We start from the raw sequence: 72,089 nt of genomic DNA, 5'->3' as shown, positions 1-72,089 counted from the left end.
CGTATTAAAAGGAAAAATTTTTATGGGCCGGTTTTAATACGGGTTGGGTTGTTTCAAGTGGTATCAGAGCATGGTCTAAGGGATTTAGGTGACTTGAGATAGGTGCCTAGACTTAGACTTTTGTGTGTGCTTAATTTGTTGCGGGACTTGTAGGAGTACGGGTCGGAATGGGTTCTAGCTAGTGCCTTGTTTATAGGTTGACTAACGTTATCGCGTAGAATTTTGTTTGTGTTTGCATATATCATCGAGTGAGACGGTTGTTGTACTAACGAGCCGATACAGCGTGTATGCGTAATAAGGACTTGCAAACCTTATTACGGGTGCAAATCGTGTCTAGCAAGTGATGTACGACAAATGTTTAGCAAGATGGGGCGGTGTTGTGCGTGTGATTTACACGTTCGTGGTCTAACCGCTTTGCATTCCTTAGAATGGCGACGGGAAATGAGATCGAGACGAACGACGCTGAGTTTAACGCTAGAGTTGCGGCCGCCGTTGCGGAGCAAATGAGTGCGTTTCGAGAAGAAATGGATAGGAAGTATTCCGAATTTCAAAATGGTGGAGAAATGGAGCATTGTCTTAAGAGCTTCATGAGGACTAAACCTCCGATGTATGACGGGAAACCGGATCCTTTAGTAAGCACAACTTGGATCTCGGATGTTGAAGGGTGTTTTCGTACTATTGAATGCCCTCCCGAGAAAAAGACAAGACTCGCTACTAGTTTATTGCGGGGTAGGGCGAAGGATTGGTTGGATGGTAAGATTGATCTTGTCGGTGGTGAGCCGTTTATGGCATTATCGTGGGACGATTTTAAGAAGGAATTCTTCGAGGAGTTCCGGACTTCGGCCGACTTGTCGGAATTGCGTGATGAGTTGCGAAACTTGCAACAGGGATCTATGGATTTGAATACTCTCAAGACGACCTTTATGGCGAAGACTCGTTTTTGCCCGGAGTATTTAGGGAATGATCGGTTGTTGATGGAGGATTTCTATCGAACCTTGAATGATGACTTGAAGAATAAGATTAGCCGGGGTCACGCGAAATCGTTTACGGAATTATTCGCCGTGGCTAGAGGTTTCGAGTCGTATTCACGATCAAAGAAGGGTGAACCTTCGAGCGAGAGAAGGGTTGTTTCGCATGGTGCTCCGAGTAAGAGGACTAAGGGTCCGAGTGTGAGCACGGGTGGTACACGGACGGGTATATTGGATTCTAGTGCGTCTAGATGTTACAATTGTGGCATAAGGGGTCACAAGTCGTGGGAATGTTCGGTACCAAAAGGCGATGGCATGGTGTGCTTCAATTGCCAAGAAGAAGGACATCGTAAGTCGGAATGTCCCAAGTTAGCGGGGACGGGGCCGGAAAGGAGACGTTAAGGTACGTTTCGTTTTAATAAATATGTCTTTTGATTATTTATTAAGTGCCGTTTGAATTTGAGTTTATTAAATGCATTGTGTTGTGCATGTTATTGATATGGGTGACGTTCCTAATGGAAGTACCCTATGACGACGTTTTGATTGACGGGCGAATGGCGTAAGACTTGGTGTAACCAAGCATTCCTTGATATTTGTAAAATGTTTCTACCAAGCCATGGAAATGGGTTGGTGTTCAGTTGTTAAGCGCGTGTTCGCTTTTGTGTTGAGGTCGATGAACCGTGAGGTTCGACGGGTGGGCTGAAACCCTTGAGATCGAGTGTTTTGAATCTCGATGTATGTTGGTAATGGAGTCTTTATGACGCGACATTAGGTGCCTCTTTTATACCTACTAGCGTGGTGTTCGACTCCGATTATGTTGCGGTTACATTGTACTTAGGGTACCGAAGTGAAATCCTTAGGTACATGAGTGACTAGGTGGAATTTGACAAACTAAAGCAATTGGATGATTGCGAAGGTATGGTTTGTGTAATCGTGGTACACTTTTTGCTCGAAGTGTTTAAGGATTGATTGAAATCCTTTGTGTGCTCAAGGCTGGAGCAAGATATGGTGACGGGTCGTGTGAGCCCAATCTTTGTAAAGTCTACCTTAGGTAGCATTGTACGGTTGTATGAGTTGTGGATATGGGACGTAGTTCCAAATGGGGGAGTTACACTCCCGCACGAGGAAGTTTTAGTGTGAGATTTCGGATGATGCTTTTGGTAGATCCGGAAAATGTTGTCGAGACCTGATTTTGGTCGATTTGTGGTAGATTACAATTTCGGATAAATTATACTTATGGTTTGGATTTGAATTATCACCGAGGTGGTAATGTGGTAAATCTCGATTGAGAGATAATGGACGTGTTTGGCGAGCAAGGTGAAATCCTTCGGTTAAGGGAGGTGTGTGTCGGATTCTCTTCTAGAGAATAATTGTTTTGTGCCTATGTTTGATATAGGTGGTTCTTGCTCGTGTATGTGAATGGTTAGTGGTATCCGTTAGGATTCACTATGGCGTAGCAGAGCGCGATGTTACGCTACTCGTCGTTCGAGGCCAAAAGGGCGTTGATTGATGAAGCATGACTTTCGGGTCCGCTGACTTCATCATGGTATTGGTGATTGGTGAATCATGACCTTTAGGGTCCGCTGACTTCATCATGGGAGTATGCGATTGGTGGAGCATGACCTTCGGGGTCCGCTGATTTCATCATGAGCGAGGTGTTATATCGGTGAAGCATGACTTTCGGAGTCCGCTGACTTCATCCGGTGTTGAGATTGGTGAAGCATGACCTTCGGGGTCCGCTGACTTCATCATGGGATTATTGATTGGTGAAGCATGATATTCGGGTTCGCTGACTTCATCATGGTAGTGAATCGCGTGTAGTTCGGATTCACTAAGGCGCGTGTGTTTTTGGCCAGCCTTCGTGTTGTGTGATCTGTCAGTTGTTTTATACACCGATGGTGGGGTCGTAAGGACCGTGATGTTGATCTGTTGGTTGTTTTATACACCAATGGTGGGGTAGTAAGGACCGTGTTGTGTGATCGATCGGGTGTTTTTATACGCCGATGGTGGGGTCGCGAGGACCATGTGGTATGATTAGTGATGCGATAGCCGTGTTTTGCTCACGTGTTATTACGGGTGTGACGATAGTCGATTTTATACACCTTTGGATTTGGCGTTTTCATAGTCGTTTTGGGCGCTATCGGTTTTAGCCTTTTGATTATGATGTTACGGTAGTTGCGTATTGATCGTATTGCGCACTACAAGGGATGTTTAGTGATTGGTGTTATCCGTCAGGATTCGTTGGTTCGGTCTTCATCGTTTCGGATTGTTGACCTTAGGTTGAGACTTGGTTGCTTTTAGCGTTGTACTCGGTAAGGGTACGCTAAGGGGTTGATATCTCTGTACGAGATTGGTTGAGTTTTCCCGATGTTAGGGAATGAGCATGGTTTTAGTGCTCGGATTGTAGATTTGATAAATCGCGGGTGACGATTTAGTTGTTAAAGGCAATTCAGTGGGAAGAATTGCTTAGGAAAGTCGGTTTGGACTTGTGTTTGAGGACCGTGAAGTGTGGTCCGTTTGGTTAAATGACAAGGATTACGAGGACGTGATCGAGTCTAAGTGGGGGAGATTTGTAACACCCCGTTTTTCCCCGTACATGATTTATAGGTGTATTGTGTATGTACGACAGGCGTATGAAGGGTTCGATACATGTTTGGGTGTTAAAGTCTTGTATGCGAGAAAATGTGTCAGGCCACGTTGGGTGTCGCGGCGCGACAAAGGGAGTCGCGGCGCGGCGTTTCAAATAAATCCAGATCAGAAAGCTTGTTAACAAAGTCACCAGTTCGAGGCAATCGTCGCGGCGCGACGAATTAGGCCGCGGCGCGGCGAATGGTGTGAACTGGCACCAGATTCTTGTAAATTTAAATGAAGTTCAAGGGCAATTTGGTCTTTTCGGGTTTGAGCCAGATTTGAGGATTTAACCTCATCCATTCATTTCATTCCTCATTTTAATTTCCCTTTTCTTTTCATTTTTCCTCTCAAACTCAAACACCCATATGATTTCAAAAGGATTTTTGGAAAGGAAGGATCGGGAGTTGATCCTTGGCGTAGTTGACAAGTGTGTTCTCCTCGTTCTTAGCTACACGGTGATACTAGTGGTAAGCTCTAACTCTGAAATTCATTTTCGTGTTCATCATTCAAGTTTAGGGCTTTTGATTGTATGATTCATAGGTGAAACCCATTTAGTTGTTAATTGAAGGTTAACACCAAGATTCGGGTTTTTTGTTGTTAATGTCGGGTTTTGGGTTTGGTGTGCAAGTTCATGCTTGTAAGACTTGTAAATGGTGTATAATCACTAGTATTAGTGATTATTGAGGTTTTGGGGACATTTAGGGTTCTTGGAGTTGACTAATTTTGACTAGAGCCAAGATTAGGGTTTGGTGATGATTTTGACCCGATTGTTGATTTATTAAGGTTTATAAACTTAAAATGGATTAAGTTGAAGTATTAAACCGAGTTAAATGTGTTTTGGTGTCAAGACTTGTAAACGGAGAGATTTTGACTTAATGGGTCAAAATTAGGGTTTTGGTGTCAAAATGGGTGAGACATGTGTTTAACACTTGTGTTTGGGTTTACTTGGCATATTAGGACCATTTTCACCCGTGTTAGTAATTATTGGTTAGTTTGGGCGCGGTTTGTACTTGGAATTACATTTGGGTCAAATTTGCACTAAGTGTCAAATTGGGTTGGTTTGTAAATCCAATCTAAGTGTGTTGTTGAATTTGTGATAATGGAATAGGTACTTTCCATTGACGAGTTGCGGATTACTTGGTTGCATTCATCAAGGCTTAAGGTGAGTGTTAATATCCTATATGCATATGTATGTGTAGGATGGGTGCGGGTCGGGTGAAGTGGTTCTCGGTTATAGAGCTCACTTCACATATAGGTGGATTGATGGACTTGTGTGTAGGTCCAATTGGCACGGTTGTGCGTTTTGGTTGACCATCTTTGACGAGGTGCACACCTTGCGTGTACTCTATCACATGGGCGTGTGATGTGGATTATATAACCCCAATGGCGAAGGGTTAATATTGTGAGTGGAATAATTATGCGTGTACGTATATAATGTATTTATTTGTGTAGTATGAATGTGGTATTGTCGCGGTGTTCAAGACACCACATTCTAAGTAACGAGTAGTAGTGTCGCGGTGTTTAAGACACTACTCATTGTTTGATTGGCATGTGGTATTGTCGCGGTGGTTAAGACACCACATTGTCATGGGAGTGGAATTGTCGCAGTGTTCAAGACACCACTCATTATTTTGATTGACGTGTGGATTCGTCGCGGTGTTTAAGACGCCACATTGTCATGGGGGTGAATTAGTCGCGGTGTTTAAGAAATCACCCGGGGGATTAGTGATTACGCGGTGTTTAAGTAACGCTAATGGATGCTACGAACTCCGACGGTCTCTTACGAGTATCGTTCCCTTGTACGATTGGTTAACCATGGTTATTGTGTTGTAAGCGTAAGCAAATTATGTTATTCGAGAGATATATACATATATATTGTATACATATAATGTTGTATTGTCGTGTTGTAGCTAACTCTCCGGGTGTAGCTTATTGGCATTGTTCACATCGTTGTTGGCAAACTTATATTTTGTTGATGTATCTTTAGCCCATTGCTTAGTGATCTTACGGTATGCTTAGACTAGCTTGCCTTTATGTTTGGATGCTCCGGTATGCGGTATTTGCTATTTTGCGGCGTGTCCATTTTATGCATATATATGTACGTAGTATATTCTCACTCACTAAGCGTTAGCTTACCCTCTCGTTGTTGATATTTTTATAGGTTCGCATGCTTGGCGGCTCGGGTAAGCTTGGGATTAGAGATCTCGGCTAGGTTGCTTTAGAAGATCTTGCTTTTGGACTCGATTAGGATTTGGGTAGCGTAGTCCCAAATCACCATGCTCGGTTTTGTGTAAACGTAACTAGTCGGGTCATAATGATTATAACCGGTTTACGATTTAATTAATGAACCATTGTATTAAGGAGTTTAAATCATTAATGTATGTTTTAAGTTCGATGAACTTACCTTGATAACAAATACGTTTTGGAATATGTGTAACGGGACCTAAAGTATTATTTAACGCGTATTAAAAGGAAAAATTTTTATGGGCCGGTTTTAATACTGGTTGGGTTGTTTCAGGTTCTGATTCTTCTTCCGGTTATTCTTCGGGAACTTGTGAATCAGTCCAATATATACTCGACTCTTCGTTATTATTAGGTGAGTCAATGGGATTTGTGCTAGAGGTAGACATCTATCACACAATATCAAACATGTTAAGAGATTAATATATCACATAATATATACATGTTAATAATATATAGTTTCCAACAAAAATGTTAAGCAATCATTTTTAAAGAAAACACGGTCGAAGTCCAGACTCACTAATGCATCCTAACAAACTCGATAAGACACAGTAATGCAAATTTTCTGGTTATCTAAGACCAATGCTCTGATACCAACTGAAATGTCCCGTTCTTATTGATTAAAAACGTTCCATATTAATTGATTTCGTTGCGAGGTTTTGACCTCTATATGAGACGTTTTTCAAAGACTGAATTCATTTTAAAACAAACCATAACCTTTATTTCATCAATAAAGGTTTAAAAAGCTTTACGTAGATTATCAAATAATGATAATCTAAAATATCCTGTTTACACACGACCATTACATAATGGTTTACAATACAAATATGTTACAACAAAATAAGTTTCTTGAATGCAGTTTTTACACAATATCATACAAGCATGGACTCCAAATCTCGTCCTTATTTAAGTATGCGACAGCGGAAGCTCTTAATAATCACCTGAGAATAAACATGCTTAAAATGTCAACAAAAATGTTGGTGAGTTATAGGTTTAACCTATATATATCAAATCATAATAATAGACCACAAGATTTCATATTTCAATACACATCCCATACATAGAGATAAAAATCATTCATATGGTGAACACCTGGTAACCGACATTAACAAGATGCATATATAAGAATATCCCCATCATTCCGGGACACCCTTTGGATATGATATAAATTTCGAAGTACTAAAGCATCCGGTACTTTGGATGGGGTTTGTTAGGCCCAATAGATCTATCTTTAGGATTCGCGTCAATTAGGGTGTCTGTTCCCTAATTCTTAGATTAGCAGACTTAATAAAAAGGGGCATATTCGATTTCGATAATTCAACCATAGAATGTAGTTTCACGTACTTGTGTCTATTTTGTAAATCATTTATAAAACCTGCATGTATTCTCATCCCAAAAATATTAGATTTTAAAAGTGGGACTATAACTCACTTTCACAGATTTTTACTTCGTCGGGAAGTAAGACTTGGCCACTGGTTGATTCACGAACCTATAACAATATATACATATATATCAAAGTATGTTCAAAATATATTTACAACACTTTTAATATATTTTGATGTTTTAAGTTTATTAAGTCAGCTGTCCTCGTTAGTAACCTACAACTAGTTGTCCACAGTTAGATGTACAGAAATAAATCGATAAATATTATCTTGAATCAATCCACGACCCAGTGTATACATATCTCAGTATTGATCACAACTCAAACTATATATATTTTGGAATCAACCTCAACCCTGTATAGCTAACTCCAACATTCACATATAGAGTGTCTATGGTTGTTCCGAAATATATATAGATGTGTCGACATGATAGGTCGAAACATTGTATACGTGTCTATGGTATCTCAAGATTACATAATATACAATACAAGTTGATTAAGTTATGGTTGGAATAGATTTGTTACCAATTTTCACGTAGCTAAAATGAGAAAAATTATCCAATCTTGTTTTACCCATAACTTCTTCATTTTAAATCCGTTTTGAGTGAATCAAATTGCTATGGTTTCATATTGAACTCTATTTTATGAATCTAAACAGAAAAAATATAGGTTTATAGTCAGAAAAATAAGTTACAAGTCGTTTTTGTAAAGGTAGTCATTTCAGTCGAAAGAGCGACGTCTAGATGACCATTTTAGAAAACATACTTCCACTTTGAGTTTAACCATAATTTTTGGATATAGTTTCATGTTCATAATAAAAATCATTTTCTCAGAATAGTAACTTTTAAATCAAAGTTTATCATAGTTTTTAATTAACTAACCCAAAACAGCCTGCGGTGTTACTACGACGGCGTAAATCCGGTTTTACGGTGTTTTTCGTGTTTCCAGGTTTTAAATCATTAAGTTAGCATATCATATAGATATAGAATATATGTTTAGTTGATTTTAAAAGTCAAGTTAGAAGGATTAACTTTTATTTGTGAACAAGTTTAGAATTAACTAAACTATGTTCTAGTAATTACAAGTTTAAACCTTCGAATAAGATAGCTTTATATGTATGAATCGAATGATGTTATGAACATCATTACTACCTCAAGTTCCTTGGATAACCCTACTGGAAAATAGAAAAATGGATCTAGCTTCAACGGATCCTTGGATGGCTCGAAGTTCTTGAAGCAGAATCATAACACGAAAACAAGTTCAAGTAAGATCATCACTTGAAATAAGATTGTTATAGTTATAGAAATTGAACCAAAGTTTGAATATGATTATTACCTTGTATTAGAATGATAACCTACTGTAAGAAACAAATATTTCTTGAGGTTGGATGATCACCTTACAAGATTGGAAGTGAGCTAGCAAACTTGAAAGTATTCTTGATTTTATGTAACTAGAACTTGTAGAATATATGAAGAACACTTAGAACTTGAAGATAGAACTTGAGAGAGATCAATTAGATGAAGAAGATTGAAGAATGAAAGTGTTTGTAGGTGTTTTTGGTCATTGGTGTATGGATTAGATATAAAGGATATGTAATTTTGTTTTCATGTAAATAAGTCATGAATGATTACTCATATTTTTGTAATTTTATGATATATTTCATGCTAGTTGCCAAATGATGGTTCCCAAATGTGTTAGGTGACTCACATGGGCTGCTAAGAGCTGATCATTGGAGTGTATATATCAATAGTACATACATCTAAAAGCTGTTTATTGTACGAGTACGAATACGGGTGCATACGAGTAGAATTGTTGATGAAACTGAACGAGGATGTAATTGTAAGCATTTTTGTTAAGTAGAAGTATTTTGATAAGTGTATTGAAGTCTTTCAAAAGTGTATAAATACATATTAAAACACTACATGTATATACATTTTAACTGAGTCGTTAAGTCATCGTTAGTCGTTACATGTAAGTGTTGTTTTGAAACCTTTAGGTTAACGATCTTGTTAAATGTTGTTAACCAAATGTTTATAATATCAAATGAGATTTTAAATTATTATATTATCATGATATTATCATGTATGAATATCTCTTAATATGATATATATACATTAAATGTCTTTACAACGATAATCGTTACATATATGTCTCGTTTAAAAATCATTAAGTTAGTAGTCTTGTTTTTACATATGTAGTTCATTGTTAATATACTTAATGATATATTTACTTATCATAGTATCATGTTAACTATATATATATCCATATATATGTCACCATATAGTTTTTACAAGTTTTAACGTTCGTGAATCACCGGTCAACTTGGGTGGTCAATTGTCTATATGAAACATATTTCAATTAATCAAGTCTTAACAAGTTTGATTGCTTAACATGTTGGAAATATTTAATCATGTAAATATCAATCTCAATTAATATATATAAACATGGAAAAGTTCGGGTCACTACATTATTTATCCCAGTTCTAATCATAAATCAGATGAGTAGAGAGGAGAATAGAAACTCTGACAGGAATGGTGCGTAAGGTACAAGCTAGACTTGTTTTACCAACAGCATCAACAGTACCCTTAGCCTCACCAGCACAGTCAGTGCTGTCAACATCGCCTCTAACATCACAAGCTCCGCCAGTTCAAGAAAGCACCGTGGACATCAATACGAGTCAACAACGAGTATATTGTATCAATGAGTTATGAAGTATTAACTCAATTCCTCTGAAGAATTTATATATATATCTTATATATATAAATTTTTAAACCATAATAAATCTTTTCGTACTAAGCTATTATGTATGAATTGAAAAAAAAGGGTAAATATTACTCGGTTAATTCATACTACTAAAATGCTATGATGTACATCCTTCGTTAACAACTTAACCTTCGTTAACTACAATCTCCGTTTTAACTCAATGAATTCCATTTCATAATAAACCAAGTGTATTATTCAATTACATAATTGACTTTACATTTTCATTCTCGATGTACTCGAAAATTTCCAGAAAACGTCATCTGTGCCTTGTAAGGTTCACAAAAATTCCTTGAACATCAACATCCTTCACCAAGGAATAAGAATAAATAATGAAGTATCGATTACATTAGCGAAATACTCCGCAAAGATTATGTAATCTTTAATATTTTAGAGATTAATCATTTCTAAGTCAAGCCAAAAATTAAATGAGCTTAATATGATATTAACTAATTAAATATGTATTACATCTGAAGAAAATATACATACATATATTTTTATAAAGACGGTAATAAAAATTCTTTTGTACAAAATATTAATTGTGAAATTTTTAACGGGTAGGTAATACCCGAGAAATATTTAAGTTCGCAATTAATATGTTACATTGTACATTCTTCAACTTTGATTCAAAATTATTAACAATACTCACAACGATATACAATCGTTTTCATACAAATTCAATTACATATTCTGATATTGACGGATTAGAATTCAAGTCATAACTCTGAACCGGTGACATAATTCTTAGATCTCTACATCTTTCAAAGCTATACTTTGACTTCAAAACTGTGCAAAATTCTTTAGCGTTGTTTTTACCGAAAATAATCTTGCAATCCCTTTTCAAAGTATCCAGTTTTACCCCACTTCCAACCAGTCAATTTCGACTTTTCAGATTAACCTTATTGTAACCTTGACATATACGTTCTTGTTACCGGGGAACCTTTTATGTTCCACCACATTAGCAGTAAATTTACCAACAACTTCATTGATCCTTACCTTCTGAAAAATCCTTATACTCATTAAAACCCTATCATGTACTCATCCACATCTTGTAACGGTAATTGCCATACCAACTACCGGGAATTAGCAATCAGTATTTTGAATCTCGCAGCATTTTTTACGACAGCAGCTATATATAGATAACATCTATCTTCTTGACTTACATACTTCGAATGTGAAATTTCTGAAAAACATCCCAAACTATGAACTAGTTCTCTGAAATTTGGAACAATGCTGATGAAGCAGCAAAAACTGTAAACGACCTTAACAGTCAAAAGTTTGATGATAAAGAATAGTATGGTGGTAAAGCTGAGAAAAAAAGAAGGTTTGGAACTGAAAAACGGATTGATCAGACCATGAAGGAGACAAAGGACAAATACAAAGACCAAACTCTATATTCAAAGAATCCAAATGATTCAGTGTCTGCTGAAGTCATTAACGAATACCTTGCTCCTTACTCCAAAACCTTTACGGACAATATTCTTCATCATCATCTTATCTTAAATATTCTAAGATATCATTGTATCTTTCATTATAAATATCCTCGATATTTCTGAAGATATTTCATAACTATACTTATCTGAAATCATTCATCTCTTCGCAATATCTGCGTTACAATATAAAAGAAACTGTGTTAGTTTCTAAATTATGAAAAATTCAAATTTAAAATATGAATGTTTTTGAAGTAATGTTGGGAACTGAAGCATGAATTAATATAATATAATGACACTTGATCAACGTGATTATATTACAGTAAGTCATGCTGAGTTTCTAATGGAACGTGATAAAGGTTCACAGATCACACCCTTATCATGAACCATGTTACATAACTCTTTCATTCTATATAAGCTCTAAATATATCAAGAAAATTTATTTCTTGATGATTCGGTCTTTTCTGGATATTCTGGTAATTTGACAAATCAAGATCGTGCCATTACAATTCCCTTCTTAGAACATTAACTATGTTCATTTCAAATCCATACCTACGAATTTTGGACCATTATTCGCTTGACTTGAAGGCTGGAAGAGAGAACGAAAGCATGAAGCTTCGAAATATAACGGAGAATATAAAGCCCGATAAAAAAACATAAATTACAAACCATGTATATCAATAAGTATTGCAACTTAAAGACACGGGAGAACTAAAAACACTATAAAGCCAAGAGTATAGTAAAAGTGAATAGATTCCTCCGGCGGCAGATGAAAAAGAAGAATGAGAGATATGAAAGTTAGGAGTATATCAAGAATCGTAACTGGATGAAGCATTTTCACAATCTATTAAGAAGTATTAAATAAGGAAGAAGATTATAGGAGTGGTGAAAATAAATGAAACGGAATAGGTCAATTTATGGCGAAATATCAGACATAGCAATCGAGGCAGATTACGCATTTAATCAAAGAAAATCCTAATTTCCGCAAATTCCGAAGAAACAGATCTTATTTAGATAATGAAGATTTTCTATTCCTTAAATTCCGGAAATCAATCGTTACTAAGTCAAGAGTTAAAAACGAATCTCTATTTCCTCATTTCACTCTATTACGATAACTTTCCTCATACGCTTCGAGTAATTGGATTGTTTTATCCATATTATTCAACGGTGATAAAAATTCTATTTATCAACACATATTCGTCATGAAAACATTTTTATTGTTAGCCATGACGACCTCACTCAAATTTCGGGACGAAATTTCTTTAACGGGGAGGTACTGTGATGACCCAGAAATTTCTGACCAAATTTAAACTTAATCTTTAACGTTTCCGACATGATAAGCAAAGTCTATGAAGTTGAATCTCAAAATTTTGAACTATTCAATTGCCCTTTGATTGTTCTCAATGATTCGCGAACAATTATATGTAAATAGATACATATACTATAATTTGAAAACGTAACAAAGTGTGGAGTATATGATACTGTGCATTAAACTTATTGGTTTGATTATCTGATTTATATATTTAACTACGGAGTTAAAAGATTATGCCAAACGATTGAATGAAACGATATTTATTGAGTCCCTTAAGGATTATGATATTATTACGGGTCTCTGTTGTGAGGTCCACGTTGATTTGGGAAATCATTCATTTTTAATAGTATTCGGAATAAATGGTGAAGTGTTTGTTTAAATAACGTAATTTGGACACATACAATAATAAGGAATATTAACTGTTAGAATTAGATATATTTGATTTCAAGTTATTTAGTAAACGATAGTAACATTCGATTGATATTTAGATAAGTTAACTAAAACGTTTAAGATGAACAAGTAAAACACTAATTTACTACAGTATTTTCGAATTTCTACAGTACCCGAAAAGCTACAGTGTTTTCGAAAAACACTATTTGCTACAGTAAAACACTATTTGTTACAGTAAAAACGACTTTGCTACAGTGAAAACGACTTTGCTACAGTAAAACACTATTTGCTACATTAAAAACGACTTGCTACAGTGAAAACCACTTTGCTACAGTAAACACTATTTGCTACAGTACACACTATTTGCTACAGTAAACACTGTTTTGCTACAGTATTTTTATATCGACGAACTAGCAAACAAAAGCGGATCAGGCGGCCATGTGATCGCATGGCAAAAGCACTGAAAACCCATGCGATCGCATGGGGTACTGTAGCAGGCCACATACTATAAAAACTCGATTTGGTTCCAGTTTGTTTCCTCACTCAATTTTACTCTGTAAGTATTTATTTATTTAAATTATTATTATTGTTATTATTATTATTATTATTATTATTATTATTATTATTATTATTATTAAGATTAATATTATTATTAATCTTATTATTATTAGTATTAGTATTATTAATTAATATTATACATAAAATACTACAACGAGGTTATGAGCGTGTCACCTTCAAAATGGGTTTTCGAGCGGGATAAAGCTAAGGAAATTATGGGTCATAGCTATGGAGGTTATGGGTAATATTCGCAAGTCAAAACTAGTGTTTATCATCTCTGTTACGTCTACGTACTTTCCTGCAATATTGAATCACAATATTGATACGTGAGCATTCATATCTTATCTTTTATATATTAATTGTGTATCCATGTCTAGTGCTCGAGTATATATATTTATACATGATTGTATGCTAAATTTCGTCATTAAATAGTTTATAATGAATCACAAATTAAATACATATATTACTGGTAAAAGGTATATGATATACATGTTTTTGGAAAGCTGACGAAAAATCAATAACTTTTCATTTAGATATCGAATAATTTCGATGAACGGATTAAAAGATATGATCAACTGAATTATGATTGACGTTAATTGAAATTGATTTTGAATCTGCAATTAAGATTTAAACAACTTGTCTACGAGATTGATAAAATGGATTTTTAAATATTACCAGCCGAGAAAATGAATTCTTATATAAGACACATCTCGTTTTGTTGAACTATTGTCAAAATTGACTTTTTGAAACAACTTTGGATAACTTTTGTATGTCGATCTCGAGCATTAGGACTGTGATACACTATGACCTGAACTAGCTTGATAGACATTTATTGACCAACATATGTTCTCTTGGTTGAGATCTACGATTATTTGATGTTTTGAGTTTCGGTCACATTACGATGAACGACTTTATATGCTGCTAAGGTGAGTTTCATTGCACCCTTTTTAATTGCTTTTGCAATCTATATTTTTGGGCTGAGAATACATTCAATTTATTTTAAACGCAATGGATACAAGTACATACTAAATTCTACACTGAGTTTGAACCGAAAATCCCTTAGCTTTGGTAACTAGTAGCTGCCAGTACATAGGATTTGGACTGGTGGGCGAGAATAATAGTATATGGATCCATAGGGCTTGACATCCCCGTCCGAGCTAGAGTGCTAGCCTTTTAACGAACGTGTGTTATTTGAGTTTAGGACACGTTGGTTTGCGTGTATTGAAACGAATGGGGTATTTATCATTATAACGTTAAAGCTTAGTTACCAGGGTGCTCTGTTATGTAGAATCTATTGATAAACGTTTCTGGATGAAACAACTGAAATCTTGTGATCCACTTTTATATACAGATTATACGAAACACTAAAACTATGAACTCACCAACCTTTGTGTTGACACTTGTTAGCATGTTTATTCTCAGGTTTCCTAGAAGTCTTTCGCTGTTTGCTTATATGATAGACAAGCTATGTGTATGGAGTCTTACATGGCATATTTTTCAAGAAAACGTTGCATTCACTAATCATCACCATGTATCTTATTTTGACTGCATTGTCAACGAAAGTACTGTTGTAAACTATTATTTACGGTGATTGTCTATATGTAGAAATCATCATATGTCGAAAACCTTTGATTTAAATATTCATATATGGTTTGCCTTTTCAAAACAATGCAATGTTTATAAAACGTATCATATAGAGGTCAAATACCTCGCAATGAAATCGATGAATAACGTGTTCATCCATATGGATTTGGAGCGATCGTCATACAATTAGTATATAAAAGATAAGATATGAATGCTCACGTATCAATATTGTGATTCAATATTGCAGGAAAGTACGTAGACGCAATGGAGATGATAAACACTAGTTTGACTCACGAGAAAAACCCTCGAACAATACCCATAACCTCCTTAGTAATAACTCATAATTTCCTTAGCTCTATCCTGCTTGAAAACCCATTTTGAAAGTGACACGCTCATAACCTCGTCGTAATATTTTATGTAATAATATTACTACAAATAATACTAATAATAATAATAATAATAATAATAATAATAATAATAATAATAATAATAATAATAAGATTAATAATAATATTAATCTTAAAAATTATAATAATAATAATAATAATAATAATATATAAATATAATACGGAGCAAGAGATAGATTGATGACATATATATTGAATTCGATCACCAGGCTTCGCATTTTATAGTACCTGACTTGTCCCAGCCCACCATGCGATCGCATGGTTTTTGGGCATCAAGGCCATGCGATCGCATGGCCCTCTGATCCAGCTCACATTTGTTTAACTTTTAGCTTGTCGACATATTTTTATATAATATATTTAATTTAAATAATTAATTATATATTATATTAAATTCACGTGCATAGTTGACTTGTAATTTTTGTTCCGATAAGTCGTACGTGGTCACTCGACTTATGTTCCGGTTTCGGTTTTTCGAACGTCCTTTCGTACACTAAGAAAACTGGCACTTTACCTTTCGTGACTCGTACCTTTGTCAAAATATAGATTTAAATTATTCAAAAACTATACCACTTGAGATATAACTTATACGATTGAGTGTTTTGGTCATTTACTTCTATAAATTAATGGCTCGTTATCTAACAAAGTATATTTAATAATATTGTTTTAAATCAAAACGTTTTGTAACCAAGTTAATATTTAAAAACACGTTTTAAATATACGTCGCAAGTTATTCATATATCTAATTCCAACAGTTAATATTCCTTATTATTGTATGTGTCCAAATTACGTTATTTAAACTAACACTTTACCATTTATTTCGAATATCGTTAAAAATGAACAATTTCCCAAAATCAACGTGGACCTCACAACAGAGACTCGTAATAATATCATAATCTTTAAGGGACTCAATAAATATCTTTTAATTCAATCGTTTGGCATAATCTTTTAATTCCGTAGTTAAATATATCAATTAGATAATCAAACCAATAAGGTTAATGCACAGTATCGTTTTCATAACACTTTGTTACGTTTTCAAGTTATAGTATATATATATATATATATATATATATATATATATATATATATATATATATATATATATATATATATATATATATATATATATATATATATATATTTACATATATTTGTTCACGAATCGTTGAGAACAATCGAAGGGTATTTGAATAGTTCAAGAATTTTAGGATTCAACTTCATAGACTTTGCTTATCATGTCGGAAACGTTAAAGATTAAGTTTAAATTTGGTCAGAAATTTCCGGGTCATCACAGTACCTCCCCGTTAAAGAAATTTCGTCCCGAAATTTGAGTGAGGTCGTCATGGCTAACAATAAAAATGTTTTTATGAAGAATATGAGTTGATAAATAGAATTTTTATCACCGTTGAATAATATGGATAAAACAATTCAATTACTTGAAGCGTATGAGGGAAGTTATCGTAATAAAGTGAAATGGAGAATAGAGATGCGTCTTATCTCTTGACGTAGTAACGATTGATTTTCGAAATTTAAGGAGTAGAAAATCTTCATAATCTAAATAAGATTTGATTCTTCGAAATTTAAGGAAATTAAGATTTCCTTTAAATGCGTAATCTGCCTCGATTGTTATGTCTGATATTTTGCTATAAATTAACCACTTCCATTTCATTATTTTCACCACTCCTACATCTTCTTCCTTATTTCATACTTCCAAAAGATTGTGAAATGTTTAATCCAGTTCTGATTCTTGATATTTTCTTGGCTATCGTATCCTTCATTCTTCTTTTTCATCTGCCACCAGAGGAAGTTATTTTCTTCTACTATTACCTTGGGGTTATAGTATTTTTCATTCTCCCGTGTCTTTATATTGCTATACGCATTGATATACACGGTTTGTAATATATGTGTTGTTGTCAGGCTTTATATTTTCCCTTGTATCCCAGAGTTCCATACTTTTGTCTCCTCTTCCCGACTTCAAGTCAAGCGAATAATGGTCCAGAATTCGTAGGTATGGATTTTGAAAAGAACATAGTTAATGTTTTAAGAAGAAAATTGTAATGGCACGATTTTGATTTGTCAAATTACCAGAATATCCGGAAAAAAACCGAATCATCAAGAAAATATTTTCTTGATATTCTTAGAGGTTAAATAGAATACCAGAGTCGTGTAACATGTCACATGATGACGGTATGGTCTGTGAATCGTCATGTCCCATTTAGAAACTCAGCATGACTTACTGTAATATAATCACGTTGATCAAGTGTCATTATATTATACTAACTCATGCTTCAATTCCCAACACTACTTCAAAAACATCCATTTTTTGAAATTTTTAGGATTTAGAAACTAAAATAGTTTCTTTTTAGATAGCGCAAAGAGAAAAATGATTTCAGATAAGAATAGTTGTGAAAATATCTTCAGGAATATCGAAGATATTTATAATGAAAGATACGATGATATCTTAGAATTTCTAATATTGAAAAATGATGAAGAAAATTTGTTCGTAAAGGTTTAGAGTCAGGAGCAAGGTATTCGTTAATGACTTCAGCAGACACTAAATCATTTGGATTCTTTGAAGGCAGGTTTAGTCTTCGTGATTTGTTCACAGCCTCCTTCATGGTTTGCTCAATTCATTTTCCAGTACCAAATTTTCTCTTTTTCTGTGGCTTTCCAACACACTACTCTTTATCATCAAACTTTCAACTGTTAAAGCCATTTACAGTTTTTGCTCCTTCATCAGCATTTTTCAAGATTTCGAGAACTAGTTCGTAGTTTAGGGTGTTTTTCAGAAACTTCACATTCGAAGTCTGTAAGTCTTGAAGGTGAACGTTATATGTATATATATAACGGTTGGCGAAAAATTGCTACGAAATTCAAAATACTGATTTGCTAATTCCCAATAGTTGGTATGACAATTGTTGTTACAAGTTGTATATGGGTACTTGATAGAGTTTCAATGAATAATTATCGTGATTTTTCGGAGAGGCTTAATGATCAATGAAGTTGTTGATAAGTTTACTGCTAATATGGTGGAATATGAAAGGTTCCCCGGTAAAAATGATGAAGGGGTAATCATTATAATAAGACTTATTCTAATGACCAATTGAAGGTGATTTGCTGGAGCGGTAACAAAACTGTCTATTTTGAAAAGGGATTGAAAAGTTATTTTAGCTAATAAATGTCAAAGAGTCTGACACGGATACGTGTTAAACTATGACTTTGATTTCGAGGGTTTTTTAGGTACAAGACTTCGGTAACATGTGGTTGGATCATCATCTCGATGATTCATTATTTGAAGTGTCTTCAGGAATTTCAAGGGATTTGAACATAGATTGTAATCGTTAATATTCATATGATGTTCTAGGAATTTGAATGATACAAATACTTTTCTGGGTTCTATGATGTTCTAGCACAATTTTGAAGTCAAAGTATAGCTTCGAAAGATGTAGGAATCTAAGAATGATGTCTTTTGTTAAATCTTGACTTGGATTTTGATTTGTCAAAATCAAAATATGTAATCAAATTTGGATGAGGATGGTTGCTTTAATTTTTATAAAAGAATATATATTGTTGTGAAAGTAGTGAATATAGTTGATGATTTGTTGAATCAGAATCGAAGAATGTAACATATTAATTGTGAATTTATATATCTCTCGGGTATTACCTACCCGTTAAAATATTCTCACCATTAACAGTTTGTACAAAAGAATTTTCTTAATTACAATCTTTATGAAAATATACCTACATATATATTTTCCTTAGATGTAACAATGGATTTAATGAGTTAACATAATATTAATCTCATCTGGTTTTCGACTAGGACTAGAATATATAATCTCTAAAACTTTTAGAAACTACATATTCTCTGCAAAATATTTCTTCGATGAAGTTATGAATTAATACTTCATCGTTTGTTGTTGTTGGTATTCCTTGGTATCTAGGGTGCGTATGACGTTGATGTTCGAGGTACAGATTGTGATATTGAGGTGTGGGATGCGGATGTTGTTGTTGGTAGTGGTGATGGTACTGTTGGTGTTGCTGATGGTGGTACTGTTGCTGCCGGTGCTGCTGCTGGTGCTTGTAACCTTTGCACCACATTCTCCAAAGCCACTACCCGAGCGCGAAGCTTGTTGACTTCTTCTATTACACCGGGGTGATTGTCGGTTCGGACGAGTGAACAAATCAGATCTAGAATTTGAGATAATATATAATCGTGACGAGACACTCTGGAAATGAGAGAGAAAATGGTGTCTCGAATAGGTTCGCCGGTAAGTGCTTCAGGTTCTTCGCCAAAAGGGCAATGTGGTAGATGGAAGGGATCACCTTCTTCTTGTCTCCAATGACTAAGCAGGCTATGAACCCATCCCCAATTCATCCAGAATAGGTGATGGCTGATTGGTTGATCCATTCCGGTTACACTGTCTTCGGAATTCAGGTGAATATCCATATCGGAATAGCTGTCGGAGTTTAAGGAATTTGAACTAGATACGGGATCTATCTTGTATAATTAGGGAGATGATTTTTGATATGAATTAGATTATAGAATTTAGTTTGGTATTCTTCAATACATAATTTACATATGTATATATAATACCAAATTTCATAAATCACGGAGAAATTTTCGGAAGGTGCCAGAAAAAGTTTACAGTAACAGATACGCTAATATATGAATTTTTTTGTCTATACACTATTTATGAAATAAATACAGGAAAACGTGTCTAGACTTAAGAATGATAAGCATGTAATTTCCGACAAGAAATGATAAGCAAAACTTTTAACATGCAGACACGGTCGAAGTCCAGACTTACTAATGCATCTTAACAACTATCAGTTAGACACACTCATGCAAGACCTGGTTCGCTAGGACCAACGCTCTGATACCAACTGTGACGATCGCTCCAAATCCATATGGACGAACACGTCATTCATCGATTTCATTGCGAGGTATTTGACCTCTATATGATACGTTTTGTAAACATTGCATTCTTTTGAAAAGGCACACCATAAATGAATATTTAAATCAAAGGTTTTCGACCTCTGATGATTTCTACATATAGACAATCACCGTAAATAATAGTTTACAATAGTAATTCCGTTGACAATGCAGTCAAAATAAGATACATGGTGATGATTTGGTGAATGCAACATTTTCTTGATAAATATGCCATGTAAGACTCCATGCACATAGCTTGTCTAACATATAAGCAAACAGCGGAAGACTTCTAGGGAACCTGAGAATAAACATGCTAACAAGTGTCAACACAAAGGTTGGTGAGTTCATAGTTTTAGTGTTTCGCATAATCTGTATATAAAGGTGGATCACAAGATTTCAGTTGTTTCATCCAGAAACGTTTATCAAAATATTCTACGAAATTGAGCACCCTGGTAACTAAACTTAACATATATATAATTTATACCCTTTGTATAATCTTCTTAATAATACACGCAAACCAACGTGTACGCTTCTCAAATAGCATACGTCCGTTAAAAGGCTATTGCTCTAACTCGGACGGGGATATCAAGCCCTATGGATCCATATACTACTACTCTCGCCCACCAGTTCTTATAACTGGCAGTTACTAGTTACCAAAGCTAAGGGATTTTCGGTTCAAACTCGGTGTAGAATTTAGTATGTACTTGTATCCATTACATTTAAAATAAAGTGTATGTATTCTCAGCCCAAAATATAGATTGCAAAAGCAATTAAAAAGGGAGCAAATGAAACTCACCTTAGCAGCATATAAAGTCGTTCACCGAAATGTGACCGAAACTCGGAATATCAAATAACCGTAGATCTCAACCTAGAGAACATATGTTGGTCAATAAATGTCTATCATGCTAGGTCAGGTCATAGTGTATCACAATCATAATGCTCGAGATCGACATACAAAAGTTATCCAAAGTCGTTTCAAAAAGTTAATTTTGATAATTGTTCAACAAAACGAGACGTGCTTTATATAAGAATTCATTTACTCGGCTGGTAATATTTAAAAAATCCATTTTATCAATCTCGTAAACAAGTTGTTTAAATCTTAATTGCAGATTCAAAAGCAATTTCAATTAACGTTAATCATAATTCAGATGATCATATCTTTTAATCCGTTCATCGAAACTATTCGATATCTAAATGAAAAGTTATTGATTTTTCGCCAGCTTTTCAAAAACATGCATATCATATACCTTTTATCAGTAATATATGTATTTAATTCGTGATTCATCATAAACTGTTTAGCGAAGAAATTTAGCATACAAGCATGCATAAATATATATACTCGAGCACTAAACATGGATACACAATTAATATATAAAAGATAAGATATGAATGCTCACGTATCAATATTGTGATTCAATATTGCAGGAAAGTACGTAGACGCAATGGAGATGATAAACACTAGTTTGACTCACGAGCAAAACCCTCGAACAATACCCATAACCTCCTTAGTAATAACCCATAATTTCCTTAGCTCTATCCTGCTTGAAAACCCATTTTGAAAGTGACACGCTCATAACCTCGTCGTAATATTTTATGTAATAATATTACTAAAAATAATAATAATAATAATAATAATAATAATAATAATAATAATAATAATAATAATAATAATAATAATAATAATAATAATAATAATAATATTAATCTTAATAATAATAATAATAATAATAATAATAATAATAATAATAATAATAATAATAATAATAATAATAATAATAATAATATATAAATATAATACGGAGCAAGAGATAGATTGATGAAATATATATTGAATTCGATCACCAGGCTTCGCATTTTATAGTACCTGACTTATCCCAGCCCACCATGCAATCGCATGGTTTTTGGGCATCAAGGCCATGCGATCGTATGGCCCTCTGATCCAGCTCACATTTGTTTAACTTTTAGCTTGTCGACATATTTTTATATAATATATATAATATATTTAATTTAAATAATTAATTATATATTATATTAAATTCACGTGAATAGTTGACTTGTAATTTTTGTTCCGATAAGTCGTACGTTGTCACTCGACTTATGTCCCAGTTCCGGTTTTTCGAACGTCCTTTCGTACACTAAGAAAACTGGCACTTTACCTTTCGTGACTCGTACCTTTGTCAAAATATAGATTTAAATTATTCAAAAACCATATCACTTGAGATATAACTTATACAATTGAGTGTTTTGGTCATTTACTTCTATAAATCAATGGCTCGTTATCTAACAAAGTATATTTAATAATATTGTTTTAAATCAAAACGTTTTGTAACCAAGTTAATATTTAAAAACACGTTTTAAATATACGTCGCAAGTTATTCATATATCTAATTCCAACAGTTAATATTCCTTATTATTGCATGTGTCCAAATTACGTTATTTAAACTAACACTTTACCATTTATTTCGAATATCATTAAAAATAAACGATTTCCCAAATCAACGTGGACCTCACAACAGAGACTCGTAATAATATCATAATCTTTAAGGGACTCAATAAATATCTTTTAATTCAATCATTTGGCATAATCTTTTAACTCCGTAGTTAAATATTTCAATCAGATAATCAAACCAATAAGATTAATGCACATTATCGTTTTCATAACACTTTGTTACGTTTTCAAGTTATAGTATATATATGTATCTATTTACATATATTTGTTCGCGAATCGTTGAGAACAATCGAAGGGTATTTGAATAGTTCAAGAATTTTAGGATTCAACTTCATAGACTTTGCTTATCGTGTCGAAAACGTTAAAGATTAAGTTTAAATTTGGTCAGAAATTTTCGGGTCATCACATATACACGCATAAAGGCATAATATTCGCATGAAATTAGCATCAGAAACACTGAGAACAACGGTTTTGTGAAACTGTCCGTCAAACGTTCTTCGCTGTGCATGCTGTTTCCGTCATGCATAAGCCCTGAAGGCCGCCTAGCGCTTAAGCCCTGACCGGAGAACGTCACATCCAGCGCATATTTCGGATCACGAATAACAGAACGTATCATCATCTGACACGTGTTCCCGAACAATCCGGTGGATCTATCACTATAAATAGACCCCTTGGGTCGTCATTTTACACATGCAGACATTCTGACAACTTGTGAGCAGAGATTTCACATTTCTCTCTCTCACAGTACTTTCTCTCACTAGAAGTCATCCGGCTAACAGCTATACGCTCAACGGACAAAAAGAATGATAAAGCCACCCCACAAGTTTCTATACTTGTGAACCGGGTCTGCAGGGATTATTTCCCGAGGGTAAAAATCAATCGACAACACTCCCCCACCTTTAGCTAGATCACTTCTAGTATTGTGTTGACACACTAAGCCTTACCTCATAAGGAAATAGGTGTTAACAGAAATCAAATCGGAACTTTACTGGATTCATACCCCACACATGTGATATTGAGTTTTGTTGTTGTTGTATTGATACGATACCGGTATTTACCGTGTTTAGTATCGAATTCGAAAGTCTAAGAGTTTCATATGATCATGATTAATGTTATATAATGTTCATCGAATTATATATATAACACATAAAAAATAATTTAACGTTAAAATTGAATAAAAAGATCTCTAAAGTTAAAACATAATTTTTAACTTAATTATAATTATATTTTTAAGGAAGGATATCATAAACATATACTCCATATATATAAATTCAGTATATCGAATCTAATACTGTAGTAAATCTATATCTATATAGGTAGTCACTTTGTACACGAACAAAATCATAATCATGTTCTGCAATACCATTTCAATTTCCCATTCAGAAAAATCAATATACAGTAGTAGAGTTTATCTTTCTTCCACCATATCATGAACTCTTTAATGCCTTTCTCCCACCTTCAATCTTCATCTCCACCTTCCCAAAATTTAAATTTATAAAAATAAAAAAATGAAACAATTTCTTCCATTTATCCTCTTCATCTTCACCTTCCTAAACCCCTCAAACGCATATTCCGATAAACAAGCACTCTTATCACTCAAATCATCATTAATTAAACCACCAGCCACGTCAGCATTACAAAACTGGAACATCTCCAACTCACATTGTTCATTCACAGGCGTTTCGTGTGACCAAAACTTGCGTGTCACGTCACTAACCGTTTCCGGTATTCCGTTATACGGAACAATACCCGAAGAAATCGGTTATCTCAACAAACTCGTTAATCTAACACTTGTATCTAATCAACTCACCGGTGAACTGCCGGTAACAATCAGTAACCTAACTTCACTTAAATTTATTAATCTGTCAACTAATGCGTTAACCGGCGAATTTCCCGGTGGTATCGTAACGTCGATGACGGAACTTGAAGTGTTTGATGTTTATAACAATAATTTTAGCGGGAAGCTTCCGTTACAGTTTTTGAAATTGAAGAATTTGAAAACGCTTTTTCTCGGAGGAAATTTCTTCAGTGGTGAAATACCGGAAGAATACTCAGAGTTTAACGGATTGATAAAATTAGGGTTACAAGGTAACGCGCTCACCGGAAGTATTCCGGCGAGGTTATCTAGGTTAACGACGTTACGAGAGCTTTGGTTAGGGTACTACAACAGTTATTCCGGCGGAATACCGCCGGAATTCGGTAACTTCAAGTCGTTAGAGTTGCTGGATATCGGAGGAAGTAATCTCACCGGCGAGATACCGGAAAGTTTAGGGAATTTAAAAACGTTACACACGTTGTTTCTTCAGTTTAATAATTTAAGCGGTGAAATACCGATTGATTTGTGTGGATTAGTGAGTTTGAAATCACTTGATTTGTCTAATAATAATTTGAGCGGTGGTATACCGGAAAGTTTGGCTGATTTGAAGAATTTAACGTTGTTGAATTTGTTTTTGAATCATTTTGCCGGACCGTTACCGGAGTTTATTGGTGAGTTACCAAATTTGGAAGTGCTTCAGTTGTGGGAGAATAATTTTACGTTTTCGTTGCCGGAGAATTTAGGGCGGAATGGGAAGCTGATGATACTTGATGTCACCGGAAATCATTTTACCGGAAAACTTCCGCAGAATTTGTGCTTAGGAGGTAAGCATTCTGATTATGGTTTATTTATTTATTTATTTATTGCTTTTCATATTTTAAAAGTATTAATTATTAATTAATGTAATATGGGAGTATCAATATCAATTATCATTAAATTAAATTAACATTAACGTATAACAACTCTTTGTTCGTATAATTAGTTGATTTTAAATATATAAAATTATTATTATTATTATTATTTCTTAGTAACAACTATTTGTTCCTTTAATTAGTTTAGTTAGTTATGCTCTAGTGCTCCGCATCACTTATTCTTATTTCTAATTTAGTATACCAACAAATATGATTTAAATGTTAATAGTATAAGTATATTTGATACACCAAAACTTGTTATAATCATATAATGTCTCTAAAAACGAAAGCTGGAGCCTGAAAACAACCTCCTGAAACAAGAATTAAGTAATAAAAAGGTTTTAAGTAATTGCTGTAGATTTTTTTTTACTGCAAAAAATGAATTGTATTAAATGAAAATATCTTCATCAAAACGATGAAGATACGATACAAGTTACAATGACAGGAGACTTGCTCGGTCTAAATTGACAATTGAAATTGAAAAAATACATTGAAATTGCTGTAGATATTAAGATCATGAATTGGTGAGGTAATTGTACAGGTCAGAATATGATATGATTAAATAAATTTTTGACTTATTTGACTATTGTCGTTGACTACAGGAAACTTACGGACACTAATACTGATGGATAATTACTTCTTCGGGGCCCTACCTGAACAACTCGGCAGTTGCAAGTCGTTAACCAAAATACGAATCTCGAAAAACTTCTTCAACGGCACCATTCCCTCCGGTATCTTCAACTTACCCGAACTCACAATGCTCGAGCTCAACGACAACTATTTCAACGGCCAACTTCCATTACAAATGTCGAGCCGCTCGCTACAGACAGTATCGATATCTAACAACTTGATCACCGGAAAAATACCTTCGTCGATTGGGCAGTTGGTGAATCTAACGACGCTTTCGCTCGAGTCTAATAATATATTTGGTGAAATACCTGAAGGGATGTTTGAGTTGAAGAAGATGTATGAGGTTAATTTGAGTGCCAATAATCTTACTGGTGTGGTTCCGAGTTCTATTGGGAGATGTTTGGAGCTAAACTCGATTGATTTTAGTCGTAACGAGTTGTCTGGGGATATTAAGGGTGTTTTGAGTTTGTCTAATTTGAACATTCTAAACGTGTCTAGAAATCGATTGGCTGGTGAGATTCCTAGCAAGTTAGGATTAATGAAGAGCTTAACGGTGTTAGATCTTTCGTTTAATCAGTTTTCGGGTAGAGTCCCAACTGATTGGGAATTAAAGGATTTTAATGATACTATATTTGAGGGTAACCCGGACCTTTGTTTACCAAACGCTGTTCGTTGTTCTATCGAAACTAAGGTCAAGAGACATTCGATCTCCACATTTAAACTGTTAATTATTGTCATCGCATTGTTAATGGTCATGCTGTTCATCCTGTTTGTGTTGATTAAGATTATAAAGAAGAGACTAATGGAGAAGTCTAAAAAGTGGAAACTAACTGCTTTTCAGCGGTTAGATTTCAAAGTTGATGATGTTATCGCATGCTTACTAGACGAGAATGTGATTGGTAAAGGTGGTGCTGGGATAGTGTACCGTGGGTCCATGCCAAACGGTGTTGATGTTGCGATCAAACGTTTATTGGGCAGAGATCACGGATTTAAAGCCGAGATCCAAACATTAGGCAGGATCAAACACCGGAATATTGTTAGGTTACTTGGTTACGTATCCAATCGTGAAAACAATCTGCTGCTTTACGAGTACATGCCTCATGGGAGTTTAGGTGAGATTTTGCACGGTCCAAAAGGGGCCCATTTGGAATGGGAAATGAGGTACAAAATTGCGGTTGAGGCTGCCAAGGGATTGTGTTATTTACACCATGATTGTTCGCCGTCGATCATGCATCGAGATGTGAAGGCGAATAATATACTGTTGGATTCGGATTATGAAGCCCATGTTGCTGATTTTGGGCTGGCTAAGTCCATGAAAGATGATGGTGGGTCTGAGTTCATGTCTTCTGTTGCTGGAACACATGGATACATGGCCCCAGGTATAATTTATCTCTGCACTTGGTTTTTTACATTCATATGATTAAACACCTAACAGCAAAAGTATCTTTTATTAGAAGGCCAAAATATAATAAGTAAAGCATATTTATGCATCAGTTCATGTACATTAGTTATTGTTGATTCTTTATAGCACATTGTTGCAAACTTGCAACTGGTATTTCATATGCACCAAATCTGTTGAGAGTTGGTTAACTTCTTAATTCTTATATTTAATTTTGATCCAAATTTTTTTTTAAAAATATCTTGATTGGATTATTCGTATTGACATGTGGTAAATAATCTGTACAAGAGTGCACATGGGTTGATATCAACACCAATGATGAATGATCATTTCACTATTAGTTGAATATTGACTGAAAATGATTTTATTTTGGCTTCTTATGCTTACACGAGATTATTTGGATTTTGTAATTAAACAATTAAACAACTAATATTAATAATAAAAGAAGTTACTAGTACATAAGTTATAGTTTGGTAACAACTTAAAAAAAAGAATCATACCATACCACCAACCTTTCGGATTAAGTTTGCTAATTCAATCAGCTCAAACGTTGAAAATGACAATTTTTGTTCAAATATATTAGATTGTATATAGTTATGTATTTCGATTAGGCCCAATTGTATAGACCGGCCCGACACGTTAGCATTTTAGCATTAGGGTTATTCTTTATTCATTGTAGTCTATAAATATTGTACTGTTTTCAAATAATGAATTATTAGAAAAATATACAAACTCCCGGCCCGTTAGCATTTTAGCATTAGGGTTATTCACTGTAGTCTATAAATATTGTACTATTTTCAAATACATAACTATATACAATCTAATAAAATACCTTGTGCATCAATAGTTGTACGTTGTTCAGGGAGGCTCGTTTATATATAATTATTTTTTGTTTTTTGTTTGATTTGAGGCGTTTTTCCTTTATACTTTGGTATTCACTCTTGAAGGTGTTTTCTTTTGGAAAATGAACCTTGAGTAATCGTTTTCTTCGCCAAAAAAATATAGTTTTATGGCTTTCATTAAAATTCTCGTATAATTGGTCGTATTAAATTAGTTGTAACAATGTTGTCATGATATCAGAGAATGCCTACACTACTAAGTTGGATAAAAAGATCGATGTCTACAGCTTTGGAGTTGTGCTTCTTGAGCTAATTTCCGGTAAAAAGCCAGTAGGCGAGTTTGGTAACGGAGTGGATATTGTGAGGTGGGTTAGAGAGACTGCCGCCGAGATCCCCAAATCTTCGGACGCTAATGCTGTTGTGCTGTCGGTTTTGGATCCAAGGCTCATTGGATATAATCTCTCAAGTGTTGTTCATGTGTTCAAGATTGCAATGATGTGCGTGGAGGAAGAGAGTACTGATCGTCCTACTATGAGGGAAGTTGTTCAAATGCTATCAAACCCTCCTCCGCTTAAACCTTGTGTGATCGCTTGTTGAAGAAAGATGGTTTTGATTGTACAGGAGCAACTTTTGGTGTTTTGTTTGAATAAAACTAACCATTGGGTTCAAATGGATGATTATCGCGGTGTGAAGTTTGAAATACAACTTTGTGTTGCTTGGTCTGAAAGAAGTAGATCTTGCATATTTTGTTATGGAAAAGTTGTTAATTTGTTATCAACTTATCAATACTTTTTGAAAAAAGATTGTAACATGTTTGGTACTTATGGGGTCTAGTAGACCAAATTCTGTATGTATATTATATATGAAATGAAATGAATGCCTTTTAAGTTAAAAACTGTGTGTCAATATATAAGTAAAAATTCTGTATGTATGTTATATATGAACGCCTTTTAAGTTGAAGACTGTTTGTCAAAATATAAGTAAAAATTACATGCATTTTCTGGTTGTATGGGTTCCCTTATATTTGTAGTTATACAGCTAACAACACCCAAACTGGATACACAAATGATAATAGGATTGCGGGTCATCAATATGGATTTGGTTGAACCCAGCCCAATATATAGAGAAATAAAAAAGTTTGGTTTTGGACTTGCTTTATTTTATAGCCCATATGATGGCCTAGATCATTCACTTCCGTCCCGTTCCAAATCGACTCACAAAACTTATTTTAATGACTAGCAGAATGTATAAAAGTACTTTTAACGATTATAAAAATCAAAAGTTCAAGTTTTTTTTATTAGTGAATGAATGAGAATGATCGATGGCTACTTTCGAAAATGACTTAATGAGTAAAGAAATCAATACATCAGTCTATTTACCTTGCTCATGTATAGTACAGTTTAAATGCTAGATATACAGAATTAAAAACTACAAAAGTTTTTAATATGGAGTATGTATGTTTTATGATACTCGTAATCTACAATAAGCTTTATTTGTTTAGAATGCCCCGATATAATAAGTATCTTTTAATAAAATGTATGCAATTTAATTGTATTATTCCATGCTTTTTTAGGATTTTTTTATTTACAAACTTAAGGGTTATCATTAAAATTTAAATTAATGCAAAAAAGTGCAGTACACGTGAGGTAGTTATTTTCATAAAGTGATTGACTATGTTAATATACAACTCTATTTTACATATCTAAATTTTTTAATGACAACTCTAAGGGCGTCATGAAAAATATGGTTCTTAACCTTTTTTTCAAACTACCTCGTAATAGGGTGATCAGATGCGGATCCAATGTATTAGGAGGGGGGGCTCGATGGATTTCCGAAATTTCAGTGCAAATTTTTTCGGTTTTTCGATTGTGCCCCAAGTGGAACTTTTTTTTTTTGCCCAAAACCCTTCATATTTTGCCCCAAAACCTCCATATTTTATCCCAAAACCTTCGTATTTTGCCAAAAAACTCCAAATTTTGCTCAAAAAACTCTATATTTTGTCCTAAAATCTCTATATTTTGCCAAAAAAAATCCCTACATTTTAAAAAAAATTCGCCTCGAGTGAAAATTTTTCCTGGATCCGCCACTGAGGGTGATAATAAATTTGAACTCGAGACCGAATTGTGAGACCGAATTGTGAGGATATCAAACTTCGATGACTAGATATCATTTACGATAAACTATTAGATATATGAAATTAAATTTCACTCTAACAAAAGCGACGTCTTTGTGTATCTATATACAAAGTACGATGTTTTTATTTCTATCTAATTTAATTTTTAAAAAATTGTTAATATTATTATTCTTTGGACGTCAAGAAAATGATAGCAATAACCTCGACTCATTTTCGAGGGTCCCTTATTCAAGATTAAACAACCCAATTGAATTGACACTTTCTTGGACTCTTTTGTCCAACTCATTCTCTCCAAGCAACCAAACAAAATATATCCTTCTTAGTTTTTTTCTTTTTCTTTTTCTTTTTTAAATAAAAACTAAATTTAACTACTCCGTATTAATTATCCATTATGTACTAAAATTTAGTTTCCAATTTTCACCCCTTAACAATCTTGATTTGATAAAAGACGCCCCTTAAGAGATGATGACAATTTGAAAAAAAAATTAAGCAATGATGGTGTTTTCACAGAAGAATGGAAATACCATAATGTTTTAATAGTATTTTCTATTTCTATTTCTATTTCTATTCTTTTGTGAAGCTAAATTAAAGAAATACCATTCACATACAAAGAAACTTGGGATGCTCAAGTGTTCAAACACATTAAGTGGGCGTTGAATCAATCGTACAGTCATACAAGTTAAAATGTTCGATTAGATTAGCTTATTCGATTCATTAGTCGAAATTCATTCGTATCTACCATACGTATTCATATGAGACCATTTCGTCTTCCCATCTCAGAGACGCAACATAAAGCGATGATCATAGATTCACCAAATGTCTTTGTTATTCAAAAATCCCAAGGATCCCTGTTTCGTAATCAAATCCGTGAGTTGCGAGAAGGTTCAAGTATTCCACACTCAATTACCACCCACTAACCAATCCGCTACCTTACAATCCTTGTTAACTTCAAAGTGGTATAATATGAGAAACTTATCTTTTAACGCCACATCACCTATCCAAATGTCATTCCAAAACTACATATCTATCTCATCCCCCATCTTTAAACAAGATGTCATCATAAATTCATAATGATTCAACTCTCATTAATAAGAATTTCCAATTACATAACAATAACCATTTTTTAACATCATATTTAGGCGTGTTTATTATAGGATGATAGGATAATTCATCATTAATTTACACATTTAATTAATTAAAAATATATAATATAATGATAATAATAGTATAATAATTAATAATTATAATTATATTGGAAGAGAAGAAGAAAAAAAAGGTACCCAATTAAGTCAGGTAAGGACATCAGAAGATCCTATTCCTTATCCTAGTTGTAAAATATCATGCTCACGTGCTTCTCATGTGATAGGCTTATTTTATTTGTTTTATGTATACTTTGTATTTATAATTAAAATTTAAAATTAATTTAATGTAATATCTTTGTTTTACAAAACCACGTGGTGTGTAATGCTGAAAGAAAGGGAAAGAACAATAAAAAGAAGAGAAATTGTGAGGGTTATATTTTAAAACAGGTACCCTTGAGTTTAACCTCGTTTGTAATTTAACCCCTAGTGACTTATTTTCGTTGACTAAAATTTTGGGTATTCAACTGCCTTTTTAAAGTGCAAAACTTTTGACCATATCAACACTAAAAGATAAATTAAATGTTAAGGAGTAGAAAGAATATATGGAAATAACCTGGAATGATAGAAACCCAATATTAGTTTGGGCTTACAAAGTTGGACACGACAATTTTAAGTATCACCAAAAAAACACTATTGGTTGTTAGCTCGAGTCATTTACGTTTGTAAGAATCAAACATAGAATATATGCTTGTAAAAAGTTATATTCGATGAGTGTAGACACTCGAACATATTATACTATGCTTATTTTCTAGTATATTTATACAATTATACAATTATACGAAGATTACGAAGATAGAGCTATCATATTTTAATTTTAATGCTCATTTGCATTATATTCTATTCTAACTCTAATTCTTACGGAGTACATATTTAGTTACATTCATCCGTGATGTCTCCAGTAGTCTAGTCTACCTACAAAGCAAGTGATCGTCTTGAAATTTGTTAGCTCACAAAACGTATCAGATACCTTAGTTAACTTAAATATGATTTTTGGTCAGATTTCAATCTTTAATATACATATATAATGATACCGCAACCCGCAGGCGCACCGCGAATGTATGCGGACAATCACTATTGTGCGTATGCGTGTTCTTGTGTGCGGTATGCGGCGTGCGAATGCCTTTGTTCCCGGTACGGCGGTTGCTTAGCTGTCAAGTAAATATATTTTCCATAATTATATCCGTGATTCGGGGGAGTCAGTTATGGATGAGATTATCATGATCTGGGACGGTTCTAGAATTAGGGTTTGCCTATAAATACAAACCCTAATCATCATTCACCAAACACAGCACATTACGTAACCATCGCATACGATACACATTACGTAAAACAGCATCATTCAGCGTCTTTTCAAGGTTAACAGGTTAGTCTTTTGTAAGCTAGTACCTACGACCTTATTTGGGGCCTTCCGATCAGCGACCGCTATCGAAGGTGGACTTAATCACTTGGCCACCCCGCCGACATCATCATGTCGGCCAGGGTTATTCACGGTAGCCGGACCGGAGAGCCACGTTCTAAGATCCTTAAACCCCTCTTTACGTATTGAGCAGGCATATTAAACCCCACGGTTAAAATATGCATGATCAAGTGGTGCTTTCATTGAGAGTCGAATTAATTCAAGACTGTTTAATTGCTTTTTCTTTTAAGGTTTTGAATTGTACGACTCGTTATTTACAAAAATTTTGAATTTTTTCTTTAACAGTATCATGACTTCCGAGGAATCATCGGAACATACCCAAACAGATGTTCAGAACGCACCGTCTGGTAGTCAACATACACCGGTTATGACTACGGAGGCCGCTACTCAGGCGGGATACACGATATACCCTCCACCTATATCCGGCGAACCCTTTCAGAGGTACAAGCCGATATATTCAGACGGGGTCACACCGCCAAGAGCAAACTCACCAGTCACAACCACGCGGCTGGACTTTTCGTCAGTGGATCCAAGGGTCATCTTTGCAGGCGTTGGCGGTGGAACAACGGGGCCGCACGTGGTTTGCTGCGGCCAGGTACCTATTTACAGTACCACTGTTTCAATACCTCTGCATACGCAGAGCATTCAGCAGAATTCGTCATTTACACCATTGCAACCTTGGCAACCACCGCGCCCAGTTTCACAATTTTTAACTCCTGCGGATGCGCAGGCGTTACTTAATAGTTGGGGATTTGGGGTCATCCCAGATGCGAACTCTCATTGGGCGCCGATAACAGCGCAGCAGCAAAGCACAGCGCATACAGTTGGGCTTTTAAGTGTGTATCCTCAAGTTTCGCAGATATCTGCGCCACAGGTTTCGCTTCCTTTACAGCCACCTGTGTACTCTGCGTCTTCAAGTTATCCCTCTTTTCCAACGCAGCAGCCTTGGTCATATCCGCAGACGCAGGGTCAACCTTGGCAAAATGTTCAAGGGCAGGCAAATCTTGCAAGTCAATTCATGCAGGCCGCACCTCCCGATATGGTTCACTTATTTTCACAACCTGACTTTGTTCAGGACATGATGAAGCGTTTCTTTGCAAATTTGAAAGGGGATCCTGTTAAACCACCCTTCGAGCTACCGACTACCTTTGACAAGTTTCCTCCGCATATATCCGCGTACCCGTTTCCATCAGCACCAAAGATACCTAGCACGTTGGGTACTTACAATGGCCTGACCGATCCAGATGATTTTTTACAGCGCTTCGAAGGCGCAATGCGCACTCAAGGCTGGGTGGATCCGGTTGCGTGTCAGATATTTCCTATGACACTACAGGGTATTGCTCGTGAGTGGTTTAATAAGTTGCCGGCGGGTAGTATTGCCGGGTTTATGGATCTGCGGACAAAGTTTTTACTGCAATATCAGAATCAGAGACCACGCAAGCGCACTCACATTGAATGCCATGACATCGTGCAGAAGTCCAAGGAATCTTTGGGCGAATTTCTCACAAGGTATACTAATGAGTGCCTGCGTATACCAGATCTCAAACCAGAGCAACAGATTTCCGGACTCATACATGGTATAAACTCAGAACGTCATCCAACACTGGTAAGGCGTCTGCGCCATACAGTCCCAACAACTTATGCTGAGGCGCTTAATGAATGCCACGACTATATGCGGAGTGGCGAAGATAATGACATTCCAACAGCTAGCACACGCAACGAGAGGAAGGACGATGATGATCGTTCGCGCGATCAAAATCGTGGTAACAACTCTCGCGGAAGGTATCCTAGCGGTGGTCCTATCAGGAATGATAAAGGGAAATCAAGTGGCAATTATCGAAACAATAATCAGCGCGGCATCAATAATCAGAACTATGCGCTACTCAAAAGTTTGTCCAAAACGCCCAAGGAAATTTTGGCAACGGAGCCAGTATGCGCGACCTTCGCGGTTCCAACTCCGCTTACAGAATTTGGCAAGCGGGACAAAACAAAGTATTGTGAATTTCATGACGATTATGGTCACGACACCAATCGGTGTAAAAACTTGATGGAACGGGTTCTGGAAGCGCTTCGCGCGGGCAAATTGGATCATCTAAAACCACCTAAAAAGGACAAGGGAAAGGTCGCAGAAGAGGCTTCGAAGTCTAAGACTTTCGCGTGGCAGAAAGTTGACAAAGCGAAAAATGCCGACTTAACCATTAACATGGTTGACGCAGAGAAAATCATCCAGCGGAGAAAGTACAACGATCATCAGGATTGGGAGCTACTCCCGATCACTTTCCCTCCTGTAATGTCAATTGATTCTATTAATGAGCCCATTATCATCAAGTGTCGCATCCCCGATTGCGGAATCCAGGTTAAGCGCATGCATGTTGACACTGGCAGCGGTGTCGATATTATGTATGAGCATTGTTATCGTTTCCTTCCGGCAGAAGTCAAAGCGCAGTTACGTCAGCCTGATATTACGCTATCAGGGTTCTCTGGAGAAAACTCGTGGCCGCTAGGCCGAATAGAATTAATGATAGAGCTTGCGGATGACAGGAACCCGCAGATGATCAGGCGTGAATTGGTCGATTTTTATGTGGTTCGTTCAACTTCACGATATAATGCACTGCTAGGGAGAAACTTTATACGGCGTTTTAACATTATCCCATCGGTAGTGCATGGTTTGATTAAGTTTCCCACAGTAGGAGGCGTTGCCACAGTTGCGTCACATCAAGCAACCGAGCTGTGTGGCTCTGTCGCGTCTGTAAGCGCTCCTAGCGTAGGAGAGCAACTTGCAAACTGTGCAGTAATAGCAAATCGCTTGCATCCGGATAAGCGAATTAAAATCGGCGCAGGCTTGTCAGCCGAAACGAAGGGCAAGTTGCATGGAATACTGTCAGCTAACGCAGATATTTTCGCATGGTGCGAGTCAGACATGACAGGGGTTCCGCGGGATATTGCGGAGCATAAGTTAAACGTTAATCCATCATTGACACCCGTTAGGCAAAAGAAGCGGCATATGGCCCTAGACCGCAGTGATTGGTTGTGCGCAGAGGTGGACAGCCTTGTCAAAGCAGGCATTCTGCGGGAAGTGCGTTATCAGACATGGGTTGCAAATCTTGTGTTGGTAAAAAAGGCTGACGGTAACTGGAGGATGTGCGTTGATTTCAAAGATATCAATAAGGCATGTCCCAAGGACAATTACCCTCTCCCGGAGATAGACTGGAAGGTAGAATCACTATCGGGATTTAGGTACAAGTGTTTTCTAGACGCGTACAAGGGTTATCACCAAATCTTAATGGCTGCGGAGGATGAGGACAAGACTGCTTTTCATACGCCGCAGGGTATTTATTGTTACACGAAGATGCCTTTCGGTTTAAAGAATGCTGGCGCGACCTATCAGCGTGTAATTGATGCAGCATTCAAGCACCAGATCGGTAGAAATCTTGAAGCGTACGTCGACGACTTGGTAATTAAAAGTAACACCGAAGAAGACATGCTCGCAGATATCCTGGAAACGTTTGCATCTCTGCGCAGGATCAACATGAAGCTTAACCCGCTAAAATGTAGTTTTGGGGAAGAGGAAGGCAAGTTTTTAGGTCATGTGGTGACAGCGCGGGGTATCAAGGCCAACCCCAAAAAGATTGAAGCCATTGATAATTTGCCATCTCCGAAGACAAAGAAAGATGTGCAGAGTCTAACGGGGAAGCTTGCGGCTATCACACGGTTTCTGTCGAAAGCCGCAGAACGACAGTTGCCATTCTTCAATACTTTGAAAAATTGTTTGAAGAAAAAAGACTTCGTATGGACTCAGGAAGCGGAATCAGCCTTTCAGGAGATGAAAAAGGTGCTTGCAGAATTACCAACACTTACTGCGCCAGTATCAGGAGAAACGCTAACGCTGTACCTCGCGGCATCGAAGGAAGCTGTCAGCTCAGTCCTCATCGCGGATCGCGGAAGGGTAATCCATTAATTTACATGCTTTATTTATATCGCAGAAATTTAACGACTGAGGTTTTTCTCAGACGCAAATGCCGGTCTACTTCGTAAGCAAGACGCTGACATCAAGCGAAGTAAACTACTCACCAATAGAAAAGCTTGTATATGCGCTGGTCCATACGGCGCGGCGTTTGCGCCGATATTTTCAAGCACATCCAATCGTGGTTCTAACTGATCAACCAATCAAACAGGTTGGTAAACGCCTACTTTACGGCAATGACCGGGGTTACCGCATTGACTAACGCAATCATTTTTCTTTCAGGTGTTGTACAAGCCTGAGATTTCTGGCCGAATGGCTAAGTGGGCAGTTGAATTAGGTGAACATGAAATAAATTTTTCTTCGCGCAGTGCGGTTAAGGGTCAAATACTTGCTGATTACCTAGCAGAATTACCTGCGGAGGTCGAGGCATCAGCAGAACATCAGGATCCACCTGCACCAACTTTGTCACCATGGGAATTGTATACCGATGGTGCATGCAGCGCATCTGGTGCAGGTGCCGGTGTAATTTTAACAGGCCTGGATGGCGAAGAGCATACATACGCACTGCGGTTTAATTTTGCTGTTACAAACAATGAAGCAGAGTATGAGGCTCTGTTAGCAGGTATGCGCATTGCGCATAGGTTAAATGTTAAAATTTTGCACGCTTATGTGGATTCAAAGCTAGTATGCAGTCAAGTCAGCGGAGATTTCGAAGCGCATGACATAGCCATGCAGCAATATCTATCGCTTGTTCACAACCTCGCTGACCAGTTTGAAGCTTTTCAAATCTCCCACGTAATGCGGGGTCAAAATAAGAAAGCGGATGCGCTAAGCAAACTGGCTGCCTTGGCTTTTGATCATATGGGAAAGAAAGTTCTAATAGAAGAACTCAATGCGAAATCCATTGTTATGATGCCTTTAGTGGCACCAGTTGAGGAATCAAGCTCAACATGGATGACGCCCATCGTGGCTTTTCTGCGGGATGGCACTTCTCCTGCAGATTCCGCTGACGCAAAGAAAGTCCGCGTTAAGGCACCGCTGTATGCCCTTGAGGGTAACGTCCTATATCGAAAGAATTATTTGGGACCGCACTTAAGGTGCATTGGGCCGAAAGAGGCGGAGGAAGTTGTACGCGAGGTGCATGAGGGTGCATGCGCACTCCATTCGGGGCACAGGTCCATTGTGTCAAAAATAATGCGGCTAGGATATTATTGGCCCACCATGTACGCGGATACTGCGCGCATAGTTAAGCAATGTGAATCATGCCAAATACATGCACCTATTAGCAGAGCACCTGCGCATCCAATGATACCAGTCTCCTCACCGTGGCCATTCTGCAAATGGGCAATCGACATAGTCGGACCATTCCCAAAAGGCCGAGGTAATTTTATCATTTATTTTCTAAACATGTTACTCACATCAGTACCTTACGCACATTCTGCACACGCAGGAAACATCAAATTCTTGATTGTTGCAATCGACTATTTCACAAAGTGGGTCGAAGCGAGACCGCTGGCAGCAATCTCAGGAAAAAGGGTGCGAAATTTTGTATGGGAAGACATCGTCTGTCGATTTGGTATACCAAACGAAATTGTTAGCGATAACGGTACGCAGTTCGCGGGTGACCCTTTTCGCAGCTGGTGCGCGGAGCTTAATATTAAGCAAACTTTTACATCTGTTGCGCATCCGCAGGCAAATGGCCAGTGCGAAGTCACCAACCGGGATATAGTAGCTGGAATCAAAGCTAGGTTGGGTCATGGTCGCGTTGGTTGGGTGGATGAACTACCGAAGGTTTTATGGGCACATAGAACAACACCCAAAGCAAGCACTGGTGAGACCCCGTTCAGTTTGGTCTATGGATCAGAAGCTGTTGTACCCGCAGAAATTGGGGTACCAACGTTCCGCATACAAAATTTTGATGAGCAAAATAACTCTGAAGCTTTGCGGGAAAATCTTAATTTACTGGAGGAGCGCAGACTCTATGCGGCTGTCAACGAAGCAAATAACAAGCAAAAAATCGCAAAGTACTATAATCAGCGTGTGCGTTCGCGCTCTTACAAGTGCGGTGACTTGGTTTGGCGTCAAAACGACGCAAGTCATGCGGAGGATACTGGGAAGCTGGGCCCCCGTTGGGAAGGTCCATACAGGGTAGCGAAGGCAAACAATACCGGGGCGTACCATCTCGAGACACTAGATGGAAAACCTGTTAAACGCACTTGGCATGCGACGTTATTGAAAAAATGTTATATGTAGCTAGGTGGACCTGATCACTCCAGTTTATTGTAGCACATTATTTTTTCTATGTATTTTTCGTCCGTTTGGATGTGTCGCGGTTGTAATTGTGATTAATGCCAATTAAATATTTACTCGCGCATACTTTTGTTGTTTAAATCTTTTTTGTATGCGGTTCCTGCCTACTTAAGGGGTGTCCTCTAGCCCCCGTGCGGCAGAAGCCTGTTTGGTTACAAGGCTAGACGTTAACGGCAGGCAAAGGGAATTGGTTTTCCCCTAGCCAAGCGCCACACAGACTAGATGGCTGCAAAGTCGACTTAAAAAATTACAAGCATTGGTTTGCTTGTGCGTAATTACTCTCGCATTGGTTTGCGTGAGGAACTCAAAGCATAAAAACATTGGCTTGTTTTTAGTTGCGTTGCTTACCATACAGCTATAGTGCACCTCTAGTACATGACAAAGCGATAACGCAGTAGCTTTCGAGTCTAAATTATTAAAGGGTAATTGTTAAAGTATTGTTTTATTTTACGCAGTAATACCCGCATACGCATGAGTTTTGGTTAACTATGCGCATGGGCATGCGGTTCACATTTTGTTTTGATTCGCGATATATAAACAAATAAACACACTACGCATGCATATCAGGAATATATATACATCAAATTAAGTTGTTACATAAGAGGTAATTGTTTGTAACGCCTGCCCAACACGGGACTTAGGGCTGCAAAAATACAAATACCTGCCTAAGCATAGGACTTACGGCGCAATCCAACACTAATAATCTTCCTTTAAAAACCCATCGATTGACATGTTCGGGTCTGCAGCGAATGCGTTGATTAGGGGGATAGGGATGGACTTGATGGCTTCTTCCGCCTCCATTAACGCTGCAGCCGTTCCCTCTTTTAGCTTCTTTTGAACGATGTCGGGGAACGGCGGTGTTAGACCGCAAGCTTGGATTACCTCATGCACAGCCTTGTTGATCTCATGGTCCCTGACCGCATCAACGTAGGCATTGAACTTGTCGGACACAGGCTCTGAGTCCATCACCTTTTGCGCAATGGTAGGGAGTGCGGTGCGCAGCTTCGCTAGATCCGCCTCTTCCAGCTCGCGGTTGGTAACCGCGTCATCCCTTTCCCTCGTAACTTTCTCAAGCTCCGAACGCAAACGTTCTGCATCGCCCTTCGCCTGCTCAACCGCACCAACCAGCTCACGGCTCTTTTTTCTTTCCTCAATCAGCGCGGCTTTGGTTTCATTCGCGGTCGACTCAACCGCCTTGCGCGCCTCCTCAGCAGCATCCCTATCCTTCTTGACCTGATCTACACCCGCCTGCAGAAGTCCCAGCTCTACCTCTTTGCGCAAAGCTAGCTGGTATATGCTGGAAGAGCGGCGGGCCTGATCCGCAAACATGCCAAAAAATACAAGGCCGTTTTGAATAAAGGCATTGTGTGCCTGGTTAAACGGTAGAGCGGCCAGTTGCTCGCGGAATTCGTCCGGAAAGATTTGCTGCAGGAACGCAGACTGCTCTGCGGCATTTTCTGCGGAAGACTGTGTGAGTTGGCTGAGGTTGGCAACGCGGAAGCTACCTTGCGGAGGAGTTGGTGTGGAATCGGAATCCACGTGTATTGTCTTATCCTTTGATGTGGCGGTAGCTTGGAGATCTGGGTTGACCCGCTGGGTGGACGGCTGCGTCTCCTCCACATGCTCTGCATATCAGTAAATAGTTATAACGTGAACTTTATTATGCGGTGAAGACGCAAGAAATGGGCGCTTACCAGTGATGGGGGGAAGTAGTTCTGCGGAGCGTGGCTCGATTGGAACAAAGTTATCGTTCCGCATGTCCTCCCTTTGTTTGGGAGTCATCTTCTTCTTCTTCTGCTGAGCCGCAGAGGTCTCAGCTGCTTTGCGTTTGTTGCCGGATGCCGCGGCGATTGCTCCACGTTTTCGCTAGTTTTCTCCTGCTCTAGCTGTACGTTCACATCTTGCTTGCGGAAGGAGATCCCCGCAATCTCTTCCGCAGTCAGCACCTTCTTCATCCTCATTTCTGCAAAGATACGCGCATGCGTTAGATAATATACATACAAAAACAGTTTAGTACGCGATTATACTATTCCTACCCTTTCCATCCGGTCCGACTATGGCTGGGCGCACATCCTCCCATGGCCAGTGTGCGGATATCTTCCCTAGCCGCAGCATTACGTTCCCATATGATCGATGCACTAGCTGTGCGTTTGCACACTCCGCTAATAGTTTCCTTTCATCCTCATCCAGGGCGGGGGTCTTGTTTATGTAACGACCCGGAAATTTCCGACCAAATTTAAACCTTAATCTTTATATGTTACCGACACGATAAGCAAAATTTGTAATGTTGAGTCTAGAAAGTTTTGAAATCTTTATTTATGAAATCAGTTACCCTTTGACTATGTCCGACAATTCACGAACCACTAGTTGTACATAGATAAATATATATTTAAATATATATATATATATATATATATAAATATATATATATATATATATATATATATATATATATATATATATATATATATATATATATATATATATATATATATATATATGTATAAATATAATAATAAATTGAAATATTATTTGATAAAATATATGATTTAATTGCTTAAATTAATATAAGATACAAAAATGTTTAAGTTGTTAAAATTATCATTTTCTTTTATTGTTGATATTATTATCAGTACTATTAATTTTAGTATTATTATCATACAATTATTATTGGTAGTAATATTAAAATACGTATGAAATTAAATGCAAATATATACATAAAATATTGTTATATATAAATAGATACACAGATATAGATAAATATATATATATATATATATATATATATATATATATATATATATATATATATATATATATATATATACGAATATATATAGCAGATAAGTAAATATGTACAACTATATAATACAGTGAATATATAAATTTATATATAGATATATATATTAAAAAAAACGATTATAAACTCTCTAGGATCCAAATCAATTGCTTATATCCTCTAACTGTATCACTTTTTGTTTCTGTCTATTAATTGGAGTGCAAATCGAATAAAATCACAGGAAACAACAAATACAGTTAACCATCAATTTATCCTTTATTTTTTTTATATATATTTTCTATCCTAAATAATAAAACTGTCGACTCTCCAATTTATATAACAAGCGACTGATTTCAGTTAATAAGGATTCATTGAACCTACTGCTACCTTTACCAGCCACAAACACCCTTCACAGATTTCCTTTAAATCGAATTTAGCCAGAAAAATAAGCTGAAGAACCCGTCGGCCCTGTTTAGGAAACTTTTCACTCAAAAATCGATTATGAATGAAATTTAAAAATCTAATAACGTAGTATTGTTAGGAATGGTTCATTCAAACTGTATGTGAAATTTTAAATTCCAATTCGCGTTATTTATTGAGAATTTTCAAGTTAAAGTTCGGGTTTTTAAAAGACAAAGATTGTGTTTATTGTAAAATTCGAATTATGTATGATGATTCTGGTCAAATTGAGGATGGAGAAAGTTTCAAGGAGGCATTTACAACTTACTTTGTTTTGAAATCATAAACTAAAACGTTTTTTAAACTCAAGATTGATGTTGAGTTCATACGGTGTTTGGCAGCGTTTTTTTTTTTTAATTTATTATCTTTTATGATATGATTAATTCAAAACAACTAACACGTATCAATTAAGTTTAACATACAAGTTATAATTAAGATCTGTAATTCACTGAAAAACATTGTTATTTGATTCTGGACAAAACGTTCTTGAGGAAGAAGGTGAAGAGATAACAGATAAGTTATACGGGTTATATGATTTAGGAGTGATATAAATAACAGAAAAACAGGCATAGCAGAATGGTTAGGGTGTTGTGTTGGATACCGAGAGGTCTCAGGTTCGAGTCCGGGGTGAGACATTCTTTTTAGGCCGTTTCTTTTAAAGGTATTTCTAACTTTCTTTTATTTCACTTATTATTACTATTATTATTAGTTTTGTTATTATTATTGTTATTAATATTAAAATTATCCTTAATAATAAAAAGAATGTTATTAATATTATTATGATCATTAAGTATTAGTATTAGTATTAGTATTAGTATTATTATTATTATTATTATTATTATTATTATTATTATTATTATTATTATTTAGTATTAAGAATATCACTTATTATTAGAAATATCAATTTATATTATAAGTATTATTATTATTATTATTTATCACTTATTATTATGATTATGAACAATATTATATTATAGAAATGATACAATTTATTAGTACTTTCATAAATATTAGCATCATCAACATTTCATAAATAATAGAACTATTATTACTAACATAAGTATATTATTACTGTTATTATCATTATTATTTTTACATGGTATAACTAGAAGTATTGTTTTGATAAACAAATGAAATATATATCTAAATATACATAACACATAACATGACAAAATATTCTATTAATATAAAAATGATATAATAGATATATAAATTTATTCGATTACGAGTATATGTTTTAATAGATATATAAATGATATAGGTTCGTGAATCCGAGGTCAACCTTATACGTGTTCAATGGTGTTATATGTATTTTTACTACAAAATACAGTATGGTGAGTATATAGATCCCTTTTAAACTTTAAATATTTTGGGCTGAGAATACATGCGCTGTTTTTATAAATGATTTACGTTATGGACACAAGTGATTAAAAATGATATTCTGCGGATTGATGTGCTAGGTAATTTAGTTATATGTTATAATAGCATGTAAGCGCGAATCCTAAAGATAGATCTATCGGGTTTAACACCCCCATCCAGTAGGCTGCACTAGACATAAGAACTAGTGGGCGGATGTTTAGTACTTCGAGGATTATTTATACACTTGCGAGTGTACATATCCATCTTTGCGAAGATGACTTATTATATTATTGTTAAGGTTGGTTACTGAGGCCTCAACATAAGCAGAATGATTTTATACACTTGCGAGTGTATTATATTTTTATATATGAAATCTTGTGGTCTATTGTTATAACGCTGCTAGCATTAAACCTATATATCTCACCAACTTTATGTTGACATTTTAAAGCATGTTATTCTCAGGTACTAATTAAGTCTTCCGATGTGCATTTGCTCATTTTTAAGGACATCACTTGGAGTCGATCAACGCAATGGAACCAAATGTTGATGATTTCGTCCAGGAGGATAAGGACGGGTCCTCACAGGTGGTATCAGAGCGTTGGTCTTAGTGAACCAGGCCTTGCATTAGTGTGTTTAACTGGTAGTTGTTAGGATACATTAATGAGTCTGGACTTTGACCGTGTCTACCTGTCAAAAAGTTTTGCTTATCATTTCTAGTCGGAAACCATCTGCTTATCATCCTTAGGGAATTGCCTGCTTATCATTCTTAAGTCTAGACACGTCTTACTGCATTTACTGCATTGATAGTGTATAGACGAAATTTATATCTTAGCGTATTTGATAATTCATATCTTAGCGCACCTGTAGACTTGCCTGACATATGCTGTAAATTCCTCTGTAGTCTACGAAATCTTTAGGATTATAGATATTCTATCTAGTTAGAATATCATCCGATATCTGAAAATCATTCACATCATTCACCAAATTGCCCTCTTGACAATGAACCTGAAGCACTTACTAGAGAACCTGTTCGAGAAACTATTTTCTCTCTCATTTCTAGAGTATCTCGTCACGATTATATACTATCCCATATTTCAGATCTTGTTCATTCACTCACTCCAACCACCAATCATCCCGGTATACTAGCAGAAGTTAACGAACTTTGCACTCGCGTGACGGCTTTGGAGAACATGGTGCGAAGGTGGCAAACACCAACAGCAGCACCAGCAACATAATCCGTACCATCATCACCAACGTCGACAGTACTCTTATCACCCCCAAACCAAAACCACACCGTAAATCTCAACATCACAAACGGTATCTTGGATATCAATATCACATACCTCAAAAATCTCATCGGAATTTCGAGTATGATCTTCGTTCTACATATCGTTCTACATCGATTAATTTCGTTTTACGTATTGTTCTACCTCATTTACCTACGTTCGACATGGCAATTATGTAATCTCTAATGTTTTAGAGATCATGTAATCAAGTGTTAACAATAAATCAAATGAGTATAATATTTTATTGACTCATTAAATCCATGATTACATCCGATGAAAATATATATGCGAGTATATTTTCATAAAGACTGTAATTAAAAATTCTTTTGTACAAACTGTTAATGATGAAAATATTTTAACGGGTGGGTAGTACCCGAGGAATATTTAGAATTCACATTAATAAGTTACACTGTACATTCTTCGAATCTAATTCAACGATCATTTACTATCCTACTTACAACTACCGATATACGTATCCGTTCACCACAGAATAACCATTTCTATTCAAATTTCATATTTGGATTTTGACCTATCAGAATCCAACAAGTGGCATAACGAAGAAAACATTGGACAAAAAAAATAAAAAGTGTTAGAAACAAACGAATTAATTAATTGGAATTGTGATAGGATTTCACGCTAACTGTTCCGGCTAACTGTTCCCAGCTAACTGATTAACATTTAATTTATCGCAATTTACATTCTCGCAATTTTATTTATCGTCATTTAATTTCTGTTATTTATTTTTACGCACTTTAAATAACGGGGCACGTATGCAAGGTTTCGACTTATCATATCGACCCATCTATATATATATTTCGGAACAACCGTAGACACTCTATATGTGAAGGTGGGAGTTGGCTATACAGGGTCGGAGTTGATTCCAAAATATATATATACTTTGAGTTGTGATCGACACCGAGACCGGTACACGGGTCACGATACGTATTATTTAATTCGAATATTATATATTAAATTATATATGAATCATTGAACCATCGGACTATTAGACTGCTAACTTTGGACAATTAAAATGAATTAAATTAAAATATTGATTATAACATATGAAACTAAACTAATCTTCAAGTTTGCCACTTGATTTCATCTTAAATCTCATTTGTATCTTGATGATTACAACCCGCGTTCAAACCTATCATGATTCTTGAAAACACCTCGATCGAGAAGTTGAACCAGCTGCACCTCGTCTATGGAAGAAAGATCCATGCATACAGTTATGCACCCGAAAAACCTTCGAAACCAAATTCATAGTTTAACACATACCGTGTTGAATCCTTTGCCATTTATTAGCAAAAACAATCCTACAATTCCTTTTCAAGAAGCTAATTTTGTCACAGCTCCACTTCGACTTTTCAGTGAGACTACTCTTATTATAACCTCTATATATACCTATGTTATCCTTTCGCCGTCGTTACCGGAGAACCTTTTATATTCCGCAACAACAACAGCAGATGTACCAGCAGCTTGTTATCTCTTCGAGGGAATTCGCAATTAGTATTTTAAAAATCTCGCAGAACTTCTCCAGTTATATCTACAACGTCTATCCCTAAGAATTTCATACATCGAATGTGAAGTTTCTGAAAAACACCCTGAACTGCGAACTAGTTCTTAGAGTGCTGATGAAGCAGTAAAAACTGTAAACGACTTTAACAAGTCAAAAGTTTACTAAAAAGTACAGTGTGTTGGAAAAGCTCAGAAAAAGGGAAGGGTTGGAACTGGAAAACGGATTGAGCAAAGTATGAAAGAGGTTGTGGATAAATCACAAAGACTGAACCTGCCTTCAAAGGATCCAAATGATTCCGTACCTGCTAAAATCATTAGCAAACACCTTACTCCTCATTCTAAACCTTCACCGACAAATCTTCTTCATCATCCATCGATGATATAAAATCTAAGATATCATCATGCCTTTCATTATAAATATCCTCGATATTTCTGAAGATATTCCATAAACATCTGAGATCATGTATCTCTCCGTAATATCTGCGTTACAACATAAAAGAAACTGTGTTAGTTTCTAAATTCTGAAAACTCCAAGGAATGTTTTGAAGTAGTGTTGGGAACTGATGCATGAATTAGTATAATATAATGACACTTGATCAACGTCATTATATTACAGTAATCCATGTTGAGTTTCTAATGGAATGTGATGATTCACAGTACCGTCATCATGTGCCATGTTACACGGCTCTTACATTCTATCTAATCCTCAAACGTATTAGGAACATATCATCTTGATAATTCTATCTCTCCAGGATATTCTGGTAATGTGACAAATCAAAATCGTGCCATTAACCGCAGCAAATAGAAGAGAGTATTAACTGTGGATTTATAGTGAAATATCCGACAGAGAAATCGAAACAGTTGGCCGCATTAAATCAAAGGAGATCCTGTTTTTCTAAATCGCCGAAGAACCAAATCTTATTACGTAAGATTTTCTTTAATTTCATAAATTTCGGAAATCAATTCTAATCACGTCATTGGTAAAAACAAGTATATTTATACTCATTTCACTCTTTTGTAATAGCTTCACTCGTGCGCTTCATATGATCGAATCGTTTTATCTATATCTCTCAATAATGATAAAACTCCATTATCACCTCATATTCGTCATGAAAACATTCCTATTGTTATCCATGACAACCTCTACCAAATTTCGGGGACGAAATTTCTTTAACGGGTGGGTACTGTAACGACCCGGAAATTTCCGACCAAATTTAAACCTTAATCTTTATATGTTTCCGACACGATAAGCAAAATTTGTAATGTTGAGTCTAGAAAGTTTTGAAATCTTTATTTATGAAATCAGTTACCCTTTGACTATGTCCGACAATTCACGAACCACTAGTTGTACATAGATAAATATATATTATATATATATATATATATATATATATATATATATATATATATATATATATATATATATATGTATAAATATAATAATAAATTGAAATATTATTTGATAAAATATATGATTTAATTGCTTAAATTAATATAAGATACAAAAATGTTTAAGTTGTTAAAATTATCATTTTCTTTTATTGTTGATATTATTATCAGTACTATTAATTTTAGTATTATTATCATACAATTATTATTGGTAGTAATATTAAAATACGTATGAAATTAAATGCAAATATATACATAAAATATTGTTATATATAAATAGATACACAGATATAGATAAATATATATATATATATATATATATATATATATATATATATATATATATATATATATATATATATATATATATATATATATATATATATATATATATATATATATACGAATATATATAGCAGATAAGTAAATATGTACAACTATATAATACAGTGAATATATAAATTTATATATAGATATATATATTAAAAAAAAACGATTATAAACTCTCTAGGATCCAAATCAATTGCTTATATCCTCTAACTGTATCACTTTTTGTTTCTGTCTATTAATTGGAGTGCAAATCGAATAATATCACAGGAAACAACAAATACAGTTAACCATCAATTTATCCTTTATTTTTTTTATATATATTTTCTATCCTAAATAATAAAACTGTCGACTCTCCAATTTATATAACAAGCGACTGATTTCAGTTAATAAGGATTCATTGAACCTACTGCTACCTTTACCAGCCACAAACACCCTTCACAGATTTCCTTTAAATCGAATTTAGCCAGAAAAATAAGCTGAAGAACCCGTCGGCCCTGTTTAGGAAACTTTTCACTCAAAAATCGATTATGAATGAAATTTAAAAATCTAATAACGTAGTATTGTTAGGAATGGTTCATTCAAACTGTATGTGAAATTTTAAATTCCAATTCGCGTTATTTATTGAGAATTTTCAAGTTAAAGTTCGGGTTTTTAAAAGACAAAGATTGTGTTTATTGTAAAATTCGAATTATGTATGATGATTCTGGTCAAATTGAGGATGGAGAAAGTTTCAAGGAGGCATTTACAACTTACTTTGTTTTGAAATCATAAACTAAAACGTTTTTTAAACTCAAGATTGATGTTGAGTTCATACGGTGTTTGGCAGCGTTTTTTTTTAATTTATTATCTTTTATGATATGATTAATTCAAAACAACTAACACGTATCAATTAAGTTTAACATACAAGTTATAATTAAGATCTGTAATTCACTGAAAAACATTGTTATTTGATTCTGGACAAAACGTTCTTGAGGAAGAAGGTGAAGAGATAACAGATAAGTTATACGGGTTATATGATTTAGGAGTGATATAAATAACAGAAAAACAGGCATAGCAGAATGGTTAGGGTGTTGTGTTGGATACCGAGAGGTCTCAGGTTCGAGTCCGGGGTGAGACATTCTTTTTAGGCCGTTTCTTTTAAAGGTATTTCTAACTTTCTTTTATTTCACTTATTATTACTATTATTATTAGTTTTGTTATTATTATTGTTATTAATATTAAAATTATCCTTAATAATAAAAAGAATGTTATTAATATTATTATGATCATTAAGTATTAGTATTAGTATTAGTATTAGTATTATTATTATTATTATTATTATTATTATTATTATTATTATTATTATTATTATTATTATTATTATTTAGTATTAAGAATATCACTTATTATTAGAAATATCAATTTATATTATAAGTATTATTATTATTATTATTTATCACTTATTATTATGATTATGAACAATATTATATTATAGAAATGATACAATTTATTAGTACTTTCATAAATATTAGCATCATCAACATTTCATAAATAATAGAACTATTATTACTAACATAAGTATATTATTACTGTTATTATCATTATTATTTTTACATGGTATAACTAGAAGTATTGTTTTGATAAACAAATGAAATATATATCTAAATATACATAACACATAACATGACAAAATATTCTATTAATATAAAAATGATATAATAGATATATAAATTTATTCGATTACGAGTATATGTTTTAATAGATATATAAATGATATAGGTTCGTGAATCCGAGGTCAACCTTATACGTGTTCAATGGTGTTATATGTATTTTTACTACAAAATACAGTATGGTGAGTATATAGATCCCTTTTAAACTTTAAATATTTTGGGCTGAGAATACATGCGCTGTTTTTATAAATGATTTACGTTATGGACACAAGTGATTAAAAATGATATTCTGCGGATTGATGTGCTAGGTAATTTAGTTATATGTTATAATAGCATGTAAGCGCGAATCCTAAAGATAGATCTATCGGGTTTAACACCCCCATCCAGTAGGCTGCACTAGACATAAGAACTAGTGGGCGGATGTTTAGTACTTCGAGGATTATTTATACACTTGCGAGTGTACATATCCATCTTTGCGAAGATGACTTATTATATTATTGTTAAGGTTGGTTACTGAGGCCTCAACATAAGCAGAATGATTTTATACACTTGCGAGTGTATTATATTTTTATATATGAAATCTTGTGGTCTATTGTTATAACGCTGCTAGCATTAAACCTATATATCTCACCAACTTTATGTTGACATTTTAAAGCATGTTATTCTCAGGTACTAATTAAGTCTTCCGCTGTGCATTTGCTCATTTTTAAGGACATCACTTGGAGTCGATCAACGCAATGGAACCAAATGTTGATGATTTCGTCCAGGGGGATAAGGACGGGTCCTCACAGTTTACATCCTTCTCCACCTTCTCGAACCATATCAACGTTTGCGGGAAGTTTGCACTCACCACAGTTTGGTCGACGAAAAAGAATGTCTCTTTCCAATTCCCCGCATTCGATTTTGGGGTCTTGGTGAAGTTTTGACGAGCGAAGAAGGTGAACCACGATTTGTGGTGGTGAGCTAGTCGGTATAAATGGCAAAACACCTTCACCAGGGGCACTTTCTTGAGTGCAACGCACCACATCTCGAACAAGACTATTTTTCCTATAGCGTAAGGGTGTAACTGACCTAATCCGACCTTAAAATGATCTAGCACGCCCAGGAAGAAATCAGTGGGAGGAACCCTAAAGTTGCCATGCTTAAAAGCATGTTCGTAAATAGCCACCTTTTTCTCCGGTGGCTCGTGGGCTCGCTGATTAGACAAAGGGGGTACCGGATTGTACTTGGCTAAGGGAGGATACTGTTTCACTAAGTAATCTATGTGCTTCTGCTCTATAACAGACTCTACGCTATCTACATACGTCTCGTTAGCTTTAGTCATTTTCTAGGAGTAATCGGATGAATACTAACCTTTAAATGGTGGCCGGAATGTTCAATTTTTGATCGGAATTCAAATTGGCAGCGTAACGAGGAAGCTTGAAGCAGGGAAGTGGAAATGATCTGCGAAATGGAGTATTTATAGGGCAGATTGGATGGAGTGGTGTGATCGTGGCTGTACACGTGTTATGCAATCGACGGCCAGCACTTTATTTGTGCGCGTGGATGCCAGTTGGGTATGATTACATGTGCGCGCGTGGTTGGCACGCGCCTGACACACTGCCACTTTATGTCATGTCCGCCGAATGGGCTTCTGCGATTGTGACAGGCATTTAATGGCATCGAGGCGCACGCGGAATATTAAATGCTAGCCGTTTTCTTGTTTTTTCTTTCGCTTAATAGTTTGATATCATACGCCTCGCGTCATATAACATCAAACTGGGGGGACATAATGATACCGCAACCCGCAGGCGCACCGCGAATGTATGCGGACAATCACTATTGTGCGTATGCGTGTTCTTGTGTGCGGTATGCGGCGTGCGAATGCCTTTGTTCCCGGTACGGCGGTTGCTTAGCTGTCAAGTAAATATCTTTTCCATAATTATATCCATGATTCGGGGGAGTCAGTTATGGATGAGATTATCATGATCTGGGACGGTTCTAGAATTAGGGTTTGCCTATAAATACAAACCCTAATCATCATTCACCAAACACAGCACATTACGTAACCATCGCATACGATACACATTACGTAAAACAGCATCATTCAGCGTCTTTTCAAGGTTAACAGGTTAGTCTTTTGTAAGCTAGTACCTACGACCTTATTTGGGGCCTTCCGATCAGCGACCGCTATCGAAGGTGGACTTAATCACTTGGCCACCCCGCCGACATCATCATGTCGGCCAGGGTTATTCACGGTAGCCGGACCGGAGAGCCACGTTCTAAGATCCTTAAACCCCTCTTTACGTATTGAGCAGGCATATTAAACCCCACGGTTAAAATATGCATGATCAATATACAATATACAATATACAATATAAATTAATTGACAAGTGTCATATGTGAATTTTAAAGAAGATATCTTTAAGTTAAACAACAATATTTCATAAACGTGTCAATTTCTAAAGTGGGCGATATGGTTGTGTTTGAGTAAAGAAGATGATATTAAGAATAAAAAATAATATGGTCAAATAAATATTATTATAGTTTTACATTTAGATAAGAAGTAGCTGTCCGTATATCACTATTTTTTTATTATTACACAATTAAATGTGTTATTAAGTCTTGTATTGTACTTCGGTCACATTAAAAAATATATCCGGTAATGTAAGAATAAAATTTGATACTACACTAATCACTTCCTTCTATAAATGTTTGAAAGTTTCAAATACAAAGAACTAAAGAAACTATGACTAACCTTCAGAATAACATTATTATTATGCTAATGATAAATGATTAAATGATGTTTTTTTTTTGAAAAAGCAAATATTGAAATAAATACTAGGATTACAATGCTACAGATTACAAAACACGACTTAATCACGACTAAAGATTACAATCCTACAAAATATTGAAATAAATACTAGGATTCGAAAGCCACGAAAGCCACGAAAGCCACGAAAGCCACTCTATTTTTTTCCCTTTCGACCTCCAAGAAATCCATTCGAACGACTTACTTTGTATCTCATTTAGAATCATCGGTGGATTCCAATTTTTACCTTGGAATACTAATGAGTTGCGATTCTTCCAAATTAGATACACACTTATCCATTTAAGGGCTTGCCAAAATAATTCACCCGTACTTGTCATCGATGTCGGACCATTTTTGTTGACCAAATCCGATAAGTTTGAGCACATGAACCCGTTTAAACCCCACCATTTGAAAATCCTAACCCAAATATCTTCGACCCGTTTACACGAAAGCGCAATGTGTTCCACCGACTCTAAATCATCGTCGCATATGGGACACCTTACACTATGTAGGTCTACGGCCTCTCTTGTCCAGTTCCACTTTAACCGCTATTCTTTTTAACATTATCCGCCATATGAAAATTTCAATCTTTTTAGGGACTAGATTGTTTCTTAACGTAATGAAAATTTCAATCTTTTTAGGGACTAGATTGTTTCTTAACGTACCAAATTGATGATGATATGTTAATTGATTAAATGATGTTAAGTTAATGTTGATGATGATATGTTAATTTTAGGCCTTTTATAGCGTATTAACATTTTTAAGCTTTGCAAACGATATAATCTTGGCCCAGAAGATCATTTCATGAAGTTTTCAAGGACCTTTTAATAAGTCAATTAGTCAAGTATGCTCTAATATAACTACCAGTACTACATACGTTACTACTTTTTGTACGTTCAAAAAAACTACCATATAATCAAATAAAAATTAGAAAAATAAAAAGACTTCAAGGGGTCTATGAGGGTCGAACCTCAATTTTGTTCAGATGGAGTTAGTTATAAACTTTACAAGAGTGTATGATCATGCCAATTTTAACTTGAGTTCAATTTGTGGGGGCAATCGTCTGTTTACAATTCGAACAACCGGGGTAACCTATTGAAACTGTCTGAGGATGGTAAAAAAATGGTCCGGTCAGAGATGAGAGGATAAGAGATTCTCTATCACTTGTCTTGTGTGTTGTGTGTGTCTAACTTGTCTTCTTTATATAGAAAAGAGTTTGCCAAACCTATTAAGGGTTGTACACTAAAAATAGCTCATTAAAAGTAATTCAAAGTTTAATACGGAGTATTACAATAGATGCGTCATAAGTTTACAAAATAAAGTATGAAAAACTTGAGTGGTTCAAAAGTTGACACAATATTGATAACCAATTAGGTAATGCCCATAAATACTACATTTAAAAGTTAGAAACTAAATCTCAATTCTCGACACTATTTTTACTATTTGTACAAATACACCTATGAATGCGATCCTTCATAACTTTTGGCACCATTTCATCAAATACTTATTACTTGTTCAACTAGATGCCCCTAAATGTTGTTTGTTACAAACTTAAATGCTTCAAATTTAATTATGATTAATTGAGAATTTTAATCAATTGCAGTATGTAATATATATGGATAAATATATTTAAGCCATAGTTATCATTTTTATTGTATTTTGCTTAGTTATTTTATATAAATGTTAACCGTTGTCATTTCATATTAGCGATGTATAAAAAAATGTTTTTGATTTGTTTTGTTGACTGAGATGATGCTTTGTATCTATTGTGATCAATATAAATAAATATAAATTAAACATAAATATAAAATAAAACTATCATATTTACATCTCTTCTTTTTAATTTACTTTCGAAAACCAGTTGAACTCAAATACATAGATCAAGCACGCTACGAGAAAAATTCGAGAGCAGATTTTCTAATTCATTTTTTTAGAACAGCAAAATCTTATTAAGTACGACACTCTAGCAAGAAGCTAGAGAAAGCCATTCAAGTGTAGTTTCATAATATCAAACGGCGAAAACACTTTAACTATTTATGTACAATTCATTACAATTATATGTGATAGTTCAAAAACATTCACATACTAAAAAATTTAGAAGAATAAGGTTGTTTTTGATAGATGTAATTTGAAATAGAAATCAATAGTTGAAAGATGAAGATTTTATATTTTCGATGTAAGATCTAACTTTAGTTTTGCAAACTATTTCAATCAAACGTTGTCTTTTCAAAATTCTAATTTAAACTCTAAGATCCAAAAGGGAGATGATATATCCACATCTACTTTTACTTCTTCCACCATTATTTAAGTCTTTTTCCTCAAAATATCCCTCAATAATATTTAACAGAAAATTTGTATAAGGTATCATTTAAGGGTATTTTTGAACTTTTAAGTGGAAGGAGTAAAAGTGGTGGTGGATATATCATCTCCCGATCCAAAAAGCTATTCATTCATCAAATAATATATTACGGATAATGATTAGAATGTTATAATTCAGTAGGCTTATAACTACCTTTAGTGGTTCTTGACTGTAGAAGGTATATAGAGATAGAGATACTGTAAAACGGAGAAAACAAAGGTTGAACAAAAGGTATGAGTAATTGGTTTTTTATTTATAGAAAAAAATGTACAATGAGAGTTTGGTGGCATTTGGAATCTAGAGAGAGAGAGTGTTTTTGTTAACCAAAAAATACATCCCATAAACTCTAACTCAACACACCTATTTATACTCAAAAAAATATACTATGCAATATCTATAATAATAATAAAATTATCATCCAATTATTACTTTTATAACACTCCCCCTTGGATGATAATTTTATTAGTGAATAACTAGTACTGCCTCGTTAAAAACCTTGCTAAAGAAAACCCTTTGGGATAAAACTTTAGCTAAGGGAAAAAGAGTGCATCATAGAGTTGACTCCCCCTCAAGTAGGCAACGCCTGAGTTGTTACATCTTCTGAACATGCCTCATGCCAATATTATGAACGTGTGTTCTGAAAATAGCAGTTGGAAGTGCTTTGGTGAAAAGATCAGCAGAGTTTTTGCTGGACTGAACATATCTCATTTCAATCTGGTTGTCCTTAATGAGATTTTGAGTGTATGAGAAGAATCTAGGGGGTATGTGTTTTGTTCGGTCACTTTTGATATACCCTTCTTTCATCTGTGTTATGCAAGCTACATTATCTTCATAGATAGTTGTTGAACTTTTATTGCGTTCTAGTCCACAAGAATCAGTAATGAGTTGTGTCATTGATCTCAACCAAAAACATTCCCGACTGGCTTCATGTAATGCAATTACTTCGGCATGATTTGATGATGTTGCAACAAGTGTTTGTTTTTTAGAACGCCATGATATTGCGGTACCTCCATTTAGGAATACATATCCATTTTGAGATTTAGCTTTATGTGGATCAGATAAATAACCTGCATCAGCATAACCAACCAAATCTTGTTTTGATTCGTTAGAATAAAATAATCCTAAATCAGTAGTTCCTCGAAGGTATCGAAATATGTGTTTGATCCCATTCCAGTGTCTTTTGGTAGGAGCTGAGCTGAACCTTGCCAACAAATTAACTGCAAAAGAAATGTCAGGTCTTGTACAATTTGTAAGATACATAAGAGTTCCAATTGCACTAAGATATGGTACTTCTGGTCCCAGGATATCTTCATGATCTTCACCGGGACGAAATGGATCAGTGTCAACATTAAGTGATCTAACAACCATAGGAGTACTTAATGGTTTTGCCTTGTCCATATTAAAACGTTTTAAAATCTTTTCAGTATATGTTGTTTGATGTACAAGTAAACCATTAGGCATATGTTCAATTTGTAAACCAAGGCAATACTTGGTTTTTCCGAGATCTTTCATTTCAAATTCTTTCTTTAGAAGTTGAATGGCTTCATGGATCTCTTTATTTGTACCTATGATATTAAGATCATTGACATAAATAACTACGATATATATCTGGTCATTGTTTTCATAATTAAAACACATGTGCAAATAAGTTTATATGTATACACTTTTCTTATCAAGTAATCACTTAATCCGTTATACTATTGTATCAACCCATATAAAAATCTTTGTGATTCAATGGAATACATTTCTTTAGGTTTTGCGTTAGATGTTTCTGATACCTTAAACCCTTCAGGTATATTCATATATATCACTATCAAGTGATCCATATAGATAAGTAGTAACAACATCCATGAAATGCATTTAAGTAACTACCAGGTTGATTAAGTATCTAATAAGTAATTGTATCCATTACATAAGGATAAGTTTTCCTCATAATTCATTTCTGGTCTTTGTGGGAAACCTTGAGTTACAAGTCTAGTTTTGCCTTGTATCTTCATTTGCACATTTCTTTTTCGGATAAAAATTCATTTATATCCCATACGTTTCACATCTTCAAAAGTGATAACGATTGATCCGAAAACTTTTCTTTTATTGAGTGATTCTATTTCAGCTCGTATTGCTCCTTTCTGTTGAGCTCAATCATGTCTATTTTGATATTCAATGACAGATTTTGGTTCCAGATCATCATCTTTATTCATGATGTCATTGTAACATTATATGAAAATATCTCATCAAGATTTTTCATTTCATTTCGGTTCCATAATATTGCATAATTTATTGCAATTTATGTATTTACATTTATCAATATCCTCTGCAGAAGGAATATTGATTTGTGGTTCTTCTTGAACACTTTTTTTTTACCTCATTATCAGCTGATTTTTCTTTTCTAGGATTTTTATCTTTGGAACCAATTTGTCTTCCACGTTTCAGACGTGGCGAAGACTCATGAGTGACATTATTGCCAGCTTTTGGAATTTCAATTCTAACTTAAGCATTTACTTCTGGTATATATGATTTAGTCACTCTTTTTGTATCTTTAAATGCATAAAGTAATTAATTTGCAAGTTCTTGCATATGCATTATTTTTGAACTTTCGTTTCGCATTCTTTTGTGCGAGTTCTATATACCTTAATTGATGTTCACATAATGAAGCATCTTTTTATTTATTTTTCATTTCTCCCCCTAATATAGGGAACAATGTTTCATTAAAGTGACAATCGGCAAAATGTGCTGTAAAACATCACCCGTCATGAGTTCAATATATCTTATGATTGAAGATGTTTCATATCCAACATATATTTCCATCCTTCTTTGAGGAATCATTTATTGTGGTGGTGCAATTAAAAATACACTGCACAGCCAAATGTTCTAAGATGGAAAATATTTGGCTCTCGACCAAAATTAAGTTGGTAATGGAGAATATTTATGACTTGCACTTGGTTTAATGCGAATTAATGTCGCATCATGTAATTTTACATGTCCCCATATAAATATTGAGAGTTTTGTACTCATTTCCAATTGTCTAGTTATTAGCTGCAAGCGTTTATCTATTGATTTAGCTAAACCAATTTTGTGTATGCACATGAGTAACTGGATGTTCAACAACAATCCCTGTAGACATATAATAATCATTCAATACTTGAGATGTTAACTCACTAGCATTATCAAGTCTCATCCTTTTAATGATGTAATCAGAATAATGTGTTCTCAATTTAATAATTTGTGCAAGAAACTTTGCAAATGCCATATTACGGCTTGATAACACACAAACATGAGACCATCCGCTAGATGCGTCTATTAGAATCATGAAATATCAAAATGGTCCACATGATGGATGAATTGGTCCATATATATTCCCTTGAATTCTTTCAAGAAATATTGGTGATTTTTTCTCAATGTGCTTTTCATTAATCACCATATGTGATTTTCATTAATCACCATATGTGTTTTTCGTTAATCACTATATGTGCTTTTCATTAATCACTATATGTGCTTTTCATTAATCACCATATGTGATTTTCATTAATCACCATATGTGCTTTTCATCATATATCATTTTCACCATATGCGCTTTTAATCATATGTGCTGCGCTTTTCGTCATATACACTTTTCATTATATGCGCTTTTAATTATATGCGATGCGCTTTTCATCATATGCGCTTTTTATCATATGCGCTTTTAATCATATGCGCTGCGCTTTTCATCATATGCGCTTTTTATCATATGCGCTTTTAATCCTATGCGCTTTTCGGTGCTACATAGATATTTCTCATTTTCGATTATCATTGACTGATAATCATATCCACTATGATATATATCAGAGAAACTTAACAAATTTCTCTTTGATTTGGGAGAAAACAAGACATTGTTTACCAAAAAATTCGTACCATTTGGTAATATGAAATTTTGCCTTTTTCGTTTCTTATATCAAGTTTGCAAGAGCTGGTATAGTATTTATAATTCCTTCATTTGATTTAAATCAATGAAATATTTCTTAGATTTGATCATAGTGTGTATGTTACTACTATCTGCAATACATAGGTCTTTACCATTTAATTGATGTTGTATTTCTGCAGGATTCATACTAAAACTTCAAATAAGATAAGCAAATAATGAGTTATATTTCAGCAAGATAATCAAATTATATTACCTGCAAACAAGTTATAATCTGAAGTACATAAAAGATAACACTTAATAAAACATATGCGTTATGGTCTAAAACCATTTATTTATGAGTGATACATAAAAAAAAACTAGGCATCTTAGAAAATTCAAACCATTCAAGTCTCAAGGTAGCTCAGGGTTAATTTAATCAAGATTTGTCAACAGATTCACTCTCGTTTTCTTTTCTTTTGGGACTTATTTGTAGAGCTAAACAAGATGTTCATGTATTCAAGAAATACTAGACTGATGATCCACGTTACCAGCTCATTAATAAGAATCTCCGGAATTCTTATAAGAGCGTCTACTAATATCTTTAATTTTATTCTTTCATGGATCACCGTTATTATTATTATTATTATTATTATTTTTTGATAATTATTAACGTATCTATCTTTGAGTATTTTCCATAATACACTTGGATTTTCGATCATATAATATGTAGATTCTAAGGACTCGTCAATATGTTTGCTAAGAAAAATACTTACTATTGCTTTCTCTGGTTCGGAATAATTGTTATTTTCATTCAGGGTTTCTAAAATACCGTTTGATTCGAGATGTTTTTCTACATTCATAACCCATGTTAAGTAGTTGTTCTCACTTGTTCTAAATGAGCAAATTTAAGCCTTTTCAAATTCGACATTTTCTATTATCAAAAAGATGAATAACATAAATTATAATCATAATCAACTTCTATTCATAGACAAATAATAAAATGAAATTAGAATCATTTTAAATTCATAAGTAGCAAATAACAGAATAATGGTATGATTACAAATAATAAAACCACAAGGGCAGGATAGAATATAGGTTCACCCGGTGGTATATTAGCAACAATGATGATAGTTAATATGACAAATACAATAGGAAAAATCATCCTTGTGTGAATCATTTTTACAAAAACCTTTTGAGAGTAGTAATCTGAAAAATAAAGATTGATTTGTGAAAATGTGAAAACGGAGATGTTTATTTTATATTTGAAAAATATAGTTGTTGTAACGTCGTCAGTTGACGTTAACAACCGTTATGTATATATGACCGTTGTAACGTCATTAGTTGACGTTAAAGAAATAAAGTCACTATATCAAAACGCGTATGAGTAATATAAAGGACAAGATTTTTTTTCTTCTTATTTTAACTTTTAAGATTTACTTTTAATAAAAATACAAACTACTTTTTCTTATTTTATCTTTTAAGATTTACTTTTAATAAAAATACAAACTACTTTTTCTTATTTTAACTTTTAAGATTTATACTTTTAATAAAAATACAAACTACTTTTTCTTATTTTAACTTTTAAGATTTACTTTTAATAAAAATACAAATTACTTTTTCTTATTTTAACTTTTAAGATTTACTTTTAATAAAAATACAAACTACTTTTTCTTATTTTAACTTTTAAGATTTACTTTTAATAAAAATACAAACTATTTTTTCTTATTTTAACTTTTAAGATTTACTTTTAAGAATAAACATTAGTATGCATGAAATAAATAATGATTTATTGCATAAGTAATCATAAATGTTAGATAACATATAAAGACCCCATCGTATTCGTATTGATCGGAATTAATCTCGACCCATGGTACCGTGTTGTCAAATGACGTGTTGCGTACATAAAGTACCGTGTTGTCAAATGACGTGTTGCGTACAATCATGAGGTCTTATTAACATAAATATAAATGTTAGTGAAGTTAATAAGAGTTAGATTACAGAAAATATAATTCAGGTGGTATAACCGACCATATATAACTTAAATAACATAAATATAAATGTTAGTGAAGTTAATAAGAGTTAGATTACAGAAAATATAATTCAGGTGGTATAACCGACCATATATAACTTAAATAACATAAATATAAATGTTAGTGAACATAACTGTAAATGTTAGTATACATAAATAAATGTTAAATAACATAAATGTAAATGTTAGTATACATAAATAAATGTTAGATAACATAAATGTAAATTAGGCGACAGTGTCGACCATATATCATTTAGGTGGTATAACCGACCATATATTAGTTAGGTGGCAGAGCCAACCATATTTAGTATAAATGTTGAGATAATCGTGCTGATAACGTGTTATAATTCAGTAGGCTTATAACTACCTTTAGTGGTTCTTGACTGTAGAAGGTATATAGAGATAGAGATACTGTAAAACGGAGAAAACAAAGGTTGAACAAAAGGTATGAGTAATTGGTTTTTTATTTATAGAAAAAAATGTACAATGAGAGTTTGGTGGCATTTGGAATCTAGAGAGAGAGAGTGTTTTTGTTAACCAAAAAATACATCCCATAAACTCTAACTCAACACACCTATTTATACTCAAAAAAATATATTATGCAATATCTATAATAATAATAAAATTATCATCCAATTATTACTCTTATAACATAGAAAAAGATTTACATTTATTAAATACTCAAGTATGCCTTTGTACTTGTGTCTGATTCTAATAAACGATGAAATTCAAGGATAAAAAGTACATAAACTAAAACGTTAGGGTCCGTATCGTAAATATAAATTCTTAAGAAAACGGAAAAAAACAGGTGCCCCTGAAGAAGCAAAGCAAGAAAGGAACGTTCGATCGATCGATCTCTCTCTTTTGTTCATACTCAATAAACACCCCTAAATTAGTTCACCAACAGCTCCTCCTACTGCTTTTTATTTAATTTAAATAAATAAATATCAGGTACAATAAATCTACTGATTGTTGTTTTCTTTTAGAGAGAGAGAAAAACACGCTGAAATTGAATGTTTCAAAGCTTTATTTATGTGTGTTTCTTGATACAATTCATTTTCAATTTGATAAAAGTAGTTGTATTTGTTGTTATTTATAATTCTCGTGTTATATGAATGAACAATTTAAAAAGTGTGTATTTTTAGGATGTTTTCTTTATTAAAAGATGTATACGAATTCATTTGCGTTAGATATATTTATTTTTATGGTTATTTTTAATTGCGTTACTGAAACGTAATTGGTAACATCTGTATAGTATTTTGTATTGTATGGATTATATAGATATATAGATGATTAAGTTTGTCAATTACGGTAATTGAATTTTTAAAAGTTAGGGTTTCATATACAGTTGATGAAATTACGTTTTAAAGTTTAAGTTGTTGGAGTGGGTTAACTAATTGGATTGGTTAAAACTTTGAATTGATTGGTTTTTTGGTTTCATGTGATAATGGGTATATTTTTAAGTTGTTCACAGTTTTATTACCTTGACTTTGATTTAGGGTTTTGTATATGAACTTTCTAATTTAATATATTTTAATTTTAATTTATTGTAATGTGATTACAGGATTGTTTGACTTGTTAACTGGAGGCTGTAGCTGTATTACAAGCCAAGTTTGATCAACAGGGAACTTTATTTATATGGTAAAGTTTTCGTTTTGTACACAAGTTTATGTCTTTTTGTTATAGATTTATGCCTAGCTATTTTCCGGTAACCTTTCAATCGCTGTCCGTATTTGGTACCTTTGGGTCAGACGAGAGAAAGGCATACTCGTTAGGAATACGAAGGTGTTGGCAATATACTTTTATTATAAAAAAATTTGTAATCTTTTATGGATTTGTAAGCCGAATGTAATATGATGTGAATTGTAGCACTTTTCTATGCATGTCTATATTCATGTGCCATGAAGCAACCGTGAAGTTTGGTATAATCTGTTGCGTGATCATGATGATTATTTGCTCACAGTTTCTGCTATTGTAACAGTGAATTGTGAAAATTGGTAATTTGATTAAATTATATTATAATTATAATTATAAGATAAAATAAAACACTTGATTAAAACGGTGTTTAGTAAGTAACCCCTCTACTGTTGGTTATTACTGTGGGACTCTGTACATAGTTTTTGTAACTCTCTGAACTCGGAATCATTTGTCTTATATTTTTAGTTTTAAATTCTGCATAAATGCTTTAGATTATCATGTATAGTTATAGTTATAGTTGCTCCTAATAGGTTTATTCCTAAAAATGATTACTGCAAACTAGGTTTTAAAATGTTGGGAGTAAAAAAGGAAAGTAATGCATGTTGATTTAGTTAAACTGCGTAAAGGATTTTAAGTGACACATTAATTAAATAATTGTTTATAAAGGTTGTGTGGTTCTTGTTCTTATTTCCAATAGATTGTCACCTTGAAATTGTGGAATGTTAATATGTGGTTGTCACCAAAGGGCATTTGGCCCAGCGGTATCGTGGTGGCCCTCCAACCAAGAGGTTGAGGGTTCAAGTCCCACTTGGGACATATTCGTGGTTGTAAATATTCGTGTTAATGGTGTGTGTGTTTGCCTTTCAAAAAAAAAATATGTGGTTGTCAATTTTTCATCTGATAGAACACATCAAATTCGATTGCTTGTAGGATATGTTTTTTCATGCTACTGTTTGAGTGTACAATGCTACAAGACAGTAGTTACCTTTTTTAAGTATATTATGTCTGGTCATAAACAGAAACAAGTTTTTATTGCTGGTCGTAATAGTTTGGCTTGATCTGTAAGGACATTATTTTATCTAGTTTATTTGTAGCTAAATAATGTGATTATAGGTGGTCCTTAATAAAACAATTGTAGGAGGTTTGTTCAACGCGTTCGACTGATTTCCTTTTTTTTACCAATCCTTTGAACCCTTTGTTTGTTTATATATGGAACCACCTTATTTTTATATATAAACAACAAAATTTCATGGTTTTGTTGATGATTTGGCAATTTGCATTCTTATTTGTAAATCTTCAATGATTTATTAGTTTATTTTGGTTAATGATGAATGTTGTTACTCTTGTGTACATAGTTTTTAAGATATAAACAAGTCTCTAAAGCATCTTGGTATATCACTAGTTTACATCATAACCTAGAGTACTACTGTGATGTCCATTTCGTATTTGTACACATTTATATATCTGTGTCTGCACGTTTGTCTACCTCTGATATGCGTTTAAATTTTTTATATGCAGTGTACTTTGGTGAAGTAGTTTATCGGACCGGTATGCTTATGATCCTTCCGTGATGGAATTTAGTGTACTAGTAGCATGCTGTTCGTATGGCTCAATCTTGGAGATACTAACCTGTTAGGTTAAACAATATGACATTCAAGGACTTCTTTACCCTAACCGAGTTAAAAGATGGGCTTACGAGTCCATCAAGAGTCACCGAACTCTTCAACATTATGCAGAACGAAAAAGAGACTCTGAATAATAATAATAATAATGAATCAACCCGACAATGGTCTGCTGTTGCAACCGCTATTGCAGCCACCGAGAATAAAGAATGCCTTGATCTTTTCATCCAATTAGATGGTCTCACGTTCATTAATAAATGGCTCAATGATGCTCAAAAATTTGAGAATGATAGTGAAAATGATGATCTGGAACAGTTAATCGTTGCATTGTTATGCGTGATCGAGAAGCTGCATGTGGACCCACATTGGTCTCCTGATTCTGGAATCGGGAAAACGGTGAGCAATCTTTGTAGTCATCGTAGCTCTTTGGTCCAGGCGAAAGCTAAAGCTATTTGTAATAAACAGACACCAAGCGAAAACAACAACGAAAACAAAGAAAATGTGGAACAAGTAACTGATCAAAAGATGATGTCAGCATGCTCTGATGATGACGTTCAGAAAGAAATAAATAAAGAAGAAATAGTAATAATGCCAACGCAGGAAATAGTTTTGGAATCTGCAACGGATATAATTAAGGCTGAAAAGGACGAACCTAAATCAGAGAATACTCCTTTAACGGAAGTTTCTAGCGCTTTGGAAGATGCAAAGGAGGAACAGAAGGTTAACTCTTTAGAACACAAAACGTTGACTTTGTCTACCGATGTTGACCATGCTTTAGAACCTGCAACAAAGACTGAAATTATGGAAGACACAAATGATAAAGATGAAGAAATGGTTGAAGGTGACGAATCACATACAATTGAAGTCGATATCGCTAGCGGAATCGGTGATTCCACCGCTGGTGGTTTGCCGGAAATGTCGGGAACCGAGAACCCTAAAACGGCATCAGATACAGAAAACGATGAAGATGAAAAGAAAGATGTTGAAATGGAGAGTGATGAGGATTCGGGGTATCGTTCGTCTACACCGTCGGTAAAAGTTAGAGATAACGATTTGATTAGCAATCGACCGTCTGATATGGAACTCGATTGTGGAATGGTGGACCCACTTGAGCTCGCTCGACAAGTTGCTATCGAAGTCGAATGTGAAGTTAGTTCCCAGGAACAAAGTTGCAGTACTTCTACTGGTGGTTTGGGTAACGAGGTTTCATCTGGACCCGGACCCGGGCCCGGACCCGGTTCTTCTAGTCCAGCTGAACCTGATATCCCAGCTACTGAGATGGGACAAGAATCGGGTCTTAATGCTGAAAAAGGCTTTTCTGGGTTTGATCTGAATCAAGAATTTTCATCCGAAGAAACCGAGAGTGCGGTTGACCCGGTTATGACCCAAATCTCGGTTGTTTCGGCTTCTCGAGCGGCTGCAGCCGACGGACTACCTGTTGCTCCTTTGCAATTTGAAGGTACGCTCGGTTGGAAAGGTTCAGCTGCCACTAGTGCTTTTAGACGGGTCCCGGATAGTGAAAAGACGTTTTCGTCCTCGTCCAGTCACAACAACTCGAATCTATTGGATTTCGATCTGAATGTGGCTGACGCCTGCGAGGATAATAATAATAATAATAAAATGGAAGATTTCTTATCCCGAGACAAAATTAAAGAAAATTCAAGGCTGCAGTTGGATCTTAACAGTTTGGGTGATGGCGACGTTGGTCCTATATCGTTAGATTGGAAACGAGACAACCGTGTAACGACGTTAAGACAAAACGGGCCCCTGAGTCCGTCTGTATCATCCTCATCATCTTCTTTTAGGAATATTGATTTAAACTTAAACGACCACTTCACGGGTCCGAATAACGCTTCCTTGGATAATCCGTTTCTCGGTAAGTTATTCAACAATAAACGAGATGAACCCGTTATATCCATATTCGGTACCCAAGTTCGCAAAGATTATATTCCTCCTCCTGCTCGACCTAATGGAAGGATTCTAGAACCTTCTGTTGATTTCAGTTTGGGTCGACCCGGACCCGGGTCCAGTTTATCGCTCGGATCTTCCATGCCTTACCCTAATCTACCCGGTTACGGTTACGGGCACAATGGTTACGCGATGGGACCCATGTACCCACCCCCCGGTGCACCTATCCCATACATGGTTGATTCAAGAGGGGCCCACATGCTACCGTCAATACCACCACCTGCTTCGTTTTCTCAACAAACACAACCGTTTTTCTTCAACATGGGTGGACCATCCGGGTCAAACGGTGCAGGCACATCACGTAGTAACTTCGATCTAAACTCGGGCTTCTTAACCGAAATGGGAAATCGGGAGAATAACGGGGGGTTGAGACAGTTTTTTAATCATAATCAAGCGTCTTCGAGTTCTGTTATCGGTGGGAAACGTGAAGAACCAGATAGCGGTTGGGAGTTTTTTCCGATTAACTACAAGCATCAACAACCGCCATGGCAATAAAAGAAGAAGGTTTGATGTTATTATTGTTATTATTCATCTTGATCTGGCTCCCTTTTTATTATCAGTTTTAATAGCCATAGTTATAGAGTAGGCAAGCTGTTAACTTTTAGTTGGAGCCGAGGGAGGGGTGTTAGTGCAATTCGATCGAATAAAAAGGACCTTTTAGCAATTTGTTGGTTCTCTCGGGGGTGTCGGAAAGCAGGGGATGAGGAACAAGGTGTAATCTTATTCATGAGATTAATTGGCAAAAGAAAGTGTAGGGCTTACAGTGATTTATTTCTTAATTTTTATTTTTATTTTCATAACTTTGTTCACATAGAGTTGTAATTTGTTCTACATAATATATAGTATCAAAGAAATTTAGTGAGCTTCTCTGTTTACAGGTATTTATATCAGTTTATGTTTATGTGACTGACCAATTTTTATCTAAACATGGGATTAAAGTAACAACCTTTCAAACCTATTCATCAAGAAATGTGTTTACAGGTATCTATTTATATCAGTTTGCGTGTTTAATGTTACTCCCTACTCTTATATGGTGTTTGAAGTTGAAAGAAACTTGTGAAGGATTTGGCAAATGGGCATATGTTTCATGATGTTTGTATAAAAACATGTATTGCATCAGTTTTAGTTTAGAGATTTAAATGCTTATGCACTAGTAACTGCGTACAATACATGTGTTTGCCTCATTGCCTGCAACATTTACGCAGTACCATTATACTCGAGTAACTCAACACCTGTGATTCACCCAATAAAACGTTTTTTTTTGTTTTTTTTTTTTTTTTTCTTTTGTTCTAGTGATTAATTTTTCAGAATTTGTTTGTGATTGATTAAGACATTAAGTTCTCAACTTCTGTTTATTGTGTCAAACAAAAACATATAGGATGGAGCTTTTCAATTAAGTTCCTAAACTTCGCTCTCTCTTCTTTCTTTTTTTTTTTTTTTTTTTTTTTTTTTTTTTTTTTTTTTCTTATATAAAAAAAAATGGTCTCTTATTAATGTCACGGAACATAAAAAGTTGGAATTTATTACAAGTTATTATTATATTATAAATATAAATAAAAGATCCTGGTTTGATCAGCCCATTAGACCCACTAGTCTTATACTCTAAATTGGGCTTTAGGTTGCCTAACCCACATATTACTGTCCCGTCCGCATTGTCATAGTTAACTTTTTAATTTTACCCCTGACTTTCTTTACCATTTTATCTTATACACGGACATAATTAAATGTATAATAGAACTTTATCTTATTATTTTTTATAAATTTATAAAAGTGACATTCGGTGGAGAAACTTGTTTACCCGTTACTTAGTAACTTAATGGGGATCCGGTGGATCCGGATTTTGAGCGGATTTTTTAATCAGGTTCGAGTCATGAATTACCTAAACTCGGTCCAATTCCGGCCAAACTCAGCCCGATGCCATGCCAACAGACCCTACTCATTAAAGTGTAGATTACTCAAAGTTCTAGTAAAGTGAAGATTGCTGGAAAAGTATAGTAATTAGAAATGAACACATCACCACCCCACAAGTTAAGGGCTTTTTATTTATTTTTTAGAACCGACCTTGAATATACAAACTATCAAAATAAATTAATCTTTTAATTAATTCACTCAATTGTTATGATTAATTAGGCCAAATCTTGTCTTCTAAGAATGTACAAACTTCATTACAAAAAAACTGTTGTTTATAAATTATTTAGTGGCGCTTTATAAGGAATTAAGGGTTGGTTGGCACCGAAAGCTTAAAGATTTAGTGATCACTGATCAGAAATACATTAATCTGATTTGGTTTAATTTGATTCTTCATGGGAACAATCGTAGTGTTATGTCACCTGTAAAAGATAAAGTAATGCTTTGCGATTACTAAATCTAATCTTAAGGTTTTGTGTATTGCATGTGCTTCATAAAAGAAGTTGTTTTAAATTATTTATTTTTTCTTTTTAGAAAAAAATTGGTTTAAATATAACATGTTGAACATTGTTTAAAGTAACATTGATTACAATTTAAGATATTATATTTACAAAAATTGTCGAATGAATTATAAAATGAGAATAGAATTGAATTGAGATTTCCCCAATAAGAAAAGTAGCTAGTATCGTACGTATAATATTTCACTTGGTTGTATATGATACCCATAATATTCTCAAAACGTTTATTTTGTTTTACAGTTTTTTTCCCTGACGAGGTTTTTTCTTTCAAGTTACTCGAAGATGTCGGTTATTTTTATTACGAAGTATGATGTATGCAACAGAACCAGATTACATTGTTACTGTTTCTGATTCTGATTCTAAGAGCACCCAAATATTAGGATTTTAGGACCCAACAATATGAGTAATTAAAGAAAATTATTCAACTCACAAAAGATAAACGAAAGAATAATGCGAAAAATTAAATCGACACAAGCAAAATAACGTGGTTATATGCAATAATTGTGATTGGTTTAGTCCACGGCCAACTAGAAAATTTTATTGATAATTTTCGTGCTCAATGGTACATGTTAGATCATGGGTATATTTATAATACAAAAAAATAAATAAGGAATCCGTGTCCTTCAACTTGTTGGACAAGTTGAACCTCACATTTGGTGAGGGTAATGTCACTAAACGTGACCAACATGTTACTTCATCTCCAAAACCTTCGACCTTAATCCTCACGTGTTGACATATGCTTTCACCTTTGAACCAAGGATTATATGTTTCACCAATCTCACGTATGGCAACATAAATGTCACCAATGGTGATAATATGTCACCAAATGTGACCTTGTTGACCCCACCTTTTTTTTTTCTTCCTTTTTTTAATTTCTTCTTCATATTACTCCAACAATATGTTGATATTGAAGTTTAAACATGATACGACCGTTAACCAATACACTAGTTAATAGTTCTTTTTATCTATTTTCATCACTTCGAATTAAAACTATACAACCAGTTCTTGAACTAATATTTTCATTCCAAACTCATCCCTAGCTCTAACGATTGTTAACTCCTGTTAAGTTCCACATAGTTATGGATTGAAAATAACTATTATATGCCCACGTCTCTTCCAAATTATATTTACAAGCTTAAGCACGTTTACAATGTAAATCATATGAACTTTTAATTAAATGATAGAATACTAATCGGTGGCTCCACAAATCTCAAAAGTTTCTTTCTAATGTAATTCAGTTTCGCTGCTACTAAATATTTCAAACCACACTTCCACTTAAATATCTATCGTCAGTGTAGGAACCGAGCAGTGTTGAGAAAATCATGAAAATCGATGAGCATATTGGTTATGCCATGAGTGGATTAATTACAGATGCCCGTACACTTATTTAATTTGCTGAGACACAAGTGAGTTAAGCATAAATTGCTACATATATTTTCAGAAGGTTGGTTCCGAGTTAATGTTGATTCGCCTTTTGCTTTTGGTTTTATGATTCAAATATATGTCGCCAAATGCTAATTAGAGAAACTAGTTAGACTAAACTTGACAAGTTAAGATGACAAGATAGACGGGTTGGATAATTAACGTGTGTATCATATTATAACTAGTTTATAACATGTGAATGCGCGGAATTAATAACTAATAATTAATATTAATGTTATTTAATAATAAATATATAGCTATAAATATGAATAAAATTATGGGTGAAAGTTAATGCGAGTTAACAATCGTTAAGGTTTTGTGAGTTTGAGATGAAATATCAGTTTAAGGACTTTTTGTGCAGTTTTTAATTGCAAGGGATGGAAATAGATATAAGGATATAACATAGGATGATTCGAGAATTTTATCTAGATAGAATCGTTATGCAATGAGAATATATACAAACAATGAAATGACGATGAAGTATATAAGAGATCGAATCTTATCCAAAAAAGACAAAAAACAAAACATAATTACATTTGTTTTAAAATGGAAAATAAATAAATTTGTGCTAAAGCAATTCTAGAACATAGCTATACAAAATTGCTCATATAATTACAATTTCTCGTATTAAATTAAATTCTTTTCTCATATTTGGAAAAATAAGACTATGAATGAAGTTAGTGTCAATGTGGCTGCATTACTTGAAATTCCTCTCGATGATCCTCCTATGCTAAAACTCGGCAACCATGATGAACCGTTTGGATCGCCTTGAGGTTCCGGGTCCCTATGAATCATTGGTGGAGCATTTGTCGTTGTTCCGCTTGATACCGATGGAACCGTTGATGATTTTTGACTAAAAATATAAAATAAATAATTTAGTCACAAATTCAGAAAACTCATACTGTAATCGACTCGTTTGAAATTATACAAATTCAACTAGTTCGGCTGGAGTTCGACTTGTTTATATGTATAATAATAATAATAATTACTCCCTCCATCTCATAATAAGGGTATGTTTGATTTTTCAAGGTCTCACTTATATAATTTTAACTTCAAATATTCTTATTTGTGTTATATAATATTTTTTGAAACTCATATCAATGAAAACACATTTTAAAACCGAATCTATTCACACAACTTTCATCAAATACTATACAACACAAATAAATATATTTGAAGTTAAAATTTTAAGAGTAAAACCTAAAAAAGTCAAACAGTACACTTATTATGGGACGGAGGAAGTATATTTTATCTTATGTATTTATTTTATATCATACTATTATATTATTATAAAAATAAAATAATAATAATAGTTGATGTATATAAAATATGACTCGTTCAGGATCACGAATTTGTTCAGGCTCGACCCGCTTGAATCAATCACTTAGCAAGTTGAGTTCGTATAGCTTACTCGACTAATTTACACAATTAAACCCCTACTAATTAAATGTAGTTAGATGTGTTATTAGATTTTACCTTGTTGAACCAGGGCAAAATGTAATTGTATAAGATGCGCCCATACATG

The 72,089-nt window shown here is 34.5% G+C and overlaps 3 protein-coding genes across 3 annotated transcripts in view; 2 read left to right on the top strand and 1 right to left on the bottom strand.

Annotated features, from left to right (window-relative positions):
* Window positions 1-24,549: 24,549 nt before the first annotated feature.
* Window positions 24,550-29,473, top strand: LOC139855209 (uncharacterized). The gene is made up of 3 exons (XM_071844448.1): window positions 24,550-25,681; window positions 26,371-27,777; window positions 28,878-29,473. The coding sequence occupies exons 1-3, from the start codon at window positions 24,550-24,552 to the stop codon at window positions 29,231-29,233; spliced, it is 2,895 nt and encodes a 964-aa protein (XP_071700549.1). The 3' UTR covers window positions 29,234-29,473.
* Window positions 29,474-62,964: 33,491 nt separating this feature from the next.
* LOC139851688 (uncharacterized) lies at window positions 62,965-67,578 on the top strand. The gene is made up of 2 exons (XM_071840820.1): window positions 62,965-63,069; window positions 64,645-67,578. The coding sequence occupies exon 2, from the start codon at window positions 64,773-64,775 to the stop codon at window positions 67,209-67,211; it is 2,439 nt and encodes an 812-aa protein (XP_071696921.1). The 5' UTR covers window positions 62,965-63,069; window positions 64,645-64,772; the 3' UTR covers window positions 67,212-67,578.
* Window positions 67,579-71,135: 3,557 nt separating this feature from the next.
* Window positions 71,136-72,089, bottom strand: part of LOC139851517 (thaumatin-like protein 1) — a 1,981-nt gene continuing 1,027 nt past the window's right edge. Inside the window, exons 2-3 of the mRNA XM_071840594.1 lie at window positions 72,041-72,089; window positions 71,136-71,417 (exon numbers count right to left, since the gene is read on the bottom strand). The exon at window positions 72,041-72,089 is cut by the window's right edge and continues 642 nt beyond it. Coding sequence (XP_071696695.1) covers window positions 71,210-71,417; window positions 72,041-72,089 — 257 coding nt within the window. The 3' untranslated portion in view covers window positions 71,136-71,209. The remainder of the gene's footprint in view (window positions 71,418-72,040) is intronic.

Source organism: Rutidosis leptorrhynchoides, chromosome 6 (assembly GCF_046630445.1).
Source record: "Rutidosis leptorrhynchoides isolate AG116_Rl617_1_P2 chromosome 6, CSIRO_AGI_Rlap_v1, whole genome shotgun sequence".
In the NCBI taxonomy this organism is placed as follows: Eukaryota; Viridiplantae; Streptophyta; class Magnoliopsida; order Asterales; family Asteraceae; genus Rutidosis; species Rutidosis leptorrhynchoides.
The sequence above is the reverse complement of the archived record's forward strand: the minus strand, read 5'-3'. Positions and strand labels throughout refer to the sequence as shown.

What these genes read in the sequence shown, in the direction of transcription:
- LOC139855209 (XM_071844448.1), top strand. Translation starts at nt 24,550, where the DNA reads ATGAAACAATTTCTTCCATTTATCCTCTTCATCTTCACCTTCCTAAAC. An exon ending in GCAGAATTTGTGCTTAGGAG is followed by an intron (nt 25,682 to 26,370) that starts GTAAGCATTCTG and finishes CGTTGACTACAG; the next exon opens with GAAACTTACGGACACTAATA. An exon ending in ACATGGATACATGGCCCCAG is followed by an intron (nt 27,778 to 28,877) that starts GTATAATTTATC and finishes TCATGATATCAG; the next exon opens with AGAATGCCTACACTACTAAG.
- LOC139851688 (XM_071840820.1), top strand. Translation starts at nt 64,773, where the DNA reads ATGACATTCAAGGACTTCTTTACCCTAACCGAGTTAAAAGATGGGCTT.